The 71,513-nt window shown below is 37.0% G+C and overlaps 5 protein-coding genes across 7 annotated transcripts; 4 read left to right on the forward strand and 1 right to left on the reverse strand.

Moving 5' to 3' along the window:
* Window positions 1-8,098: 8,098 nt before the first annotated feature.
* On the forward strand, window positions 8,099-20,493 carry POK1 (phragmoplast orienting kinesin 1). Of its 2 annotated transcripts, none has more exons than XR_015902468.1 (33): window positions 8,099-8,798; window positions 8,883-9,038; window positions 9,282-9,365; window positions 9,465-9,584; window positions 9,705-9,818; window positions 9,906-9,998; window positions 10,100-10,260; window positions 10,332-10,406; window positions 10,645-10,732; window positions 10,837-10,895; window positions 10,989-11,052; window positions 11,523-11,588; window positions 11,670-11,831; window positions 11,951-12,055; window positions 12,245-12,480; window positions 12,576-12,645; window positions 12,752-12,805; window positions 12,893-12,951; window positions 13,310-13,376; window positions 13,871-15,644; window positions 15,757-15,830; window positions 15,957-17,198; window positions 17,293-17,400; window positions 17,543-17,703; window positions 18,051-18,138; window positions 18,249-18,323; window positions 18,469-18,708; window positions 18,924-19,022; window positions 19,109-19,183; window positions 19,266-19,324; window positions 19,568-19,829; window positions 19,917-20,024; window positions 20,104-20,493. XR_015902468.1 is itself a non-coding variant. In XM_088501805.1 (33 exons), the coding sequence occupies exons 1-33, from the start codon at window positions 8,277-8,279 to the stop codon at window positions 20,236-20,238; spliced, it is 6,705 nt and encodes a 2,234-aa protein (XP_088357931.1). In that variant the 5' UTR covers window positions 8,099-8,276; the 3' UTR covers window positions 20,239-20,493. The 2 variants fall into 2 exon arrangements, 1 of the variants encoding a protein (XP_088357931.1); XM_088501805.1 differs by having other exon boundaries at window positions 19,718-19,829.
* Window positions 20,494-21,250: 757 nt separating this feature from the next.
* On the reverse strand, window positions 21,251-23,114 carry LOC107635235 (signal recognition particle 19 kDa protein). The gene is made up of 3 exons (XM_016338644.3): window positions 22,681-23,114; window positions 22,495-22,594; window positions 21,251-21,571 (listed from the first exon to the last, which is right to left on the reverse strand). The coding sequence occupies exons 1-3, from the start codon at window positions 22,861-22,863 to the stop codon at window positions 21,435-21,437; spliced, it is 420 nt and encodes a 139-aa protein (XP_016194130.1). The 5' UTR covers window positions 22,864-23,114; the 3' UTR covers window positions 21,251-21,434.
* A 12,334-nt stretch (window positions 23,115-35,448) lies between these two features.
* LOC107635244 (proteasome assembly chaperone) lies at window positions 35,449-37,770 on the forward strand. Of its 2 annotated transcripts, none has more exons than XM_016338654.3 (6): window positions 35,449-35,719; window positions 36,546-36,785; window positions 36,891-36,959; window positions 37,061-37,136; window positions 37,246-37,310; window positions 37,424-37,770. In XM_016338654.3, exons 2-6 carry the CDS (start codon window positions 36,618-36,620, stop codon window positions 37,481-37,483), a joined length of 438 nt encoding a protein of 145 aa, XP_016194140.1. In that variant the 5' UTR covers window positions 35,449-35,719; window positions 36,546-36,617; the 3' UTR covers window positions 37,484-37,770. The 2 variants fall into 2 exon arrangements, with proteins under 2 accessions (XP_016194140.1, XP_016194148.1); XM_016338662.3 differs by having other exon boundaries at window positions 35,467-35,719; window positions 36,550-36,785.
* A 7,088-nt stretch (window positions 37,771-44,858) lies between these two features.
* LOC148578501 (uncharacterized) lies at window positions 44,859-45,647 on the forward strand. The gene has a single exon (XM_088503068.1). The coding sequence runs from the start codon at window positions 44,859-44,861 to the stop codon at window positions 45,645-45,647; it is 789 nt and encodes a 262-aa protein (XP_088359194.1).
* Window positions 45,648-46,021: 374 nt separating this feature from the next.
* On the forward strand, window positions 46,022-50,789 carry LOC107612108 (pentatricopeptide repeat-containing protein At5g06540). The gene is made up of 3 exons (XM_088501806.1): window positions 46,022-49,190; window positions 49,293-49,380; window positions 49,970-50,789. Exon 1 carries the CDS (start codon window positions 46,628-46,630, stop codon window positions 48,077-48,079), a length of 1,452 nt encoding a protein of 483 aa, XP_088357932.1. The 5' UTR covers window positions 46,022-46,627; the 3' UTR covers window positions 48,080-49,190; window positions 49,293-49,380; window positions 49,970-50,789.
* The last annotated feature ends 20,724 nt before the right edge of the window (window positions 50,790-71,513 follow it).

Genomic DNA, 71,513 nt, shown 5'->3' on the forward strand with positions numbered 1-71,513 from the left:
TATTCTTCTGTTGAATGTCGCACATGCCACCAGAAAGGTCATATTAGCTACCATTGTTCACAGCTGTTCTGCCGTTACTGCAAGCTCTCGGGACATTTAATTACTGCCTGTCCTACTCGTCCACCACATCCTGATCCACTCAAGTTTCATCCTCGTCCCACCTTTTCCACGGTTGTGCCTGCTTCTGCTGTTGCTGCTACTACTGAATCTACCACCTCTGCACCTTTCAGCCCATCTCCTACCTCTCTATTTGATATTGCGTCTCTTCTTCAGCATTTTCTCTCCGTTTCTGGTAATACCCCTGCTGCTTTTTCGACCCTTCCAGGTAATTCTAAATGGTAATTTGACTCGGATTGCTTTAATCATATGTCTCCGTTGCGTAATATTTTTTCGTCCCTGTCTACCACTACAAATGTACCTTCTGTTAATACTGCAAATGGCTCCCTCTTACACGCAACACACAAGAGTTCTATATCCCAGTCAACTCTTAATCTTCCTGATACTTATTATATTGCCTGTTGAAAATAAGTAGTATGACCACAATCCAATCAATCACGTGTCAAATAATTTGTTATTGTTATTATATTAAAATGTTAATATAATAACGTCCTTGATTAAATTTAGAGATTTATCATTGTGATAGTGATCACAATATTGAGAGATAAATATTTTATAATTTAATCTAAATTGTTCTTGGTCATAGGATTATTAAAAAGGACATTAATAATCCGGAAAGATCAATATATATATAATGGTCTTCATTGGATGAAGATTAATAGATCTCATTTATTAAATTATATATATAGATGGTGCATATAGAGATATAACCATTGAACTGACTCACTTTGAGAATTCCTAATGGTTATAATTACCGTATATTTGTCAATAGGATATTCTCAAGATGAACACAGTAATAGAGTTTCCTTTGACCTGCGACTGTCATAGTAATTAACAATATATTTATTATACTTTGATTCCGGACACCTAATACCCTATGGTGCTAGTTGAATGGATATTGGGTATGATTTAAATACTTGTAGAATTAATGATTAGTCAATAAGGAATCCGTCAACTCTCGGTAAAGAGTTTGAGCTCTATGATTATAATGACTGAGATGAATAAAACCTTGGCCAAGGGGATTGAATGAATGAAGAAATGAGTTTCTTAGGTCATTCACAGTTCATTATAATAATGGTAACAAGTTAGAGTTTGACAATTAAACCATACTCTAAGGGTTAACCAAGAGCTGGAAAGATGGAAAGAATTATACTTTGTTCTTCTAAGGTTCTTAGTAAAAATATATTCCTTCATACTATCGGGTCGTTGAGGAGTGTTGCTAGACGCCAACCTTGATTAGTAAATTTAGTATGACTAATTTACTACCCGCTTAGTATTGAACCTATGGGGTCACACACTAACGAGTGTTCTAATCTTTGCTGTAGAATTATTTAATTATTAATTTGATTTGATCAAATAAATAATTATATTAATTCAAATGGAATATTATTATATTTTTTGCTAGCACCAAGAATATAATAATAGTATGATAATTGAGAATATTATATGAGATTTGAGAATAATTAGTTATTCTATTTCTAAACTTGATTCTAAATTTGGATGAGATCCTAACTGATTCTGTTTCAAATTGAGTTATGATATGATTCATAAATTTGAAAGATTCAAGTTTAAAATAACAAGATATGATTTAAATTTGAATTGAGAATCAAATTTAAAATCAGTAACAAATCTCATACTATATATATGTATGCCAAGAGTAGAGGAATGTGAAAGAGACGAGAATAAAACACAAGGGTTTTATTCCTTTACCTCTACACACATAAATGTATGTGAGCCTGATTCTTGGAGAAGAATTTAATGGCGTGCAAAGAGTTGCAAGAGATTTCTTAATTTAGATCAGATGTCCATTGGTCAAGGAGTTGACAGCAAAGGTTGGTCTCGGTGTGGATACGCATAGCGCCTTCGTACCATCGAAGAAGAAAAAAGATTTTTACTAGCGTACTCAGGTATTTAGATCTGATCTACTATATATTGTATATTATTGGAATAAAGTTTAAGCATAAAATAGATCTTTAGGATTACTTTATTTTCTTCCGCTGCGTGGGTTATGAACACATAGTAATCCTACATTGCCAAATTAAACTTTAATCTTATTTCTGTTGGTCAACTTGTTGATCTGGGTTTTGATGTCACTTTTTCCATTTCTGGTTGTCGTGTACAGGATCCTCGAACAGGACAAATCATCGGGACTGGACGTAAGGTCGGAAGGTTGTTTGAACTCGAGAATCTTCATATTCCTCCTGTACCAAATCTCTGTGCTGCTTCTTCTCCTTCTACCCTTCACTTATGGCATCAATACCTTGCCCACACCTCCTTAAGAAAATTGCGTCCTCTTGTGTCTCAGGGTATTTTGGATCAGGTTCCAAATGAATCTTTTGATTGTATTTCTTGTCAAACTGCCAAACAACTTGCTTTATCTTTTCACAATAATTCCTCTCTTGCTTGCTCTCCTTTTGATCTCATTCACTCTGATGTTTGGGGCTCCGCTCCCATTGCTTCTATGGGCGGAGCTCGATACTTTGTCATTTTTATTGATGATTATTCACGTTTTACTTGGGTTTATTTGATGACTAATCGCCATGAGTTACCTCAGATCTATATCAACTTTGCTACTATGATTAAAACTCAGTTTTCCAAGGTCATTAATGTTCTCCGACGTGATAATGCTATGGAATACCATGATTCTAAACTCTTAACCTTTCTTGCATAACAGGGTACTTTGTCTGAGTTTTCTTGTCTTGGTACGTCTCAACAAAATGGCAGAGTTGAATGCAAACACTGTCACATTCTTGACACCGTCCGTGCAATGCTTCTTTCTTCTTCGTGTCCTAAGCGTACTTAAGGTGAAGCTGTTCTTACTGCTGTTCATGTTATTAATAGACTCCATTCTTCAGTTCTTGGTAATGTTACTCCCTTTGAGCGTCTTTATCATACCTCCCCAGATTATAGCTCTCTTTCGAGTTTTCGGTTGTGTATGTTTTGTTCTTCTTCAGCCTCATGAATATAGTAAACTTGAACCTCGGGCTCGTATGTGTTGTTTCCTTGGTTATGGCACTGAACACAAGGGTTATCGTTGTTGGTATCCTCTCTCTAAACGTATTCTTATATCTCGTCATGTTGTCTTCTGGGAACATCACATGTTTTCTCGGTTCTCATCATTTGAGTCCATTCCTCCTACTCAGTCACCTTTTTTCACTGACTCCAATGTTGATCTTTTTTCTAGTGATGATTCTACAGGTTCTATCTCGAGTGACCCTCCACAGCCTCCTGTTCTTCCGCCTTCTCCATCTCCCGATGATTCCAGACCGGACGATGATCCTGCTCCTACCATCATGCCTCTTCCTCCCACTCGTTCTTCTAGGGTAAGAAATCCACCTCCTCATCTTCTTGATTATCATTATTTTTCTACTATCCTTCATCAACATGAACCTAAGTCATTCAGAGAAGCCTCCACAAATCCACATTGGCAACAAGCAATGCAGGAAGAAATACAAGCACTTGAAAAAGTACACACTTGGGATTTGGTTGATCCTCCTTCTAATCAGGAAGTTGTGGAAAGCATATGGGTATACAAGATCAAGACTCGCTTTGATGGTTCTATTGACCGTTATAAGGCACGATTGGTTGCTCAGGGTTGTACGCAAGAATATGGTATTGACTACGAAGAAACTTTTGCTTCTGTTGCTCGGCTCACATCTGTTCGAGCTCTTCTTGCTATTGCTGCAGTTAAAAAATGGTCTCTTAGTCAAATAGACGTGAAGAATGCATTCCTTAATGGAGATTTGAAAAAGACGGTCTATATGAAACCCCCTCCAGTTATCCTTGTCCTTATAGCAAAGTTTGTCTCCTTCGCAAGGCACTTTATGGACTTAAGCAAGCTCCTCGTGAATGGTTTGACAAGTTCAGCACTACCATATGCAATCTTGGTTTCAGTTGTAGCCCTCATGAGAATGCTCTCTTCATTCGTAAAAGCGAACGTGGAGTTGTTCTTCTACTTCTGTATGTTGATGACATGATCATTACTGGAGATGATATTGATGGTATCTCTGATCTCAAGGGATCCCTTCAGTGTACTTTTGAGATGAAAGATCTTGGTTCTCTCAGCTACTTTCTTGGTCTAGAAGTCATATCCACCGATGATGGCATCTATCTCTCTCAGGCTAAATATGCTTCAGATCTCCTTGCTTGAGCTGGAATTACAGATAGTCGCACTGAACCTACTCCTCTCGAGCCTAATATTCGATTTACTCCTATGGATGGCACTGTTCTGGATAATCATACTCTTTATCGACAGCTAGTTAGCGGACTCGTCTACTTAACTGTCACCCGACCAGACATCACCTATCCGGTTCATATTTTTAGCCAATTCTTGTCAGCTCCTCGTACTACTCACTATGCGGCAGTTTTTCGCATTCTTCGCTACATCAAAGGTACCCTATTCCATGGCCTTTATTTTTCTGCCCATTCTTCTTTATCCCCTCAGGCATACTCAGATGTTGATTGGGCTGGTGATCCTACTAATCGTCGTTCCACTACTGGTTATTGTTTGTTTCTTGGTGACTCTTTCATTTCTTGGCGAGCTAAGAAGCAAACATTCACTGCCAATGTTCTGAAAACCGGACCAGACCGGCCGGTTCAACCGGATTAACCGGGAACCGGTCATCTGGTCGGTCCGGTTGATGCCTGAAACCGTTCTGCAAAAAACTGGTCAAACCGGTGGTTAACCGGTGAACCGGACGAACCGGACGGGTTTTTCAGAAGTCCGGTTTTGCCACCCTTATAGAAAACGGCGTCGTTTTTTACGGTTAAAAAAAAAACAACGTTCAAAAGGCCCATAACCCACACCCACCCAATCCCTTCGAGCCTAACGCCTCTCTCTCCCCTTCCAACCCTAATTTCCTCAATGAGCTGAAGGCTGAAGACAGCAGGAACGCCTCCACTCCACCGTCCTTACTACTATCGGCACCGGCAGCGGCCACCAGTCGTTGCCACCATCACCACTCGAAGCTTCTGTCGCTATCGTCGTCATCGGGTGGTCCGTTTGAAGCTTCTGTCGCCCTCGTCGTCGGAAGGTCGGGGCATAGCTTCTGTCGTCACCCGCCTCTGTCCTGCCGAGCATCTCTATGCCACTTTAGGTTGTCTCTACTTTCTCTGCCTCAGTGAGTTTCTTAGTTTTTTAATTATTTTTTTTGATAAACTCATAATGATATGAATCGCTGGCTTGCTGGAGTTGCTACAGAGTTCTTCAGTTTTTCAATTAATATTTTTTATTCTATTAATTATATGAATCACTGGCTTGCTGGAGTTGCTGCAGAGTTCTTTAGTTTTTCAATTAATTTTTTTATTCTGTTAATTCTGCTACAGAATTGCTGTAATACTAAATACTGAATAGAATTTCAAAACCGTTTTTTCAGAACATTACTTCTGTCTCCATGATGTGCCAAATATTTGGCACATACCCTTCTATTGAAAGTAATTCTAACATTATTTTCTGTTTCACTTGAATTTTTCTTTTGAATTTATTTTCTGTTAATGGCTGAAAACTAGTGATCACATTATGGAATTCTATATTCTGTAATGTATTCTTCTAATAATCCTCCTAATTTTGATATAATTTCAGATCCTGGATTTTGAATTCTGAATTAAATTTTGGTATAATTTTATAATGCTGAACAGAATTGATATAATTTTGGATTTTGAATTGCTGTAATTCTGAATTTTGCTGTAATTGCTGTAATGGCTGAGGTTTTATTTTACTGTAATTGTTGTAATGGCTGAAACATGAAGTTTGGTTTTAAGGGGCAGAGGATAGTTTGTTTTGCACATCTTGAAAAAATGTTGCTGCTGAGATTGGTTCATAGCTATTTCTAATTAATAATTTGACATTAATTGAGTGAGTTTTGTCTAGTTAAGTAATTATTGGTATTATTATTGATTGTTGGTGATTGTTGATTGAATATGGATATAGTATTTAACTATTTATGCCATGATTTCTTTTAGTTATAAATTGTGATTTTTGAATTTGAATGTAGAATTTTAATGATGAGATGAGATATAGTTTAGTTAGTGGAGAGGTTATGAAATTTTAAATTTTATTATCATATGAATGATTGAATTTAAATTTTAAAAGATTTATATTATACTTTTAATAATTTTATTTTATATTTAATGAAACCGGTTCGACTACGGTTCAACCACGGTTGGACCATTGAACCATTGAACCAGTAACTTGACCGGTTCAATGACCGGTTCGGTTCTCGCAACCTTGTTCACTACTCGATCAAGTACCGAAGCTGAATATCGTGCCCTTGCTGACACCACTGCTGAAGTTATCTCGATTCGTTGGCTTCTCGCAGACTTGGGTGCTTCTCAATCATCCCCAACTGATGTTTTTTGTGACAACCGCAGTGCTATTCAGATTGCCCGTAATGATGTGTTTCATGAACGCACCAAACACATTGAGATTGATTGTCACTTTGTTCGGCAACGTATCCTTATTGATGCTATTCGTCTCATCGCTGTTGGAACACTGGATCAGACTGCAGATATCTTCACAAAAGCTCATCATCCGACTCATTTCCGGACTCTGTTATCCAAACTCAATATGGTATCCTTAGCTCCCACTTGTGAGGAGGGATGTTAAGAGAATAATTAGAATCGAATCAGATCAATTAGTATCATTTGTATTTATATAGCATATCTGTATATTAATTGTAGGATTCTATACCTTTATTACTTTGGTTCCTCTAGCAACTATATATACCCTTTGTACACTGTATTTTTTTTCAGACTAAATAATACACAAAACACTTTCTTTAATTTGGTCTCTTGTTTCTAACACATATTTTTTTAATTTGTTAATTTCCACCTTAATTGTCTAAAATAATAATAGTGTCAAGTTATTATTTTCTTGGCCAAATATATATTAAACTAAATGAAAATAGAATTCCTTTAGCGATAAATTAGTTTTGTCCATCATTAACTGTTTTTAATGTTATATTAAAATTTTAATTCTTTCATGTATATTTTTGTGATCCAAAAATTTTTTCATATATATTTTTGTCTATTTACTAAAAAAAAAAAAATCCCTACTAAACCACCAATCCACTCATATAAATAAAGGTGGATACTACAATGAAGATTTTATAATTGTCTTCATGTGAATATATTTCTTTTTTACTCTTGGATGATGGATTGTATGGTTAGATTTTAATATTTATAAAAGTGTTGTTTTTGTTTAAAGTGTGGCTAAATAAATAAACCACACTTTTAACCAAAGCATCTTCATAAAAAGATATTTTTGCCATTTTCTCCACCATAAATAAAAGCAGGTTTGTATATTGCTAGTCTTTTGAATTTTACCCAGTGATTTAAATTAACCCAATTCCACCATTACACAGGACCTCTTCCAAGTCATGTTACTACGGCTTACGGGTTTAAAATGACGCCCATAACTTGATCAGTTATTATTGCTTTCATGTTATTTGCTACTCGGCCACTTTGTTATCCTGAACATAATGATCACATGTAATAAATAGAGTAGCACACTTTCTTATTTGAATCCTGCTACTATAATTTAACCACAATCTACAATTTCTTTCGTTTTATTTTAATAACAGTTAATTTTTAGATTGGTTAAGAATTTAGTGTATTTTAAACACAATTAAATCCAAATATATTAATTTATCACTGTGCATCATTGACAACAAGTTTTTTTTTTTAAATATGAAAATAGGTGAATAATATTTTTTGAATGAGTGACCAATAAAATTTTATTATTGAAGAAGTGTAAGAATTAAATAACCTTAAATTAATAAAAAAGCTCTTGTTTACAGCGAGAGGTCAACTAACCTTGTCCCACATCATTAGTTAACGTTGCCCTCCAGTTCCACCTCCAAAAGAGGTTTGAAATTTAAAACCAGTATAGGGGTCAACTCCAGCAAATAACGAATAATCAAAGGGCATCTCCACAAATTCAACAAAGTTGAATTTGAATTTGAGCGGGCCAATATCCTATTCCATTTCCTTCCCTACTCGGCTACTCCAACGTGATTTGACTGACGCATCGCCTTCTTCTTCTGACACGATCACACTCTCTTTTATGATCTAACCTTCAAAATCTCACATCTTCAAACCAAACCTTCTTCTTCTTCAATCTCCATGAACTAAAAGCCTATCTCACTGAACAAACCACCGGAATGTTTAAAGATACCTCGGCTTCTTCTAGGACCTTCCTTCGAAGGAACCCCCAAGCGGAACCAAACGAGAACGAATTTGAATCATCCTCGCAGTTGCAGAACCCAATCAACTATCCACCTCCTCGTACCCCTTTGAATTCGATACCTGACCCTTCTCAGTACGAGAAGGAAGCTCAGGACCCCGAAGCTGATTCACTCTCCAAAGCCGAAGCTATTCGGCTGGGTCGGCGTTACTCTGAGAGGTTCGGGAACTGGAGCAGCGTCTGCCTCAGCTCCGGGACGACAAGGGCTTCGGCTCGGCTCGGGAAGTCGAATTCGGAGCCGAACTCTGCGCAGAGCACGCCAGCAAGGAATGCTTCAAGCTCGAGGGTTTCGCTTGGTGGAGGAAGCAAAGGAAGAGGAGTGAGTTCGTGTGCGTTGATGAGAGGGATCTCAGCTGCCAATGTTACCGAATTGTGTACTGAAGTTCCGCATTTTGAGCTCAAAGATGATCCTTCATTTTGGATGGATCATAATGTGCAGGTAATTGGATTTTGTTGTTGGAGTTGATGAAATTGGTGTTTCACTGTTTTTTGTGTCTGAATTTGGGGGTTGCGTTTTTTTCAGGTTCTGATAAGAATTCGACCGTTGAGTGCTGCGGAGAAGATTGTGCAAGGACATGGAAGGTGCTTGAAGCAGGAAAGTGCGCAAACTTTGGTGTGGCTTGGTCACCCGGAGACCAGATTCACCTTCGATCATGTAGGGTGTGAGACTTTATCCCAGGTGCGGCTTAAATTTGGATGTTATTTTTGTTCTTTTTGTTTGGATATATACTAATGCAAATTACAATGTTGAAGAGTTTGTTTAGCATATCTTGAAAATTTATGTTACTTTGGTGTTTGGAGTTGGCTTCAGGTTTCAGTGGTTGCGCTTGATGAGTTCTAGTTGAACGTCGATTTATTGATTTTGAAATAAGAGTTTTCTGAAAGGGGGTATGTTGAAATGGTTTCATTTGACTTGGTGCAGGAAAACCTTTTTAGAGTTGCAGGAGTGTCAATGGTGGAGAATTGCTTGTCTGGTTACAACAGTTGTATCTTTGCCTATGGTCAGGTATGATTAATGGGGACTTGTCTTGTATTTCACTATTTCGCAACAAGCTGTTATATATCTATGTGGTTGGTGCTGAAGTGTTAGTCTGAATTTCTGCAGACAGGTAGTGGCAAGACATATACCATGATGGGTGAGATTAAAGAAACAGACGGGAATCTTACCGATGATAGTGGGATAACACCAAGAGTTTTTGATTATTTATTTACAAGGATCAAAGCGGTGTGATATTTTGAATTCCTGTCATTCCTTATGATAAATTATTCAAGTCAGTTTAATGTGGTTTCTCTGTTTTGGTCCTTTATTTGGTTGGAGTTCTTAAGGGAAATATGTTAAGTGTAGGAAGAAGAGAGCATGAGGGAATATAAGATGAAGTACAGTTGCAAGTGTTCCTTCTTGGAGATATACAATGAGCAAATAACAGATCTTTTGGAGCCTTCCTCAACTAATCTGCAGGTTATCCACAATTTCATGCATACAATCTGTTTTAATTTGTATTCTATGCTTTGATTAACAGCGTTTGTAACTCTATTCTCTCTGTAGCTCAGAGAAGATATGAAGAAGGGTGTATATGTAGAAAACCTTACTGAACATAGTGTTGAAACTGTTAATGATGTTCTCCGTCTCTTGATACAGGTGAGGCTTTGCTGTCAAATATGTATGTAATTAGAGTTTGCCTTAATATTGTATACTGATGCTTTTTATCTTGTTTTACATGCTCTTGTTCCCCAACAAAGGGTGCTGCAAGCAGAAAAGTGGCTACAACTCGTATGAATTGTGAGAGCAGTAGGTCTCACAGTGTTTTCACTTGCATTATTGAAAGCAGATGGGAGAAAGATTCTATGATGCACTTTAGGTTTGCAAGGTTAAATTTAGTAGATCTGGCTGGTTCTGAAAGGTAACTACAAGTTCTACAATTGCAACAGATACCGTTGCTCTAAACCTTGATTAATTTGCACATTATTATAGGCAGAAAAGCTCAGGAGCAGATAGTGAACGTTTGAAAGAAGCTGCAAATATAAACAAATCCTTGTCAACTCTTGGGTAACTATATTTACACCTACATCCAGCTTATCACGTTTTTCTTGCAGATATTATTGCAGTTTAAGAGTACCAATAGAATGTGGTGTGATCAAATGATTGGAATTTCTTATAGAATTAAAAATTAAAAATTAAAACTATTACTTTTTATTCTTAAATAGGAAAGAAATACTTTTTATTAATTATTTGGAGAGCTTTATGTTCAGCCTACCTGTATCATTTTATTCTTCCATATGGTTAGGTTGGTCATAATGTCTTTGGTGGACTTAGCACATGGGAAGCCAAGACATGTCCCCTACAGAGATTCAAGGCTTACATTTCTTCTTCAGGTTAGATACATGAAGCTACAAAGTTAGTTTTGGTTATGGTACCTACAATGTAATACATTGTTCTCTTGACTGAGTATGATGACTCTCCAAGACCTTATACGCAGGATTCTTTAGGTGGGAACTCAAAAACAATGATCATTGCAAATGTCAGCCCATCCATTTGGTTTGTGTAAACTTGTACTTGAAATTAAATGATGGTCTTTTCCATATCTTTTGTTTCTGAATATCCTTAATATTGCTTTTGGTTCCCATGCAGCTCTGCTCATGAAACGCTAAGTACTCTGAAGTTTGCCCAGCGAGCCAAGCTCATTCAAAACAATGTACTTATCTATTTAAATGCATTATGTTTTTAAACTATAATATCCTCGCACCATATTTTTACTCATCACTTAGAAACCTGGTTAATCAGGCTGGTTGATTATGCATATCTTATGTTTGATTTGATGATAATTGAGTATTATGATTTTATCACATCAACCACAGTCTAAAAATTAAAATCTGCTTTACTGAGATATCATGATACTTGACTGTTATTACAGTAATCACACTACATGCTTGATCTCTGATTAATTACGTTTTGGTTAATCATGTATAGCTTATGACTATGGTTAATTGGAAGATTGTTTAGTACTGTCGAATGTCGATTCAGCCACAAAATACCGCAACTAACTCCAAACTTATACTAAATTAACCACAATACTATTATGCTTGTCCGCAATTTTATGAAGCATTAACTACATTGAGAGATAAATTATGAATTGATTGATTTTCTCGCTCTTTCATAAATAAGGCAAAAGTGAACGAAGATGCTTCTGGTGACATAAATGCATTGCAGTGGCAAATTCAGCAGTTGAAGGTATCTTGTTAAGAGTTTCAAAATCTGAGGTCATTATACTCTATCATAGAGCTGACTTAACTGAAAACTTAACTGGAACAGAGTCAATTGTCCCTTCTGATGAAAAATAAAAACTTTCAAACTCCACTATCAAATTTGGAGCCAAATTCCAAAAGCTGCAGTCTGAGTGAAAGTTCAGAAGGATATGATTCTTTGGGAAAATGTGCGACAGCTGGCCAGAAGATGCTTCTTTCAAACAAAGAGGTACATTTCATGGCAACTATTTGTGCTAGTTTTGTATTTATGGGTTGTACTGTGTAAGAGTATCAGGTTTTATCGAATAATAATCAGTCGTGTAAAGTTAGAGATGTAATATCTGGCAGATTAAAAGCATGAAAGCTGCTTTGGTTGGAGCCTTGAGGAGAGAAAAAAACGCAGAAGCTGCAGTCCAGAATTTAAAGGCTGAAATTGAATGCTTGAACTCCTTGGTAAGTACAATTTTTACAGGAATTTTAGCCTTCAGGTTTACTCTTTTTTGTTTTGTAAGTCTTGCAATAATTATTTTTATAAATATGTATACTTAAAAAGGTTTTAGGCTGGCTCTATGGATAAGCATAAGAATGACAATATTTTTTATATCATGGGCTTGGAAATAATCATAAGCCTTTTTCGTGCAGGCTCGACAAAGGGAAGAGGACGCCCGGCAGAGTTTAGTAATGCTGAGGCATTGTGAGGAGAAGATTAAAAACCTTGAACTACTGGTAGATGATAAACTGTCAGCTGAGAAATATCTCATAGAGGAAAACAAGGCCTTAAAGGAGAGGATCCAGTTGCTTCAAGAGAGTGTTGATAGAAACACAGAAGCAAGTCGACTTGCTTTGGAAAATGACAGACTTCTCCAACAACTCCAACAGTAAGTCCAATGGATACTTCATATATTTACATGCCAAAATCTTCATTCTTTTCAGTGGCTCATTATGCATCATTGCCTCTGTTCTTTATTGCCAGATTTAAAAGCTTCTATGAGCATGGAGAGAGAGAAAGATTGCTGGCTGAACTCTCTGAATTGCGTGATCAGGTCTGGCTGGACCCCATAGTTTGTTCTAGCTCCTGGAAATATCAAACTCAACTTCATGTTCTCCAGCTTATAAATGAATATTTGCTATTATGCTTTTCATTTGCAGCTCCTTATTGCAAATCAAGAACAAACTATGTTTTTCATCAATAATGAAAATCAGGTCAACACATTTAATGATTAATGCAATATTTGTTCTGCTACTTGAGACTTCCTGTTTTCACGTGTCATGATGTTCTTTGATTTTCAGGACACTGATATTGAACAAGAGGTAGATTATTGCTGGAACATGAATTCCAAGTTGCTTAGGTAGGCAGTTATATATATATATATATTCTTTTCATTCATATGAAACTTGATATGAAACTCAGCAATTTGTACAAGCATGCTTAAGCTGCAGCTATATGATGCATTATTTGATGATATATTTATTAAGTTATTATTATTGCCAAATATCTTGTGGAGTATAACAATGCATTTATTGTGGAAAACTTGTCAAATGATTGTTTGGATTATTAGATCATAAATTTGTTTGGATTATTGCCAAATCTCTTTCTATTTGAGATTACAGTTAGTAGTGATACTACTACACTGGGCTCAAACACTAAGTTACAGTAGAATGCTGAGAAGTTTCCTCATTTTCTCTTCTTTATTATTTATATTGCAGGGATGTAGATAAATTACAAACTGAACTTGGAAAGTATTGGAGCTGTAATCAATTAAAAACTGATTCTGTAAGTATTTCCTATGAAATGATGACAATTTTTGTGATGATATTGCTAAACATTGTTTGGTCATATTAAATCACATTCTATGGCTGCTGGTTCTGAATTTTTTTTTATTTGAGCATCCTGATTAAATATTTAAGGATAGATAAATGTTCATTGTTGAGATCATTTTTAGTTTTTAATCTATGTAGCCTTTTTTGCCTTATAGCAGTATCTTTTTGATATAACTTCATCTCCATAAGTGAATGTCCTACTCATAAGATCTGTTGCAGAATGTATTGGATTTTCAATATGACCAAAAGATGTAACACATTTTACAGTTGAAACTGAAGTTTAGAAGCAAAGCAAACATTTCTTGATCAAAAAGTTAAACATGTGTTTCCAAATATAGACATTCCACATATAGACTTTTCTTGACAGATTATGGTGCTCTTATGCTCTTCTTTTTAGCAAATTACACGTGTATGCTTCCTTGTTTCATAATCAACTTAATCATGCAGGTTGAAACAATGTCCATGAGAAGTGATTCTGGAGATGAGATGCCAGCCTCCGCATGGGGAGTCGATTGTGCGACATCAAATATATCAGAAAGAGATGCTTTGGGTGTCTCATTAATGTTTGCTAAAAGTAATAAAGTAAACAGCAGCAAAGAGATGAAAACTAAATTGCAAAAAATGTGTAAGGATCTTGAGGATGTTAAGTTGCTTAATGAGCAATATAAAGAGAAATGTGCATTACAGTTATCTCAGAAACAGGAGACTGAAATAGTCTGTCAAGAGGTTGAGATGGAGACAACCCAAACAATTCTTCATTTGCAGGAAGAGGTTTCTAATCTTCAGTTGGAGTTGGACAAAAGGTTATGCTCCATGGCTCAAGAAAATACAGAGCTAAGAAATATGGTTGCGGCGAAAGAAGAAAAAATTAGAACACTGTCTTTGGAGTGGGAGAAAGCAATCTTTGAACTGACAACGTTTCTTTTAGATGGCTCCAGGTCTCTTAAAGATGCCTGTGGACAAGTGAAAAGTATTTCTTGTTCATTTCCTCAGGTCAATGCTAGGATTAGTGAACATATTGATCTGGCTGTAAAAAATTATCTTGAGAAGGAAGAAACAATTCTGCAGCTACAAAGTAGTTTGGAAGAGGCACAAAAAGTGGTGTTGGACATGGAGTTGAAATTAAGTTCCTTAAAGGAAGCTACTATAGCCTTAAGTGAATGTCAACAAGACAGCGTAGAAGGCACCGAAGAGGTAATTCAGTTAAGAGAGATGTTGACTGAGAAGGCCAATATGGTATGGATGCTGGAAAATGAAATAAAGTGTAAAAACAATCAACTTTGTAAAGAAACTAAACGAGCTGATGCCGTACTCCTTGTAGCCAAATGGCTTACCGATAGTTGTAATGTAGGTCCTGTCAATGATGTTGGAAGAGATATTTCCATCCCTGAACTACATGTGCTTACAGGAGTAGGCAGTTGTACTATTTCTGAGAATAAGGATGTTGTAATTATACTAAATTACCTAATAGCTCAAGTTGAGTCAGCAAAGTTTGAAGTACTGGAGATGGAGAATGCTCTAAGAGCATTTTTTACCAATTCAGAAACAGATACAGTAGCCTTCCAAACTGGTGTCTTAGATCTTTCTTCTGCTTACAGGGAGGTAATTCAGGAGTTGGTTAAAGATACTCAGGACATCAGGAAAGAAGTAAGGGATCTGAAGATGCATCGAAGAAGTTTCCAGTGTAATACAGTTGACTCGCAAACTGCAAATGCAAACATTTTTCAGGCGTTTACTGATCATCATCACACTCTTCATCAGATACAAGACCAATGTGTAGATATGAATAAAAGATTGCATATTATACAAAAATGTATTAGAACAGAAGATGTGTCTAGGTTTTTACTGGCAGATGAAGATCTTGTAGATGCTGATGAATTGAGTGCTGATAGCTCTTCAGTCTCTGAGTTGTCAGCTGAATGCGACAGCATTGCTTCCACAAGCAAGTCAGATGGGTCAACATATACCTATGATTTTTATTCTCCTGGAAAAGTAGCTGAACAGATGGTGCGTGTGAAATCTGAGGGAGGCATTGTAACTCAATCTGATGATAAATCATCAACTATAAGCAAACTTGTGAAAAGGCCAATCCATTGTGGTGCAGCAGTGTCCTCTCTAAGTAAAGAATTAGATGCAACACATGATAGTTTCCGTAGACTCTATTTCTGTCTGTCTGCACTCCTTAGAGAATTGGATGATGGATCATGTGCTTACCCTAAAGGTATTTCATTATTACCCCCATTTTCCCATCCATATGCATTATAACTTCTACAAATCAAATTTTTCATCTCAAGTGCAACGGAAGAGTCTAATCATGTAATAACAAATGACAGATCTCAAGAAGGAGGCTTCATCTTTCCATTTGATGAGGCTGAATGATGGAGCAACTTGTGAGAACAAGACAGAGGTATGTAACATTCCATTTGGTGGTGAAACTGTATGAAACTACTGCTCTTTTTGAGTTTCAACAACTATTGAAGTTTTGTCTTGATGGAAACAAAAACATTTATCTCTGTTCTTTAATATAACTCAGGTATTTAATTTTGGGAACATTGAGCCCACTGATTGCTTCTTAACCAAATTTATGGAAGTTCATGAAACGGTCAAGGAAGCAGATATTACACTGCATGCTTTGACAAAAGCACTTGAAGATTCAAAACAGTTGACTGCTACATGGAAGCAGGTTGGTGAAAGTTTGATGATTGAGAGATCAAGCTTGGCAGAAGAGATTCAAAAACTCAATTGTTCAATGCTTCATAAAGAAGAAGAGAATCAATTACTGCAGGATCACATCCATATCTCTTTGTTAGAGATGTCAAACTTGGTTTCAATGCTAAAACAGTGTTTCTTGCAAGTTCAAACTGATGTTGAGAAGAAACTCATGATAATGTACTCTGATATTCTTCTGATGGGACAGGAGATGTCAAACTTTATGAATTGCCTGAGGTCATCATTAGAAGATATTTGCCCTCAGGTTGTGGATGAAAGGTTTGAATCTTTTGTTCTGTACAACTGCTTGGTGAAAGAGTTTATAAGTAAAGTTTCCAGATTTAGTGTAAACAACTATTTGCATTCACCCCGTCAAGGTAATGAGTTCACAGGGAAAAGAGATCAAAATCTGTTAATCAAGAATATACCCGACGAGCCAAGTTTTCCCAATGTTGAGATAATAAATGAGAACATGGCTCTTAAAAAAGAGTTACAGAGGAAACAAGAGTTATTAGAGGGTTTACTTTTTGACTTTAGGCTGTTGCAGGAATCTGCGTCAAACAGTAAGGATATAAAGGACCAGACTGAGAAGTTAATATTTTCTCTAAGCCAAGTTCGTTATGAGCTAGGACAAAAAACAAGTCAGCTAGAAGATATATTGGTCCAAAACAGAAAACTGGAAGGTTCTCTTGCTGACACAGAAAAGGCTTTAGCTAAGTCAAATTATGAGCTTAGTCTTGCTAAAGAATCAATTGACAAACTGTCTGATCAAAATGCTGAGCTGAGGGAACTATTGGGAGAACTCTATGCAAAGAAATCTGAAGCTGAAGAGCAAGTGGACGAACATAAAGAGGTGATTAAGGGCTTGGAAAAAGAGATTGCTAATTTGACCACTTCACTAGAGAATCAGTCACTTTCTTTGTTTGCTAGCATTGAGAATGAATTAACAAAGGTGATAATGGAGAGAGACCAACTACATGAAGAAGTTTGTATCTTGAATGATAAGCTTGAGATGGCTTCTTCATTGGCTGATGAAAAGGAAGCTATTGCTATGGAAGCTCGTCAGGTATCTATGTGCTGACCATGCTGGTTCTTTATACTTTCTAATGCTATTACTATTAGTGGAATTGCCTTATGTAATATTGAAATCTCATTTGTAGGAATCAGAGTCATGTAAGCTTTATGCTGAGCAAAAGGAAGAGGAAGTCAAGATTCTGGAACATTCTGTTGAGGAGCTTGAGGGTACAATAAATGTATTGGAGGAAAAGGTTAGTTGCATATCCGGTTCACTCATACATGGAAATTTATAAGGAAGTAATTCAAAGTTACCCAAATCCATGCGTGGCCTAGTGAGATAATTGTACTGGTCTTCTTATTGACTTTTTACTGGCTAAACCCTATTTCTCTCAGGTGCATGATATGGATGAGGAGGTGGGCAGACATCGTTTACTCAATGATTCTCTAGAAATGGAACTTCAAGCGTTGAAAGAGAGATTATTGTTAGTTAAAAATGTACCTTGGCATGCACATTCAGATAACAAAAGTGTTAATCCTGATGAGCTGATATCTAGGTTAGAACTCCTAAGTCCTATCATTTCTTTGATTTTTGTTGTTCTTTAATCTAGATCAATAAAACGTAAACTTGTTTTTGCTTTCAACTAATCATATGTTGTCACATTACTAAGAGTCCCACAATGATTACATGATAAGTCAAACTCTTGGTGAGTAAGGTCACATTAGATCATGCTTACAACAAACATTCACCCTGGAAGTTGATCAATTAATTTCTATGTATTATTGGCTTTTGATTTATTCTTGTATTGTTTCCTACTTGGCTGGAATAGGCATTTTTGCTTCAGTTATTGGTTTTGGATTTCCCTTCTCCGTTTCGTTAATCATACAAAAAATGCAAATGCAGGCAACTACCCACTAAAATGTTGGAACTTCATGAGGCACTAAATCGGATAAAGTTTCTTGAAAATGAAAATGCAGAGCAAGATAAGGAGGTATTCTCCTTAAATTCCAAGAAATTTCATTTCACCAAAAAGCTATGAAACTATATGACACCCTTCCTTTGTCTTTGTTTGGTTGTCTCACTTTTTTCTTTATTTGGAAGATTAAAAAGTATCAAGAGTACATCTCTGAACTTGTATTGCATGCTGAAGCTCAAGCGTTGCAGTACCAACAGAAGGTGCATACAGAAGTTCATGTTCTTTTAACTACTTTTCTCGGTTGAATTTTGATTAATACTATTTTTGTCTGGATAACTCAAAACATAGTATCTCTATAATTCTTACCTCACTTTCACTTTTGCTTCCCAATCCTTCTGGGTTCAGTACAAGTGCCTTGAGTCCATGTTTCGTGAAGTGAAAGCAGAAAATTCAAACTCAACATCAATAGTATCAACATCAGAGAAAATGGAGAAAAGCTCAATAAGGACAAGAGGCTCAAGCTCACCATTCAGATGTATTTCGAATCTTGTTCATCAGATGCATCAGGAGAAAGAACAAGAATTATCAGCAGCAAGGTCTCGTGTGGAAGAACTTGAAGCACTTGCAGCTAGCCGGCTAAAGGAGGTATTTAGCCTTTTTGGTCAGTGTCCTTTGGTTTTTGTTTAATATATCCAAGAGAAGATAAAAAATATGTGAATCATGCCGTTATTCATCCAAACACAAATGAATATCTTCATTTTGTTTGGCTGGATATCTTTTAAAATGGATTCTTAAAGACTAAACTGTGGTGATGACAATTAACAGTTAAAAAAATGGATTAAAATTTTATATTGGATTAGGTCTGCATGCTGCAAACAAGGCTTGCTGCTGTTGAAAGCATGACTCATGATGTCATTCGAGACCTTCTAGGTGTCAAACTGGACATTACCAACTATGCTGTAAGTTTCAGCTTCTTTCTCATATTGTGGGATTTCCTGGATGCAATTCCTGATTGCATTGCAATTTTGCTTCTGATATGTTTTAGGATTTGATAGATCAAAATCAAATTGTAAAATTGTTAGAAGATGCTCATCATCAAAGAGAAGAATATTCTGCAAAGGTACCTAGTGCTGAGATTATGACCCAACTATATTTCACCCTTCAGTCACGTGTTTATCTTAGTTTTCACAATTTGTCATTAGGAAAAAGAGAACCTCAACCTGAGGCTGCAGATTAATGATCTCCTTGAAGAAAGAGAAAGGTTAGTACATTTGCAAAATCATCTGTCAACAAAGTTATTTTCCTGTATATCTGTAGAATCTATTAATTTTCCTGTATATAACTTCTATCCTTAATGTTTACTGATCAACCATGCATAGGAACTTTTTTATTTTGTAAAATTCCATATAAATGGTGGCTTGCTACTCTCCCTTAATGTTTACTGAAATACACCACGTTTAGGGTTTAGAGTGTGGGACTAACATGCTGCATTTTTCAAATCTAGGTGACTAAAATAGTACAATTGGGATCTAAGGGCTATTTCAGTGCAAGTCGTGAATTTCAAGGGCCACTTTGGGACTTAACTCTAATTTATAAACTTAAAGTTGCACCAAATTTGTTTTCCAATTTTCTTACTACTAAATTTGTCACCCAGCTGCATATCGGAACTCAAAACTAAAGAGGCAGATGTAATTGCTGCTCAAATTGCAGTGCAGCAACTTCAAGAGCGAGATCAGTTGCTTTCTGCACAGAATGAAATGTTGAAGGTATGACACGACACAATTGTGAGCAACACACGTCCACACTAGAATTAAAAATAATTTGTTAACCGTATTTACTGCCTCTTCTTGTAGACGGATAAGACCAACCTCATGCGGAAGATTGCAGAATTGGATGACATGCTGAAAAAACTTATTGGGAAACAAAACACCCAACATGTTTCTCAGTCGTCAAGAATTCAGGCATGCTGCCTAACCTTCATTGCTTGGTACTTTTTACCCCCTCTTCTTACTCATGTTCCTTTTATTTTGTGGTTTACAGGTACAGGGTAAGGGTGCTTTGGATTCCAGTAACAATGGACTCAATAGGAGATTTTCACAAGCTGAACGACTTTCTCGAGTTAATGAGGAACTTGCTCGGTATTGTAAATCAGCTGGTAGTAATTCACACCGCTAAAAACCAGATTTTTCTTGTTTGAAGCTGCAGGATTTAACTTCAACTGTACAGATGCCGGTCTGCCTTTTGAATTGATTCAAACCAAAATTGAATCCTTCAATTTTGTACATTTATATCCTTGTGTATTTGGTTGCATAAAAATGTGAGTGCATAGAACAAGTGTAATATTGGCATTTGTAAACACTTCCCCAGCCAAATAGTGAGGGGGGAAAAATCTGTAATTATTTGAAAAGGTGCATATATTCACTTGCTTTGTATTTTGTATGCGTTCAAGAAATTAGAGCAACGTTGTTGTCATTGTCTTGAACACTGGGAAGTTGTGAGAAGGGAAGAGGCTTGTAATTCAGTTTATTCATAGTATATTTGTTGAATTCATGCACGCCAATTTATCATGTTTAAATAATTTTAATTAAACAGAAGAAGACAACACTCTTCATAAACATGCTTGTACTGCTTTATCTGATATGAACTTCTGAAACCAGAATAGAAATCTATTGTTCAAGATAACCCTTGTGACACTAGCAAAGCAACTTCTCAAAACTGCGTTCATAATATTTAATTAAAAGATAAGTTTTGGAATCATAAAAATCAAGAAATCAATTTTGTTCTTCAAAAAACAAAACTTAACAACTAGTAAACTTCACAAACTTTGAGGAAACATAATACAAACTACAAATAAAAGTTAGTTTTGTATTCAACATTGATATATGGTGGGTGCACAGTTACAGTTCCAATTCCAACCTAACCAGTACTACTATGATACTATCTAGATAGAGTTTGGAGTTCATCAAAATGCAAATGACAATTCAATTAGATATTTATGGCTATGCTTATAAAACTTTTAAGACAGCAAATCATCTAGTCAAATACTTTTGCAGATATGCAAATATACGATTAAGTGTCTTTTATAAGGGATATGGAAAAAATAAAATGCATGTTCTGTTAGCTGCTTCTTGGTTGTAAAGCATAAACATAATGTGATTCTTCCCTAGACAGAAGGGGAGAAAAAGAGTTTTACCAATGCTAGATTATATGAAGAAAATGTTGTCCTATAATCAAGTGCACGACTGTTGAAATTGTCTGGTGAATGTTCATAAGCACATTAGCACTCATTCAGGTGGTAAAAACTTGAACTCAATCAGGACAAATTACTCCTACAACAATACATCCAGTAATTAAGAGAATATTTCCGAAAATTATCTCCTCTTTTTTCCACCTTTCCCAGATTTGTTAGAAGCTCCTGCATTTGATGTTGATGCAGCCACCTCCTGCTTCTTTGTCCTTCCATGATGTTTGGGTACCATCTCTGCAACACGAAGCATTAGCTGCTTTCCTGCAAGAAAAATAACAACCAATTTCAATAATTTGTTATATCCATGCAACAAATGAGAAGTAACTATAAGAATGTTTTTCTCAACATTCTAATATGGCATCTTACGAGAATACACTAAGCACCCTTTCTCTATATCGTTAAAAAAAAAATAAAATAAAATAAAGAAGTCACCATCATACCATTGCCTCAAAATTTTAAAAATATCAACACAAACCTAGGGATTTTGCCCTACTCTGGAGTCTGCACTTCAGCCTCGGTGAAGCAGCCTTCCCTCATCCATGGAAAAGGGGAAGGAGGGAAAACTAATAGCAGTAACCTATCACTCGTTGAAACCATGGAGCAGCATAAGAAACATCTACCACGATCTCATGTCGTGATTAATGTTATTTGGAATAAATTGCTATCAATAACTAAGACCATCCAACATCGAGACTTGATTCTCATCAACTCCAAAGCTAGCAACAAGTAAATACATCAAGATTCAAAAGTACTAGGATACTGCCAATGCTACAAAGGGAAATGACATTTTATGAATTAAGTCTTGTCAAACTTTTAGCTCCACAGTCACCAATAAACATGACCCGAAAATATGCCACCCTATAAACAACACCTGCACTAGACTTAATCTAATTGATTTAAGGGAATTTCATATTGATGTTTGCAACCCAATCCATGACTATTTACAGATAACAAAAGTCAAGGAACACATGGATTGGACATTCAACAGTAAACAATTCAATTTTACAAGTGACATTATCATACACATCAAGAACCATCTAAGACACACATGATTCAGCCAACACCCAACAGCTATTGATGTTAGAGAAAAACAATATGAGAGTACTACAATGATTCAACTTTACATAAACATAAAAGTAAAATGGGTATCCACAAAAATTTGATTACTATATTGAACAACTTACTGGATGAGATAGTGGGATTAAAAAGAGTGCCATCCTCCTTCTTCAGTAACACCCTCACTCTCCCTCTTTGCATGAAATCACGCGGGTAAGCCTTGTCAATCTGTGTTCATCAACAAAGTTACCATACACAAATAAAAATCTGATAGCAATAAATATTCATAAAACCCTTTTAATTTTTGAAGATACCTCAATTGCAAAAGGGAGTTTCAGATAGCTGCAGCAATCGCCAATTTCAGCACACGTGGGATTCTCGCACGCTTTGCTGAGTCCAATTCGTCTTCCTTCTGCCATCGTCTTCTTCGAATTTATGTAAACAGGGTACAACACTATCCATCTCTTTATATTCGGCAATTCACCATCCACGTTCATTATTCACAAAATAAACAACGAATTAACACGTTAACGCCACCAGATACGAAGCCAAAATCGAATCTTCGAATTTTCTATGAGCAGTTGAAACCTGAAAAGAATGTCTTAGAGAGAGAAACTTGTGTATGCAGAGAGAGAAAATATTGAATGAGAGACTGTGATAGATGTAGGGATGGCAACGGGTTACATTGAGTGAAACTAATATACATATAACAAGCATATTTTGGTAATTTCAAATAATAGGATTATTCATTATTCGAGTCTCTGCGGGGGCAGGGATTTTATTATACGGGTTCTCGTTCCAATCTGTTACAGAGTCCTACTAGGGAGCTAATGAAATATTTGTACAATATGTATAATTGAATTCTTGATCTTTTAGATCTAGAATTTTGATACTATGTTATGATATCATTCATTCCAAAAATTTCAGCTGATGAAAAAAGATAACATTAATGGTTATATCTCTAATACTTTCTTAAATCTCCATTATACATATTGTACAAATATTTCATTGACTCCCTATACTTTCTCTATTTCTAAATCCCTCGCCAGCAAGTAATTTTTCGCAGATGCCTGCTCCGTCGAAAAAAATTACCATGCCTAGATAAACGATAAATTTTATTGGATTGGGTTTTCATTGAGTCCAAACATAGTAATATTTATAATTTAGGTCTAGAGAAAAAAAAACCTGTTGTTTACGACAATAAAAAAGAATTGGAGGCGATCCTGTAGAGGGAGGCGCTGAGAAAGACAATCAAAAACTTCTGGAATACAAGAACAGGAGCGCAAGAGCACACAAGGGCAGTGCAGTGCGGGGCAGCGCCGTCAGCAGCCTCGTCAAGTCAATAGCATCGTCTCTTGAACGAATTTTTCATCACCAAGCAGCAGGAGTCCCAGTTTGATCTATCTTATGCGATTTCGTCCTTGTGCGATTATCTTGGCCAATTTTGCGTTAGAATTGTTTGACTTCAAAACAAGAAAAGAAATGTTAAGTAAAAATTGGTTAGAAATTGGTTTGGCAAGTTACACGTATGTTAGGGTTGTTGTAAAATAAATATAAAATAAAGAAGTATAAGTAGAAGACTCTAGTACTACAATTATTATTTCAATATAATAAAGATGATTAATATATTTACTAATATTATATGTAAAGAGTGAGAGAGAAGACTATTCAAAAATACTTGTAAAATAAAGAAAGAGAGAGAATTGTATTAGTAATATAAAAGAGAGAGAAGATTTTTATTGCTGTGTGTAAATTCAAACGAGGCTTCACCTATTTATACAGGTAACAAGCCTTTGTTTTCTTCAACATTCATTAACTTTTAATTTGTCTTGAAAGGTGATTTCTTTGCATGGAAAAGATTAGCCGCCCAATTGATAAATGGGCGTTCATTCTATTCTTATCACAACACTCCTCCTTGGATGCCCATTTAGGATTATGCCTTGTTAAAATCTTACTAAAGAAAAATCCAATGGGAAAAAACTTTAGTGAAGGAAAAAGAGTACAATATTCTTTGTGATGGGGACTGCTTCATTAAAAACCTTGTCAAGAAAAATCCAATGGAAAAAAATCTGACCAAGGAAAAAAGAGTACAGTCTCCCCCTCTTGTCAACATCATTTAATATCTCGAAATCGACGCATCCCAATTTCATGCACCAATCTTTCAAAAGAGGATTTTGTGAGTGACTTTGTGAATAAATCTGCCAGATTGTCACTTGAGCAGATCTGTTAGACATCAATTGTCCCTTGATTTTGAAGATCATGAGTGAAGAAGAATTTGGGAGAAATGTGCTTTGTTCTATCACCTTTGATGTATTCGCCTTTAAGTTGAGCAATGCATGCTGTATTATCTTCAAACAGGACAGTTGGAGCTATCTTATGATCAATCAGTCCACATGATGATAGAATATATTGATCAAACTTCTGAGCCAAAAACACTTGCGACTTGCTTCATGAATCGCTAGTATTTTAGCATGATTAGAGGATGTTGCTGCAATTGTCTGTTTCGTGGACCTCCATGATATAGTTGTACCACCATATGTGAATATGTATCCTGTTTGAGATCTCCCTTTATGTGGATCAGACAAGTATCCAGCATATGCATAACCAACTAATAGTGACTTGGATCCATAGGGATAAAACAATCTCATATAAACTGTTTCATGAAGATATCGAAAGATTTGTTTGATTCCACTCCAATGTCTCCTGGTTGGAGAGGAACTATACCTTGCTAGTAACTTCACAGCAAATGATATATCGGGTCGTGTATTATTAGCAAGATACATTAGTGCTCCAATTGCACTAAGATATGGTACTTCAGGACCAATGATATCTTCATTTTCTTCTTTAGGACGGAATTGATCCTTTTCCACATCCAAAGATCTTACGGTCATTGAGGTACTCAAGGGATGTGACTTATCCATATAAAATCTTTTCAAGATCTTCTCTGTTATGTTGTTTGATGAATAAAGATCCCATTTTTTATATGCTTGATCTGCAGGCCAAGACAAAATTTAGTCATTCCAAGATCTTTTATCTCAAACTCTTCTTTTAGAGTTTTTATAATTGTTGGAATATCTTCAGGAGTTCCAATGATATTTAAATCATCAATGTACACAGCAATTATAATAAATCCAGATGCAGTTTTCTTTATGAAAACACATGGGTAGATATCATCATTCTTGAATCCATTTTCTGCCAGATACTCAGTAAGACGATTATACCACATTCATCCAGATTGCTTTAGACCATATAAAGATCTTTGCAATTTAACTGAGTATAATCTATGTGAATATTCATTGGATAGTTTAGACATCTTTAGTCCTTCAGGGACTTTCATATAGATATCCCGATCTAATGAGCCGTATGAGTAGGTTGTTACCACATCCATTAAATGCATATGCAGTTTATGATATGCAGATAAACTGACTAAATAACGCAATGTTATCGCATCCACTACAGGGGAATACGTTTCTTCATAATCTATACCGGGTCTTTGTGAAAAACCTTGTGCTACAAGTCGAGCTTTGTAGTGTACAACTTCATTTTTCTCATTTTGTTTTCTCACAAATACCCATTGGTATCCAACAAGTTTTACATCTTCTGGTGTACGGACAACAAGTCCAGAGACTTCCATTTTGCAAGTGAGTCTATCTCAGCCTTCATGGCTTCTTTCCATTTTGTCCAATCATTCTTTTGTCGACATTCTTCGATTGATCTTGGTTCAAGATCCTTACTTTTATGCAAGATATTTAATGCCACATTATATGCAAATATTTCATTGACAATTGTCTTATTTTGGTCCCATTTCTCTCCTGTAAAGATATAATTTATCGAGATCTCGTCATTTTCACAATTTTCAGGTACCTGAACGTCTTCTGGCGTTAAAACTATATCAGAATTTTGGACAACTGCAGGTGTCTTTAGTATGTCTTTTTCAACAGGAATAGTATTTACCTCTTTTCTTTTTCGAGGATTTTTGTCTTTGGAACCGACAGGTCTGCCACACTTCTGGCATGAATTTGCTTCAGTGGCTATTTGTCCGACTGGGAGATCAATTCGAATTGGGGTATTTTCCGCTGGTATATAAGATTTGGTTATCCTCTTTGTATCGAAAAATGCATCAGGCAATTCATTTGCTATTCTTTGCAAATGTATAATCTTTTGAACTTCTAGTTCACATTACCCTGATCGAGGATCTAAATGCATCAACGATGATGCATTTCAATTAAGTTCCTTTTCAGGAAGCTTATTCTCTCACCCTAATGTTGAAAATTTTGATTCATCAAAATGACAATCCGCATCGGGCTTTAAATACATCCCCAGTTTGTATCTCAAGATACCTCACTATAGAAGGAGAATCATATCTAACATATATCCCCAATTTTCTTTGGGGTCCCATTTTGGTGCGATTAGGTGGTGCAATGGGAACATATATCGCACACCCAAATATTTTTAAATGAGAAACATTTGGCTGTTGGCTAAAAGCTAATTGCATAGGAGATAACTGATGGTAACTCGTTGGCCTCAAACGAATAAGTGCTGCGGCATGTAAAATAGCATGCCCCCAAACTGAGGTTGGGAGATTTGTTCTCATAAGTAAGGGTCTAACAATTAATTGGAGGCGTTTAATAAGTGATTCTGCTAACCAATTTTGTGTGTGAGCATAAGCTACTGGATGTTTAACACTTATTCCATTAGTCATACAATAAGCATCAAAAGCTTGGGAAATAAATTCACCAGCATTATCAAGACAAATTGCTTTGATTGAATTTTTCTGGAAATTGTGCTTTTAATCGAATAATTTGAGCTAGTAATCTCACAAATGCCAGGTTGCGTGAAGACAATAAGCACACATGTGACCATCTCGAAGATGCGTCTATTAGGATCATAAAATATCTAAAAGATCTACATGGTGGATGAATAGGTCCACATATATCGCCTTGAATCATTTCTAGGAATTCAGGGGATTCAAATCCAATATTTACTGGTGATGGCCTTAAAATTAACTTTCCCTGAGAACATGCAGCACAATAAAATTCACTAGATTTAAGAATCTTCTGGTTCGTTAGTGAATGTCCATGGAAATTTTTAATAATTCTCCGATCCGCATCATGGTTGTTCCCGGATGACCCAATCGGTCGTGCCAAGTTATGAATTCATTTGGGCTAGTAAACTTCTGGTTTACAGTGGCATGTGATTCAATTGCACTAATCTTGGTATAATATAACCCAGATGAAAGTGAGGGTAACTTTTCTAATATAACATTTTTATTTGAATCATGAGTTGTGATACATAAGTACTCATGACCTCCCTCATTCATAGTCTCAATATGATGTCCATTTCGGCGAATATCTTTGAAACTCAACAACTTTCTCAGAGACTTGGTAGATAATAGTGCATTATTTATTATGAATTTTGTTCCTCCAGAAAACAAAATTATAGCTTTTCCGAAGCCTTCTATCACATTGCCTGAGCCAATAATAGTATTAACATATTCTTCTTTTGGCACAAGATGGGTAAAATATATATATAACTTTTGAGAATTGTGTGCGAACTTACACTATCCGCAAGGCATACATCTTCATTATATATTCTTGCCATTTTCTTCAAAAATAAATAATAATCAAATGAGTAGTAATACATGCACAGTCAAATTGAATTCTTGATTGGAATTATTTTTCTAAAAAAAAAACACTGCACATAATGTCATATACTAAAATTTTATTTTAAAACTTGACACATTAATGATTTCAAAATTCATAAACCTTAATATTTCATTATTTATATACATCATATTTGAAATTTAAATACATAGAAAATAAAACTTAACAATAAGTTCTTTACATTATTTATTTACATAGATACTTAACAATCTCACATATTAAACTATTCCATTATTGATCAAATAATCAATATTTCCTTCAGGATCCTCAAAGAAATCAGATACATCGTAATGAGTGGTAGAATTTTCAGCATCATTTGAAACAAAATTCGTGCTAATAACGTGTTGTAAAATAAATATAAAATAAAGAAGTATAAGTAGAAGACTCTAGTACCACAATTACTATCTCAATATAATCAAGATGATTAATATATTTACCAATATTATATGTAAAGAGTGAGAGAGAAGACTATTCAAAAATACTTGTAAAATAAAGAAAGAGAGAGAATTGTATTAGTAATATAAAAGAGAGAGAATATTTTTATTGCTGTGTGTAAATTCAAGCGAGTCTTCACCTATTTATACAGGTAACAAGCCTTTGTTTTCAACCTTCATTAACTTTTAATTTGTCTTGAAAGGTGATTTCTTTGCATGGGAAATATTAGCCGCCCAATTGATAAATGGGCACTCATTCCATTCTTATCACAAGGGTTAACTCTTTAAAGTCTAACTATATATGATTAGTTGCTGGACCTTATGTGTGCTTAGGAGTGTCAAAATTTTCCAGGAGGCGGGGTTCCTGAATGGGGCTCCGACAGCGAAAAATTTTTTCTGCCGAAACGAAGATGAAAAAAAATTTTCCCGAAGTAGATGTGGGGATCCGAGTGAGATTCCCGTCCCGTATTCTTCATAATCTCCGAATATGTTAAATTACTTAAACACCCTTAATAATTTGTTTTTTATTTTGGTTTTTTAGTCATTTCACCTTCTATATATATATATAGAAAAGTTAGAAACCCTAACTCTTCTTCCCACACACTAGCGCCGTTCCAATCCCAAGACTCACCTTCAGTCCCTCACCCTCCTCGCGAAACCCCTCCCCTCTTGCGTTTTCTCCCTCGTCTTTGCACTCAGCGTCCCAGCCAGCCACCTCTAACCTCCTCCATCGCGGCCTCGTCACTGTTCGTTTCAGCCAACCTACTCACTGCATCATCACCACATGGCACCGTTTGCTCTATTCCTTCGCCAACGTCGCTATTCCGTTGAGTCTGTTCAACTCCTATGCCGTTGCCGTCAGGCCATCTTGCATTACTATCCCGTGTCTCTGCTCTTCTCTTCACCAGTGTCTCTGACCTCTTCGTCCATTTCTTCTTTATTTCTGGTAAGATTCACTGCTCTATCTCTCCTTTTCTTCTTGTATTTTGGCATTTTACTTCATTAATTTGAATGCATGCTATTTAATAATTAGTTTTTGATAATGTAATTTTTCATACTTTAGGTTTCTATTTTTTTTTATGAATTTGATGTTGATGTTGATTTTGATTTTTTTTTTATGTTGGTGGCTGTTGTTTTTTATTAATAAATGCTTTGTTCCATGAATTTTCTGATAATTCGTAGCTGTTTTTTTATTTTTTTTATACTTTAATTTTTTTTTTTTATTAATTCTGAATTCTAATTTTGTTGGCTATTTATGACTTTATGCTATGTTGGGTTCCGTTAATGATCTTGGCTGTTGTTATGTTATACTATGCTCTGTTTATAAAGATGTTTTTTTTTTTTTTTTTTTTTTTTTTTTAAAACGTAAGACTCTATTCTTGAATCATATAGATATAGCGGTAGATTACATTGTATTCCTTCTCCAATTTGGCTGATGTGATCCATTATGAAATTAAATTGGAACCAATTGATGACTAAACATTAAAGAAAGCCTAGTGAGGTGTAAAGTTTGTGCCTGCTACATAATATTGGCAATATAATGTAAGTAATGATTCCCTTATTGATCATAAGGCAAGCTTAGCTTAGTTTATATATAAGGGGTTGGATGAAAGCAAGTTTGAATAGATAAAGAGGTACTACGTCCCCGGTTGAAATAACCTCGAAGCTAATTCAAACTAGTGGGAGGCTGTGTGCATAGAAAGTGCACAAGAATCGATTTGAATTGGAATGCTATATATGAGTTGTTGAATAATGTTTACTAAAAGCATATACAAGTTATACCGTTCTTCCTATAAAAGTTACTTTAATTTTATTAAGAACTTTAATTTTCATTCTCATTGCATGATAGTTAACTTATATTAGACTTTTTGGCTGTAAAGTGTGTTATGTTAAGTAAAGATCGAATGATTTATATTTCTGAATCTTTTTTTTTGTATATGAAACTATCTAGAATCTAATTTAGTATTTCTGTATTAAATTTTGTTGTTTATGTACATGATGGATAGTTTTAGCTCGATTCCTATTGAAGTTAATAATAAGATAGAACCAACTCAAGGTGATGAGCGTCAAGCAATTGAAGTACATTTTCAAGAAACACAAGAGGAAGGATGAGAAGAAATACAAGAGGGAGGACAAGAAGTTAGCCAGAGCGTGCAAAGCAGTCCTAACAAAAAAGGATTAACTTCTGAGGCTTGGGTGTGTTGTTGGTATTTGGATGTATGTGGTTGGTATTTGAGTGTATGTGACTGTTAGTTGCCTAGTATTTTTATCTATTAATAATATTTTTTATTCCTTACAGGAAAAATGACAAGCAAGAGTCAAGGTGGGAAAAAAATACAATGTAAGTACATACACATATATATATATATATATCTTAGACCAACTCAATTTTTTCTAGTATAAATATAGCTTATTTAAATAACTCTCGTTTTGCTTTATTTACAGCAACCAAGGATTTGAGATGCTCCACGCAACTATTGAATAAAAAGTTTGAAAAAATGAGTGAAGCAAAGAAGGCCATCATTTGGGAATTAGAATTTGATGGTCTGATACACATCCCCCCGATGAATGTGCCACACAAACGGTTGAAGGAGTTGGCATATTCCTTTAATTTGGAGAAAAACAAATTGGACACAAGGCACAGTTCGTTAAAAGTTAAACCCAAAAAAATAGGAGTTGTCCTTGATCTCAATGCATCAAGTAACTGATTACAGAAAACCTTTATACTTGTATTCTTTGTAATCTATTCTTTGTAATATATTCTTCTGATCTCATGTAATTAAGAAATAAATTTAGGTGTATATGGATGATATTTGAGTGTATTTCAAGTGATTTGGAGTGTAATTGGTATTCTTTTTTGTAGGAGACCTATTTCCCGAAAATGTGAGTTTTAAAGACCTTTTTAAGGAGAACAAAGAAATTCTTAGAAGGTTTTAGGGAAAAACATTGAAGAATCTGACCGATTAGATGATGGATATCGGTGTTGACAACGATCAAGATCGCCTAATGTTCAAGAGGATTTTCATCCTCTATATTCAAATGGCGTTCTTGTTGCCAACTACCATACATAAAGTATCTCCTATCCACATGCCTCCAATTTTTCGACTGGACAACATAACGGAGTGGAACTAGGGCAGCCATGTCCTCAATTTCATCATCAAAAGCATAACCAATTACTGTTTGAAAAAGAAAAAATCGATTGATGGTTGCCTCTACGCCTTGATGATAGTATATTTTCATCAAACAAAACATAGGAGAAGCAATCCTTGGACTGCCCTGGATTAGCCATTGGAATAGGGAGCTACTGGTTAAGAGGATCAGAGCAGAAATTGATGGCCATATGGTAACTGAACATAATATTTTCTCTAATTTGGGTGTATTTGATTTATATAGATCATGTAAACTAACGTTTCAACTGTTTCAGGGCATCGTCAAAAGGGCGGAAGTGAAAAAGAAATTGAAGAAAATGAAAGAGAAAGAAAAGAAAGAAAAAAAAAAGACAAAAAAGAAGAAGGTAAGTTCATCGGAGAGTGATTCATCGGGGAGTGAGTTTGGTTTTTTCTCTGAGTCTGAGTCTGAACAAGACTCAGAAAAACCAACAGAAACAAGAAAACAACCCACCAGGACAGCTAAAAAGTAAATAATATTTTTTGGTGCATTTTGTCATTTTTAGGGTATTTTTTGCTAATGATTGTTTGCTCTCCAGAATAGTATCCAAAAAAAGGAAACAGAGTGTGGAGGGATTCTTCTTCAAAAAGTGAAAGTGAATCCGATGATGAGTAAGATTTTGAAATTATTATTGCATTGCTTTCTTTTCTGTTTATTATGAAAATTTGATGTATTAAATGAGAAACACTCTGTTAATACATCAAATTTTGATAATAAACAGAAAAAAAGCAATGCAATGACAATTTCATTATTTTATTCATCATCGGATTCATTTTCATTTTCTGAAGAGGAATCCTTCATAATCTGTTTTCCTTTTTTGGATACTATTCTAAAGAGCAAACAATCCTTAGCAAAAAACATCCTAAAATGACAAAATACATCCAAAAATATTACTTACTTTTTAGTTGTCTTGGTGGGTCATTTTCTTGTTTCTATTGGTTCTTCTGAGTCTTGTTCAGACTCAGACTCAGAGAAAGAAGCAAATTCACTCTCCAATGAATCATTCTCGGATGAACTTATCTTCTTTTTTTTGTCTTTTTCTTTTTTTTTCTTTCTTTCTTTTCTTTCTCTTTCATTTTCTTCAATTTCTTTTTCACTTCCGCCCTCTTGACGATCCCCTGAAACAGTTGAAACGTTAGTTTACACGATCTACATAAATCAAATACACATAAATTAGAGAAAGTATTCTGTTCAGTTATTATATGACTGTCAATTTCTACTCTGATCCTCTTAACCAGTAGCTCCTTATTCCAATGGCTAACCCAGGGCAGTCCAGGGATTGCTTCTCCTTTCTTGTCTGTGTATTTTGTTTGATGAAAATATACTATTATCAAGGCATAGATGCAGCCATCAATCGATTTTTTCTTTTTCAAACAGTAATTGGTTATGCCTTTGATGATGAAATTGAGGACATGGCTGCCCCAGTTCCACTCCGTTATGTTGTTCAGTCGAAAAATTGGAAGCATGTGGATAGGAGATACTTTATTTATCGTAGTTGGCAACAAGAACGCCATTTGAATATAGAGGATGAAAATCCTCTTGAACATTAGGCGATCTTGATCGTTGTCAACACCGATATTCATCATCTGATTGGTCAGATTCTTCAATGTTTTCTCCTAAAACCTTCTAAAAATTTCTTTGTTCTTCTCAGAAAGGTATTTAAAACTCACATTTTCGGAAAATAGGTCTCCTACAAAAAAGAACACCAATTACACTCAAAATCACTTGAAATACACCCAAATATCAGTCATACACACCTAAATTTATTTCTTGATTACATGAGATCGGAAGAATATATTACAAAGAATGCAAGTATACAGATTTTCTATAATCAATTACTTGATGCATTGAGACCAAGAGCAGCTCCTATTTTTTTGGGTTTAATTTTCAACGAACCTTGCCTTGTGTCCAATTTGTTTTTCTCCAAATTAAAGGAATATGCCAACTTCTTCAATAGTTTGTGTGGCACATTCATCGGGGATGTGCATCAGACCATCAAATCCTGATTCCCAAACGATGGCCTTCTTTGCTTCGCTCATTTTTTCAAATTTTTCATTCAATAGTCGCGTGGAACATCTCAAATCCTTGGTTTGCTGTAAACAAAGTAAAACGAGAGTCATTTAAATAAGCTATATTTATATTAGAAAAAATTGAGTTGGTCTAAGATATATATGTGCTTACATTGTATTTTTTTTCCACCTTGGCTCTTGCTTGTCATTTTTACTGTAAAGAATAAAAAATATTATTAATTGATAAAAAATACCAGCCAAATAACATTCACATACACCCAAATATTAGCTATATACATCCAAATACCAGCAATATACACCCAAATAATAGCCAGATACACCCAAATATCAGCCACATACATCCAAATTTAGTCACATACACATTTATTATTTTTTCGATTACATGACATTATATGAGTTCAAAATGATATTCAAGTCAACCAAACATGCATACAATGACACAACAAGCGCAAGCACAAGCACAACAGCACCAGTTATACTTGAATACTCTTGATATATACCAGTCACATATATCTGTATTTTTTTTTGAATTACATGACATTATTAGTTCAAAATGAAATTTAAGTTCAAAATGTCACTAGAAGTACCAGTCACATTCGAATTCGATTGATATACACCAAAAAATTGGTCATATACACTCAAATATGAGTTCACTTGAAATACAGTACAAAGTTTATATGTATACAAACTCACTTCCAAATATGCAAATATGCACAAAAACAGATGAAAAAATACGTTAAACCATCCACTAAAGAGTACGTAAAACAGTATCACCGACTTGAACAGTTTTACCAGAACATTAATATCTATTTTAAACCAAGAACATATAATAAATCTACTTAATAAAAGAGAAATATGACGATATAATGATTCACCTTTGAAATCAGAAAGAGAAATATGAAAAACTTCGAAGATTAGTGAAACAGTACCATGAATATTGTTTCTTCTTTCTTTTCGGTGTTTTTTTATGGAGATTTTAATGTTTGCTTGTTGATTTTATCGAGTGTTAGCGAGGGGTTTGAAAGCTTCTTCAAAGTTTTCGAATGTGCTTTGAATCTCGACGGTTGTAGTTTTGATCGAAGAAGAAGAAGAGTCGTTCATAATGGTGAGTTAGCGCGCTTTGGAAACGGTTGAGTACGCGCGTGTTTAACACGCTTGAGTTGGGTGAGAGTAGTTTCTGTTGGGTTTGGCCCAACTTATAAAATTTGTAAACCAAAAAAGCTTCTATGTATAGCATAACGGTTGCTTTTAATATAAATATATTTTTTAAAATAGGACATTTTTTAATTATATTAAATACAAAAATATCAAATAATTTCAACCTTAAATATTTTGTAGAGTAATCTCTAATAATTTTATTATTATTATTATTATTATTATTATTATTATTATTGAGTGTATATATATATATATATATATATATATATATATATATATATAAAAATTTAATAAATAAATTTATCATTATTTTTGTTCCAAAAATACAAAAAAAATTATGGTACAGTATTATTGTGTAATTAATAGTAATAATAATAATTATTATTTTTGGACGTATGACTGTTATGTCTGACAAAAAAAAACGTTAGAAATTGATCTGTATATTAATTTTTATGGAGACTAAAATGTCCACTTAATAATTTTTGAAGACTGATATGAATAATTATTCTGCTAAAAAATAAACTAAAAATTGATTTATTTGTTAGAATAAAACTTTGAGAATTGAGCTGTATATTAATTTTTTTTAAGGCTAAAATATTTTTAAAATTCTTGGACTAATTTGTGTAATTATTCTAAAAAACCAGTAAAACTGTAACCCTAAACCCGTTCATCCTCACGGCCTCACCCATACACGCATGGGAATTTGGAGATGACTAGCCAGCCACCGTAAACTGCAGCCCCCAATATCTCCACCCCCGAACTACTCTCCGTCGCCCAGAGGGTATCGCGCCGCTGGCATCTCCCTCTCCGAGCTCACTCTCTTTCACCGTCACAAACGTCACTCTTCTCGCCCGCCTCCCTCTCCTTGGCTCCTTGCTTGCTTCTTCCGCGTCGTCGACGGTAAATTCCTCGTCCTTGCCTCTGGTCTCTGTTTGTTCCTAACCCCTGTTCGTCCTTGTCCTCGTCCCTAAGCCCTCTCGCCTTTGTTCGTCCCCAACCCCAACCTCCCTGAGTCTCTGTTGTTTTAATTTGGTTCAATGATTTCACTCGCATAAATAAGTTATTTTTTGAAAAAAAGGTTAATTAGTATCTGTAAGAGTATTGTCATTGTTTTGATCATTGTTCTAAATGTTTGGAAAAACTGGAAAAGCATTGTTTTGATCAACAAATAACAATATACTTAAGAACTTAAGATCATTGTTAAGCATTATTTGGGAAAACTGGAAAAGCCAAACAGTTTTGTTTTGATTTGTATGCATAGGATTGCTTACTGTTTGCATGTTAATTACAACTTAGCAGCTGATGAGAAAAAGCAAAATCTGTTTAAGTTTGTCATTCTGGAAAATTACTACACTCTTGATTCTACTGTACCAGGTTATGCTTGTAAATAATAACTTTTCATTCTTCATTCTTGAATAAAACTATGCACAACAATTATGATGGATATTGATAGTTCTGGATTGATTCTATCACCAATTTGATATGATCTTTTGTGTATAGCATTTACCGAGCTCCCGCTAAAAATTGGTATAGACATGATAAATTGCTTTGATCATTGTTATAAATTGGTTTTGAAGATGAATGTAACTAATGATCACCAGTCACATGTCAGTGTTGGCCAACAATCACAATTTTTATGTTGAATTGAGAAATTTTGAATTTTATGGAAAATTTATATCGTATTTTTAATAATTTTTTATATTTAATTGAATCGGTTCACCCACAGTTAGACCTTTGAACCATTGAACCTATTACTCGACCGGTTCACCAACCGTTCGGTTCTCGCAACTTCTACGTGATGATGGATTCTCGTGAAGGAGCAAGGAAGGGGATTGAAGAGGTAAAATTGAAGGACGAGGAAAATGTTTCTGCACAATATGAATTGTGTCAGTTGCCTATCACGTGCTTCACCGAAATCGTGAACGATGTCAGCCTCCATTTTCAGATTATACAGTTTCCAAAACAGGTTTTTTTTTCCCCAATTATGGTTCTCATGCAAATTCACTTCTTTTTTGTGTTGATAAAATGATAATGATTAATGGTCAATGATGTGTTTGTGGGATTATGGCAGATATATGTGTGGGTTGGTTACACCTCTGCCAAATTGGGGAACTTGTATGCAGCTGCTCACACTCGCCCTGTAACTTCTCACTCTTTTCAAAATCACATTTACTAATTCTTTTGTTTTCTAAAGATTGTGTTTTTATGTGGATTTGTGATATGTGATTGTGGTTAACTCAGAACAATAATGTATCAATAACTTCGTTAATGGGAGGGACTTCTGATAACACTGGCTCTGGTCTTGCTTGCCGCTTAGGTAACTATTATTATTGTCTTTCATAATAATGGGAGCAAAAAAAAAAATTGTTTATTTGTTTTGTTTTAGTTGTTGAATTGATGGTATTTGTGTTGTTTGTTTGTTGCAGTTCTGAAGACTGGTCTCAATGTCATTTTGGCTTGCAATATTCCCAAAAATAGCCCTATGATTGAGGTTTAGCACAGTTTTGTTATGTTCCTTGTATCATTGTGATTAATATGACGGTTCAAAAAAGAAATCATGTTCATATTTTATATCTTAGTTTTGCAAGTTGAATGGATATGCAGGCTGAAGCTGAGAAAATATTGGTTCAGAAACTCAATAGTATGGGTTACGGCATGTCTTGATTGGAGGAACTTGTAGCATTAGCGTTGCTTGCAAAACATTGGTACATTGACTCTCAATGCTCTGTGGCGCTATATCCTTTCTAGATTGGAAGAAATTTCTGTGTACATTGTACTTTTATATATGTAAGTTCTTGACAATTAGATCAGTTACTCTTTTAAGATTGTTGCTGCATTTGATATCAACTGGCTACAGATATTGCAATTTGACTACTTATAGCTACTTGGAATGTTTCATATGTAATTTCTTGATTCAAGAAAGAAGTGACAGAAGATATTCAGGGCCAAAACATTGTTACATCATTTGTATTGTATCTGAAAATCAGCAAAATTTCCTTGAGTGAAAGAGAGTAGATAAGTAAATTGGATATATGGTTTGCAAAACAATTTCCTTGGGACCAATGACAATGGTACCAATAAAAATAGTTTAATATGAATTAGTAGTTACTTTCATTCTTATAGTTCATAACTTCACATCTTGTTTTTGCAGAGTTTTTAATTTTTGAATGTTGAAGGTAAATAAATTTGGTATACTCTAAATTGATATCATGTTCCAAGTCTTTTTAATTTATATTTTTCAAGAACAATCAAATCGATAGTAAAGCTACAAATAAAACAATCTCATGATAATTTTGGACCTCGGTTATTTTACTACTTTGAATTTTGGAGCCAGAGGCTATAACCGACGTTACTACCCATATCGTTAGTTACTATGATGTTCTTTGCTCACATAATCATGGCGTGAGATTTTTCAAGATAACAACAAAAAAATGGAAATGGAACACATTTCAATTGTGCAAGGAACACAGTTGGAAGGTTTCTTCCTAAACGAATTGAAGCAGAGAATATTCATAAACTTGAAACTAATCCAATATATTTTAGAATCCCGTTAGGGAGCCAATGGAATATTTGTACAATGAGTTATGAGTTAAAAAATGAACATCACTTATACTCTTGACCTTTTGGATCTAAAGTTCTGATACCATGTTACGAAATCACTCATTCCAAAAGCTTAAATTGATAGGAAAAGGTAACACTAATGGTTATACCTCTAATACTGAATCGGACATCCCTAAACCTTCATTGTACACATTGGACAGATACTCCATTGGCTCCCTATACTTCCTCATTACAAAATAACCCAAATATGGTTAAGATAATAACCAATTAAAATGTGACCCATCATGAGTATCTGTACAATGTATATAATGGGCTGTTTATTTGGCTTAATATGAGTTAAAAATGAACATCCAGGTAAAATACTACTAATGGTATCAGGGATATATCCTACTGAATCGAACACAATACAGGCCATTGTACACATTGTACAGATACTCCATTGGCTCCCTATACTTCCTCTTTTGTAATTTATTATTTGAGATGGGTAATGGTATAATTTCTTAAAGGGAAAGTATGCGGAGCCAATGGAATATTTATACAATGTGTACAATGGAGGTTTATGGAGTATTAGAGATTATAATCATTAGTATTACCTTTTTTCATCAGCTGAAGTTTTTGGGATGAGTGGTATCATGACATGGTATTAGAGCACTAGATCCAAAAGGTCAAGAGTTCGATCCTTGGTGAATTCCAAAATCAGTTTAAGCTTTTGGGAAGATGTTTATTATCCCTAGTACTCAGATGGGAAGATGGTATGCAAGATGGAATGCTCAAGTGATTAGTTAAATTGGAAATTATTGGCTAACCCTCTATTTACTAACGCTAGACCTTCCCAAGGGAGAGGATTAGGATTTGCGAATAAGAGTTAGCTCAATCACTTGACTTTCCTTTATTTAGTAAGGGTTAACTAAGTGAAAACAACAACCTCTTTATACTACACTTGAGAGAACTCCAACAAGGATAGGACTTCCAATTAATCATTCTTTCAGTCAAAGCTTTTTATTTTAATTACATAAAACCTCTTGTTAATTTTCATTGCTTTAATTTACAATTATTTATTTTCCCATTCCTCATTCCAAAAATTCTCAGAAAATTCATAACCAATAATAAATCATACCTCCCGAGGTCTAAATACTTCGGTTATTAATTTTATTAGGGGTTTGTTACTTGTGACAACCAAATTTTTGTGCGAAAGGACTCTCTGTTGGTTTAGAAACTATACTTGCAACGAGGATTTATTTGTGAAATTCTTTACTAGCAGAAATCCGTTCCTCACGTATTTTTGACTTTCTTTAGGTGTATTTCAGGTTGAGTCTAGTAGAAGAGTCAACCAATAAACCAGCTGAAGAGAACATGATGGTTGTGCAGGTAGAGACCCAGTCACAAACTGAAGCGCTTTCAATGTGAGTTTTTCAAAAAAATTTCAACCTTATAGCCATTTTATTTTCATGGGCTTTGTTAACCTTTTATTTTTGTCTTGTTTAGAGTTCCAATTCAAGTTTATCTATCATTGTCCCAGACAACCCCTGTGCCAGAAATTGAACCAACCCTTATGCCAGAAATTAAACCAACCCCTGCAAAGTCTTCAAGTGAAAAAATTAATGAAGAAACTATAAAAAGGTAAGGAATAATCTTGGGGTGTATTTGTTCATTGTTTGGGTGTATATTATCCTTGTTGGGGTGTATATCCTCACAATTGTTCTGTAACACTGCAGCACTCCAGAACCACCGGCAAAAACTGAAGAAAGCATACCTACGCTTCCACCAACTCCATCTAAAGTGTAAGTTCAGCAGAGTAAAATTTGGTTTTCAATATCATTCATCTATTCTTATTCTTATAGTACGTTATATCTTATCATGCAGTAATTCAGCCCCAGAAGATGCTGCTGCACTGATGATGATGGCACGGACAGCATCGTACATTCCTAAAGAAGGTCCAATGCCATCATTCAGCCTCGGCTTGACTGATTCAAGCCAAGAAGAAGCAGCAACGCAAGAGGGTGTAGCAACGCAAGAGGGGGAGAGGGCGAAAACTCCTGAAACGCCAAAACTAATAGAACAGTTAGGGGAGCTGGTGGAAAAAATTGCAGGCAGCGGGGTGAAAACAGAAGGTAAAACTCCACAGATTCAAAAGCAAAGTGGCGAAGAAAGTTTTGAAAAGTTTGAAACTCCTGCGAGGACAAATGAAATGACGGCTGAAATAAAAGAGAAATGCTACATCTGGGCCACACGTGTGAAAACATACGCAGATGGAGCCACTAATGAGTATGACGCCATGTGCACACTCAATGCCCAAGATCGATACATTTTGTCAAAAATTCACTTCGCATCTCTCAAAGCTGGTACACATATAGAATCTGAGATAATATTAGAATTACATTAATCATTTTATCATGAAAAGTAACTGCAATATTGATTGATGTAAAATTGATTTGGGCTTTTATTTCTAGATTGTCTCTGCCATGTGCCTCATTCTTAACCAGTAAAACATTAAAAGGGTTCAAGAAGAAACATACTGTCTCCCCCCTGATATTGTGGTAAGTTGTACTTCAATTCATTTGGGTGTATTTTCTGTATTTATTTGGGTGTATTTTCTGTATTCATTTGGATGTATTTTCTGTATTCATTTGGTGTTTTACAATTGTTGCAAAACATGGCCATTGAAAATCATCCAAAAGGGGTATTCTTACAGCCTAAAACCAATAAGCCATTCAGAGTGGAAGACTACCCAATGTTTATGCCATTCTTGGACCTTAAAAAATTAGCATCACATCCATATGTAAGTTTTTGTTTCTAAAACTTCTTATTACCATTCTTTACTTATGTGCCAAATAAACTAAAACACTGTTTAATGTGGACATGCTTCAGATTTTTGCACCTGTTTGCTATTCAAACCATTGGTGGTTATGGGTGGCTGATGCAAGAAAGAAAAAATTTGTTATACTCGACCCATATCACAAGACTTGTCCATCCGATGAAAGAATGAACATAAATAAATTTATTGTAAGTTGGTTCTGTGTTCTGTATTTTAATATTTAGGTGTATTTATGTTCAATATAAGGTGTAAGTTTGTGCTCCTTTGGGTGTATTCCTTTATTAAATTTATTCATATATTACTGATTTGTTTTGTGTTTTAAGGGATATGTAATTTCAAGAATGAGAGTATATGCTGGAGGCACCTCTGAAGAGAAAGGATCAGGAAATTCATACACCATACATTAACATCTCAAGCCAAAAGACAAGGTATAAATCTTTCACTCTGAAAATTAAACTTTCCTATATGTAATTTGCTAATTTATTTCTTGTTTTTCAGCTATGACTGTGCTATTTATGTAATGAAGTGGCTTGAGATAATTCAGCCCGAAAACGTTAAAAGGGGGAAGTATGAGTGGGACAATTGGACACAGGTAATTGTGTTTAAAAACTATATAACTTTGTATTACTTTACTAAATTAATATGGTTGATTAAATAGAAAATTCTTTTAAACTGCAGAATGAGGTAGACCACTATAGAGTAGAATATGCTTCCCGGATTCTATTCAATGAAATGAATCAAGACAAAGCTGAAGCCATTAGGGGAAGTGATGCAATAAGACTGTCCAAGCCATCCTCATTGTTATTGAGTCCATATTGTCAGATAGATTCTAATGATATTGACACTGATTAATCTAGCTGTTATATAGTCTGGTAAGAAATTGAACACATGCTGTAAAAATTTGCTAATTATAATCCAGTGTATTGTAAAAAAAAATTCCATAATTAAACTCTCTCTCTGCTGTATTCAAAAGGTCTGAATTACACGTACTAAAGATATGAAGAAAAACATCAAACCATATATACACCCATAACTTGAAATTTTACACCCAAAGAAAGTTGAATATACACCCAAACATCTATCTCCTGATGCTTTATCCCTAAAACCCTAATCCCTTAAACCCTTAAACCCTAAACCCTAAAACCCTAAACCCTAAACCACCCAACCTACTACACCCAAAGCATCAAATTTTACACCCATAACATCACATTTTACACCCAAGGAAAGTTAAATATACACCCAAACTTCTATCCCATGATGCTTTATCCCTAAACCCCTAAACCCTAAAACCCTAAACCCTAAATACTAAACCCTAAAATCCTAAACCCCTAAACCTTAAATCCTAAACACTAACCCTAAAATGCTAAACCCTAAACCCTAAACCCTAAAAATATAAAACCCTAAACCCTAAACCCTAAACCATAAAAAAATAATAATTTATAACATAAATAGCATAATCTGAAATATATATATGTAAAATGTCAAACACAAGAAAATTCAGAAATACATCCAAAAAACTAAGCTTTACACCCATATTCTGTAACTATACACCCAAAAAACTATCTCCTGCTGCTGGTTCCCTAAACTGATAATTCATAACACGTCCTTGATATTGGCTGGAATTTGGATGCACCACTGATGCATCATCAAAGAGGTTTAACTGGAAATAATAAACTCACATATTAGCAAAAATATTAACAAGAAAATTAAAATCAATCACCACAAGTTTAAAGAAAATCACTTTTACCTCGTTTAGAGCTTTTTTTTCTTCTTCTTTGAGGCATTTGCAATCTGTTTGTCCAACTTTGAACCTAACCTATTTTTTGGACGTCCTCTTGTTCGAACCCTTGGAGGGCTTTGAAGCTCGTTAACGGATTCCAAGTTGGCATTTTCGTGAGATAACGAACATGTCCCATTCCTTTTGGCTTTCAATTCTTCCATCTTAACCATGATGTTATCGTACGCACGGTGCAGAATGGCAGTCAGATCTTCCGATTCTGATGCAAATTCGCAAATATTTTGTGAACGAAACACCAATTCATCAAACCTCTTGCTTCTTGGCTCCAGCAGTGGCTCGTCGTGGTTGCTCTTGATGTGTGTGTCGCCTCTTTACCTTCTTGCTCCATCGTTCCAGTATATATCTCAGTGACACTTGGGTTACTCATTCAAAACTTAACACGCTTAGTGCGTGACGGCACAATATGCCTCTTGACTCGAATAATAGGCATTGGCATTTCACTTAGGCTGCTACTGAGTCGTAAGTAACCACAAACTTGTTGAATATTGAGGTAGAAACTTGTTCTCCGACTTCGTATACTGAATAGCCTAGAGCGGAGTTCGTTAATCTTGTGATGCAATTTGCCCTTCTCCTGAATTATGTTTGGACTTTCCTAAACTTTTGGTGAGTGTACACATGTTGAAACTGAGCTTCAATGTTTCGTTCACTCAATACTATACAATTGTTTCACCATAAGTACTGTGTTCGGTTCATTTTAAAGAAAACTGTTTGAATTTGATTTTATATAATGGATTATGTTTTGTTCACTCAGTACTATACAATTGTTTCACCATGAGTACGTGTTCGGATCATTATGCAGAAAGATGTTCGAATTTGAATTTATATATTGGATAATTTTCCATTCATTACAATTGTTTTACCATAATAACACGTTTCGTTTATATTCTACACAATTCAAAACTCTTCTTCCTCACATGCTACTGCTTCTTTACGAGGGAGAGAAGGAGGAAAAGACAAAAAAATACAACAGCAACAACAACAAAAAAATGACGATAAGGAGAAAATACGTGAAGAAAAAGGAACGCGAGAATGAGGAGGAGGAGGAAGGCGAAGAAGAAGACGCTTCATGTGTAAACGAGTGTGAGAAGAAGAAGAAGAAGCGTGAAGAAAGAAGAAAAACGAAAAAAGCGCGTGATCTAAAATTGCTTGAATGAACTTGGATACCAAAATTCCTTGGATGTGGAGAATATCTTATTATTAAATTAGGATTCAACTACTTGATAGTAAGTTTGCACAAAATCTTTGTAAATCAATTTATTTTTTTTTATAACTACTCCAAAAAAGAAAATATTATTTCAAATAATTGGCAATTATTTTAATTTATATATAAAATAAATATTAAATGATTTTTTTTATAAATAATCATTGTTATATTTTTTCTCACTTATCTCAAATAATTAGTTTCAGTTAGTTAGTAAAAAAAATAAAAATAATCATTTTTAATTTTTAAATTATGAATAATAATCCAAGAAAATAAAAATGGTTAAAGATAATAAAAAATTATCTTAAAAAATTACTATCCTAATTAAACTAAAAAAGTTATTCGATTAATTAATATCTAAAAACTAAAGAAAAAGTCTGAAAAACCAATATTTTTATTAAAATTTAACTAATATTTTAATTATTAAAAAAAAGGGTATAATTTCATATCAATAAATGATAACTAATTAATTATTACAAATCACAACAAAAAATATACTGCCTCTAGGATTACCGTTAACCAAATCTTACTAGAAGCCTTGTATATATAAGTAAGCAGAAAGCAACAAGGATTAATTCTCAGTTTCATTCTTATTTCTATTAAAGAAAGTTTCCAATATTTCTAGTAAACTCGAAGCATCAAACCAGTTCTTAATTTCATCATCATGACTTCGCCATTTACTTTCTTTTGGGAAGCGTCATCTCCCCCATTGTTACAAGAAGAGGAGGCAGATTTGCAACACTATCTAACCCTCATGAGAGATCAAATAACAGATTACTTCATTCTCAAGGTACAAGTTACGCATCAAACTTGCTGGACTCATCATCAACAACCACAATCACATCCACCAGTGTTAGGAGCCATTTATTCGTTTGCATCCTCAATTCTAATCCAAGCGCAAGAATTCCTTCAAAACGGTTCATCACACATGCAAATGCACTTCCCTGATGCTATTATACCAATTGCCTTGATTCATAACATGATGCCAGATATTATATCCTACGCGAAAGCCATAACTCAAACTCGTCGTTCCGGATTCCTCTATGAAAGACCTGATTTTCATTTGTTCAGTTTGTATCTGGACATTATTATCCAGAATCCTATATTGTACGTTGATGACTTGAATATCCAGAATTTGTCATTGGAAGTTGATGACTACGGCAACATGATCACCGACTTAATCATTGAAGAGTCCATGGCAGATCCTAATAATATTAAGATGATTCCTGCTTCGAAGAATGCCATTGAGTCTCTTGAGAAAGTGAAGCTTGAAAATAATAACCACCTAGCAGAGAGGTGCAGTATTTGTCTGACTGAATTTGATTATGGTGATGATGCAGAACAAGTTTCATCAATGCCTTGTAAGCATGTATATCATCAAGAGTGCCTCATCCAGTGGCTCAAGACTAGTCATTTGTGTCCTTTATGTCGCTATCCGATGCCAACTAATTAGATTGTCAAAAATGTAAATAAAAGAAATTGAAATTAGTTACTTGATTCTGTGTAATTTGGTTGTAGTTCATCATGTGAATAGCATTATGCATTTAATCATGAAAAAAATTAGTTAGTTGATCCTGTGTAGTTTGGATGTAATTCATCATGTGTGAATAATATTATGCATTTTGTGTGGAGTTCTCTTTCCCAATTTTTTCTTTTTTATATTATTTTCTGTTTTAATTTTCTAAGTAGCTTTATCTAAAAAGAAAAAACCTTCGTTTTGTTTGTTAAAGAAAGGATTAATAAGAATTTTCGCCGTTGACTATAATGTGGAAAAATTCAGTTAAAATAATTTAAAAAGTATAAAAGCGACAAAGGAGATAGGGGATGGAGAGGTGTGGCACAAGGTGCTTTGCCAAAGGATGAGGGGCAGATGCTTCGTGTTTTGGCCTTCTGGTTCTGGGTGAGGATCTTTTGGGATGTGTGTGTGTGTGTTTTTTTTTTTAATTTTTATGTGAATGTGGGAGAGGATTCTTCGTGCGTCATTAGAGGAGAAAAAGTATTCTATTTCTTGATTTTATTTTTGGTGTCTATTCCGTTTCTTGATTTGAAATGGGTAAGAGAGCACTCACAACCTTCGTTAAATTTGGATGCGTGTCTTCACGATCATTTGTTAAGTTGCCACTTGCCACTAAATATTGGCCGAATGTAAAGGTTTGACTCATAAAAAAGCTTACGAGTTGAAGTCAAACTCAAATAACATGCATATATGTACGATAAGAAATTAAGAATCAGAGAAAGTGCACTTAGCTTGTTGAATGGTCGCTTCATCCTTCTGTGTGGGGAATTGAATGCCGCCTTGTGCACGAAGCAACTGATCGGTCAGCAATAGACTCGAGCTCCGATCCGCAACAACCTTGCCTTTGTGCCGCCGGTGGCGGATACCTTGGGAAACTCCGAGTCTCTGGTCAGTGATCACCAACAACCTTTCTTCGAATGGTGCCGACAAAACTGCACTTCTCGCTCAAACACCGCTTCCCCCGTTCACCACCGCCGCCACGAACCTTCTCAACCATTCCACTTCCGCCGCCCACTCCTCCTAGTCTCTCTCTCCTCGCCGACCAATGCACCACAATACACCACCTCAAACAAGTCCACGCCCAGTTGATCCTCACCGGCCGCATCCGCCAAGACCCCTTCGCCGCCAGCCGCCTCCTCTCCTCCTCCGCCCTCTCCCCCTTTGCCGACCTCACCCTCGCTTCTAGAATCTTTTCCTCCCTCCCATACCCACCCAACACCTTCATGTGGAACACCCTCATCCGCGCCCACGCCTCTAGCCCCAATCCCCATTACTCTCTCTGCCTTTACGTCTCCATGAGGAAGCTAGGCGCTATTCCCGGGAAACACACCTTCCCCTTTCTCCTTAAGGCCTGCTCTAACATTCCCTCCCTGCCAGCCTGTACCCAGGTTCACACACACGTGCTGAAATTCGGGCTGAGCTTTGATTCCCACGCGGCCAATGGTTTGGTCAGGGGTTACTCTGTTTCCGGAGATTTTGCCCGTGCGCGCCTGATGTTCGATGAAATGCCGGACAGGAGTTTGAGTCTTTGGACGACGATGGTTTGTGGGTATGTTCAGAATCAATGTTATGATGAGGCTTTGGGGCTTTTTGATGAGATGATTGGGGATGGATTGGAGCCCAATGCTGCGACGCTGGCTTCAGTGTTATCGGCTTGCGCTCGGGCGGGGTATCTTGAGCTTGGGCAGAGGATTCATGAGTTCATGAAGGTGAAGGGGTTTGAAGTGAAAGTGATTCTTGGGACGGCGTTGGTTTACATGTATGCAAAGAATGGGGAGATTGTTATGGCTCGGAAGTTGTTTGATGAAATGACTGAGAGAAATGTTATTACTTGGAATGTGATGATCTCTGGCTTGGCTGCTCATGGACATGTTGAAGATGCTCTTGGTCTCTTTGAGAAGCTGAAGGAGGAGCAAGCTGTCGTCCCTAACGATGTCACTTTCTTAGGGGTTTTGTCGGCTTGTTGTCATGCTGGCTTGGTTGATGTTGGTCGTGAGATCTTTTATTCGATGAAAAATGTGTATGGGGTTGACGCAAAGATTGAACATTATGGGTGCATGGTGGATCTTCTTGGAAAAGAGGGTAAGTTGATAGAGGCAGAGGAACTGGTAAAAGGAATGCCTTGGAAGCCTGATATTGTTATTTTAGGAGCTTTGTTGGCAGCTTGCAAAAATAATGGAAATACCAAGGTTGCTAAAAGAGTCGTAAAAGAAATTCTTGCTCTGGAACCTCATAATCATGGTGTTCATGTTGCTATGTCGAATATATATGCAGAGGCTGGACAATGGAATGAAGTTTTGAGACTGAGGAAGGTTATGAAAGAAGAAAGACTAAAGAAAACTCCAGGGTGGAGCCTTGTTGCTACTTAATTGAGCATTGTCCAAAAGATTTCGTTTTTTCAATTGTCGTAATTTAACCAAAGGAGTAGACTTAAGTTGCTCAAATGTGCCTGATTAAATCCTAAATCACTTCTGTTTGAACTGTTTCTGCTACTTGGAAGACCAAAATTAGTTGAGGTAGTTGCCGAAAAGGTGGGGTTGCAGTACTACTTATTAATGTCTGATTGTCGCATCCTAGTCGCAAGAACATAAGCACTGCTTGAGGTTCACTTCAAAGGAGTTTCTTGTTGAAAAGTGTCATTCAAAATGGAATTGCTAATATTAAAATTTTGGACGGAGTTATGCTTTGGTATGGCTAATGTCAACATTACTGAATGATTGTAGGATTCAGATAACTTAGAAGCTTTTCAGACAAAGAAGGAACTCCTATGCTCCTATTAGGAGAAAGATGCATGACATGAACACTTAAACAGGCCTTGATCATGTCCAAGGTGTGTTAATGAATGCAGAGGGTGAACAGTGTGGTAACAGCTATATCATAAAACTTGGTATTTTCAAGAGCTATTAAGATGAAAGATCACTCGAGTGTTGGTCTAGTGTGTTTCTCGATAAAAGTTCATCTCCCTAGAGGAAAACAGGGATGAACTTGGTCCTGGTGTATCTACCCCTCTTGGTTTGTGTCCAGTCTAGTAAAGATCTATGAGACATTAGAATAGAAGCAACCGTGTTAAACACTGAAGTAGCTGGCTCATATAATCACCCAGAGCTACTCTTCTAATGTGAACTGATGCAAGCTGCGGCTCTCTATTTATTGGCTTACAAGCAAAACATTAGCTATAGGAGGTTGCAGTTGTGGCCTAACATATTCAATGGTTGACACACCACTGACAGACGACAATGGAAAAAATGGACCGTAAAGCTACGCAGATGAGCATGTAAGGAACCGGACAGAGACAGGGGATGCAAACCATGTAATTTGTGGTAGTTATGGCTATAGCCTATAGGTGCTAACTTTTCATAACAATTTAAGGGGAAAAAAAGGAAAGAAATCGCGCTGATTCTTGTACTAAGGAGGAAATTATAATATTCAAGATTACGCATCTGGTAACCTGCAAAGTTGCAGGAAGTGATTCCTAACCGTGTAAGTTGTAACCATCTGCAGTGATTTTTTAAGTGCCTGAGTATGTTAGTGTTTTCCTTTTATACTAGTTATATTAACTTCCTTTATGTGATAATTCTTCAGACCATTCAGCAGCTCAAAAGTAAAAATAGTCTTCCGACATTGACAAGACAGATAGAAAAAGCAAAGATTCAGTTTGGAAGGGTGAGAGGTAATTATAACTCTTTGTTATTTCTATGAAATTCTCAAGGGAGGTATATGACAATGCAAACACAATATGCTGGAAATTAAAACATTTTCAGCTCCTTATGTCCAGTTCACCTAAATTAGATTATTTTTTTTTAATCCCACACATTTCATACTGTTTGTAATGGTAAAATTGTTAATTAAATTACTAGTTATTTGTTTTCAAAAATTAATGGTGCTGAAATGATAAAATTACTAATTCCAGCCAATCTGCTATTAGTTGCAGGTTCTCAACAATCTTCATTGATCAGATAGATACCCAGAAAAATAAAAAACAAAAAGATAAAAATAGCAAAGAAGCAAAGTAGAAAGATGATAAAAGCCATAACCGCTACATAATAACTTCTATAAGAAGTTCTGTTCTAACACTGATGTTGCATATTAATTTGACGCAAGAAAGATGCTGGAACATGAACCGTCTCTATAGTATTCAGAAAGATATAATGTCATTGAGTACTAAGATATTGTATATAATGAACCGTTTTTTATATTGTATATTTCCCTCTCAAAATTATTACTGATGGATACTAAGATACATGATCGCTCGCTTTCAGACATGGCTGGTGTGTTTAAATGTTAATCTTTCTGGAACTGTAGAAGCTGCGAATGTGAGACACTGAATCAACTTGGGGGTCTGACTCATCATCAGCAGAAGGTTCATTTGCAAGGAAAGGATGAGAAGCTATTGGTTCATTTGCGAAAAAATGCAGGAGATGGGATTGGGGCTATTACTCTGTTTGCATGCAAATCATGAGATGGGACTATAGGCTCACTTGCCAGCACAATCTTTTGCGAGGGAAGGAGATTGAGTTGGGGTTATTGCCTAAATTTCAGGCAAATCATGAGATGGTGTTATAGGTTCAGAACTTGCAGGAAAAGCTTGAGATGGAGTTGGGGCTATTGGTTTGTTTTCTTGGAATGCATGAGATGGAGATATTGGCTCACTTGCTAATTCAATGGCTGAAACACCACTCAGGAAAATGCCTAGGGGCAAAAGAAAAGCAAAGCCATGGTAGAAAAAGAAGGGGGAATACAAAGCCTTGTGAATTTGTGATTTCTTTGTGGCCGTGGCCTGTAGGATGCTCATCACACCCTTCAGAGGAATCTATTTATAAGTTAACGCTCACTGCCCATGAATGCAGTGATGTTACATGTGACCAAAGGATTTTCTTTTCTTGGGGTGGTCATTTTCCGAATCCTGGCAATGGTGCGAGTTGTTTGTACATCAAACTGCTCTCAATCCCTTTTTTTTTTTTTTTCTTTTTTTAAGGCGATTTCTCATTTGTTTTGTTCTATACTATAAGTTTAATTTTGATAATTTGATCGTGTAAAATATTTTATCTATATTTTAATTAATCACATCTATTTTTTTTGCATGATTATTTCACACAATTAATATAAAAAGTTATTATTTTTACTAATATGACATTACGTGATTAGATATATGTTATATGAACAATGCATTAAAATTAAATTTTTATATATTGTGGAACAAAAATACTATTTATAGACTAAAAATTAATCACTAAATTAATTAATATATATATTTGTATATAAATACATATGTAGTTTCACTCACTTTTAACATAAATTTTGTTTGCTAATATGAATAATTTTATTGATAAATAATTTTTTGTGTATACGATTGATTTTAAAATTTTAATAAACTTATAATTATTTGGATATAAATATAAATTATAGAATAAACTTTTAAAATAATTCCTATCAAATATTCAAATCATACACTTTGTTCTCTAATAAATTTTTATTATTCTAAAGTTTCAGACAGATTGATCCTTAAGTTATTTTTAATAAAATTTTTAATATATATATATGAGATAAATAAATCTCTAACAAATTTTATTTTAAAAAAATTAAATCTTAAAAAACATTATTATGAGAGAAATTAGTTTTCTTTCAAATAATAGTAAGATTAATATGTCCGACGGAAATAATTCAAAAAATTTTATAATAATAAAAATTTAGTAATAAAAGTTAAAAGATTCAATTTAAAATCTTTTAAAAATAATTTAGGTATTCACTCTAAATTTGTTCGGAAGGTCGGTTACCGGACGATTCGAGTTTGGACTTCCGGGGAGTGATAGGGGTTCGTCAGGTCGTGGACTGCCGGGCTGGTGTGTGCGAGGTCCCGAGTACTTCGTGTAGGAAGGGGGGTGTCACCTGCAAAGACACTCCGACGCTTTTGTCAGTAAAAGTGCAGGCGAAAAGGGGTGATGTGATATGTGACGTACCTTGGGGGAAGGGCAAATCCTTCCCCTTATATACTGTGTCAGGGGTGGGCCCTACAAGGACAGGCCCACTTTCTCTGGGACGTTCTCCCACAGCCGTGAATGAGCTGTCCGGGTCGGTTGCGGGGCGCATCACCCGTGACCGTCCGGGTCGGGTGGCGCTCGGGTCGGGCCGACCCGTGGAGGGTTTGGGCCAGGCCGTAACAGTGCCCCCACGCGCCAGTGGTAGCCGTGGGAGCTATCAGTGGCGTGTTACTTCGCGTTCATTCATCATCGTTAGGTCGGCCGCTCGTGGAAGGGACATGCCCCCTGCGCGCGTGTCTCTTGGTTGCTGGGGCAACTGTTTGTCGCTTCGTTCCTCGCGCTGAGCATTAAATGCTCATAATGGGTTGCAAAACCCTGTGTGTAAATACTATCTTGCCCCCAAATCTTTCGCACTTCCTGAATGGTAGTTTTTAATTAGTTCACCTCCCACTTTTTCTTTCTTTTTACGCTTCTGTTTCTTCCATTTCCTTGCTATCTCCCTTTTCCTCGCTCAAAAATTCCAGAGTGTTGTTGCAGTTTTCTCGAACATCTTCCTCTCATCCTTCCAGCTTTCGCAACAAATTCAGGTAATCCTCGGACTTCTCTTTTTTCTACTTTGTTATTGTTTGCTTGTTGTGAGTATTTGCCTGTTCTTGCTGTCTTGCTTGGAATTTGTAGCTATATGACCTTTTGATGCTAGGTAGACGTGTTAGGGGAGGGGTACTATTCCAGGGTAGATTTTTAGGTGGCTTTCGGGATAGGTGTAGCTTTGGCCATGCTTGATCTTAATTGTCGAATAGGATAAACGTAATTTTTTGGGTTTTTCCGGGCTCCCGACCTCATAGACTAATGGAGTGGTACCCCCACTGTAGGTATGCCTCGCGTCGTCTCTCGGACTTCCACCTCCGCGGCGAACTATGACCCCTACGCCTGGGTGACCTCAGACATAAAGGACTCGCCGAACCAGATGGATCTGGAGGAGTTGACGGAGTTCCGGCAAGCCGGATATCTGTGCGGGGGGACAGATGAAGAGACCAATTACGAGACCTTCGTCCCTGCGCCCAACGAGCGTTTGTACGAGATTAATTTCCGTTCTCCCCGGGTCGCCGACTGGATTTGGTTTTACAAAGCCATGTTCACCCAGGTCGGCGTCCGGCTGCCGTTCTCCGATTTCCAGATGTCTCTCCTTAATCGGATATCCGTGTCGCCGTCGCAACTCCATCCGAATAGCTGGGCTTCTATCCGCTGTTTTGAGATGGTTTGTGAATATCTCGAGCTGCCGGCGTCAGTGGATGTCTTCCTCTTTTTTTTTTAACCTTACCAACCCCTCCAAACAAGGGAAGGCGAGGAAAGGGTTTTTGTCTTTCCGGTCTGCCCAAGGCCGGAGGATATTTGGCCTGTTCGAGGACTCCTATCATGGGTTCAAGGACAAATTCTTCAAAGTTCGCCCTGCTAAAGGTCGCCATCCCTTTTGGTTATCGTTAGAGGGGGAACGCCTCATCCCGACTTATTGGAGTTTCGGGGCGGGGTCTAACTCTTTCATAAAGGTGACCTACAAGGGAATGTCCTCTGTAAATAAAAGGATTGCCGATGTGTTGTATGCTACTTTCGGGAAGAACCCCGTGAACCCCCACCTCCTCATGGGTGAACGGGAGTCCGCCAGGAATTATAGTTGTGAGCTATTCTGCCTTGTGTTTTTGCATTGCTTGTTGTTTATATTTGTTTTTCCTGACTTCACGACTAACGTGTTTGGTTTCCTGTTGTAGTGGAGATGTCTGCTTCGGTAACTGGGCTTGAAAATTTGGTCAAGACCTTCTTGGAGGATAGCGATGATGAGAAGGCTGACAAGAAGGATGCCGGGGAACCAGGGGGCCCTTCCAGGGAGAAGGAGGATCAGGTCGTGCCCTCTCCCCGAGACACCGGGATGTCTGAAAAGGATCCAGCCGAGGTGCAGGCTTCCCCCATTCCCGAAGAGGCGGCCGTTGGCGGGCACTCGTCTCCTATCCGTCAAGAATATGACGATGTGGAACTTATTCGTACCCCCAAGAAGCGGAAGGCATCTGCCAGCCCGGAAGGGACTCTCACCATCATGGAAAGAAATTTTGATGCTACGAATTTCATTGACTCCCAGCTGATCCCTGGGACGGAGGAGCATTTTCATGGGACCGACCTGGCTGGGCAGGCGAGATGGATGTACCGGACTCTGCTCCGGGGGGCCGTGATAGCTCAAAAGGATGAGTTCGAGTTGTCGGGAATGCAGGCTCTCCGAAAGAAACTCGAATCTTCAGGCAAGGCGAACAACGACTTTAAGGTGCAAGTCGAGCTGCTCCAGAGTCAGTTGTCCGAGATGGGGGAGAAGCTCAAGGCTTCTGAGGAGAAAGCGACATCTTCCGGGGAGAAATTGAAGGCTTCCGACGAGACGGTGGCCCGTTTAGCTGAACGGGAGATGACCCTAGAGAGCCAGCTGAACGCTACTCAGGGTCGGGTGGCGGTCTTGGAGAAGGAGCGTGACCAGGCCGTCTCGTCGGCTAAAGCCGCTAAAGCCGAGGTCGAAGAGCTCAAGAAAAAGCACAAAGTGACCAAGGAGCAAGGGAAGAACGCGATCTTCATGACCGAGGATGCTCTGAAGGCCTAGGTGAAGATCGTGGCTCCTGACTTCGGCACGTCGGCGATTGGGGTTTTCAAGACGATCCAAGACGGCAAGATTTTTGACATGCCTCGGAAGTGATTTCTTGTAACTTTGATTTGGTGTGGATTTGTTGAACATTTCGTCGTGACTTTATAACTTTTATGCTTAACTGGTCGCTTGGTCAACTTATCATTATTATCGTTTATCTTGCTTGGTGTTTTATTTTCGTTACCGTCTTTCCGAGGCGGACTTATTGCTTGTGTCCATTTTGCCGTTTGCGTTGGTAACCCGATTGGGGTCGTCGTGGTTTTATTTTTGAAACCGTTGTGGTCTTATTATTGCGGCCGTTCGATATGGCTATGGTTTCGTTGGCTTCCCGGGGTGATCAATCCCGGGTTGCCGTTTACGAGTACGATCTCACGGGGTATGCGTTGGAATGTAATGGAAGAATTTGGACAAGTAAGAATTAGTCGTTAGCTAGACAAGTTCGTGAACACAGTAGGCATTTGATAAAAGTAAATAATTGGGAATTAACATTTGATTAAAGTAAACCTCTATCCAGCTTATCAGGCCGCTTGGTCGGGGCAACCAAGCTACGAATAGAACCTCCTCAGGTTACCTACGTTTCATGTTCTCGGGATCTCTCTGCCGTCGAGTCTTTCCAGCTTGTAGGCGCCCTTGCCGAGCACTTCTTTGATTCTGTAGGGACCTTCCCAATTTGCCGCCAGTTTTCCTTCTCCTGGGGTCGGTAAACCGACGTCGTTGTGTCGCAGGACGAGGTCTCTTTCCTCAAAGTCCCTCTTGAGGGCTTTAGTGTTGTAGTGCAGGGTTATTCTTTGCTTTAGTGCTGTTTCTGACAAGTGGGCCATCTCTCTGGTCTCTTCCACCAGGTCATTTTCCACCGCTTCGTGTACTCCTGCGAGGAGTAACCGTGGACTCGGTTCGCCAATTTTCACGGGTATCACTGCGTCGACCCCGTACGTTAGGCGAAAGGGGGTTTCCCCGGTGGAGCTTTGTTCGGTTGTCCGGTAGGATCAGAGGACCGAAGCGAGCTCGTCGGCCCATGCGCCTTTCTTGTTGTCTAAGCGCTTCTTGAGGCCTAGTAGGATGACTTTGTTTGCGGACTCCACTTGTCCGTTCGTCTGGGGATGTTCTACTGAGAAAAACCTTTGTTTTATCCCCAGGCCGGTGAGGAATTCCGTGAACTTCTTGTCAGTGAACTGCGTCCCATTATCCGAAATGACGATCTCCGGGATACCGAAACGGGTTATCACCTGTCTCCACATGAACTTCCTACAATTGGATGAGGATATGTTGACTAGTGGTTCAGCCTCTATTCATTTGGTGTAGTAGTCGATGGCGACTATGAGATATTTGACTTTTCCTGGGCCAACCGGGAAAGGCCCTAAGAGGTCGACTCCCCATTGAGCAAAGGGTCGTGTAGACGTCAGTAGGCTCAGCTCGGAGGCCGGCACTTTGTGGAAGTTGGCGTTTTCTTGGTACTTTACACATTTTCTGACAAATTCTTTGGAGTCTCTCATCATTGATGGCCAGTAATATCCAGCTCGGATGAGCTTCCTTGCTAGGGCTTTGCCCCCGATGTGGTGGCCGCAGCATCCCTCGTGGACTTCTCTTAGTACATAGTCTGTCTGGTCGGGGTGTAAGCACTTCAATAGGGGTTCGCTGAGGCCCTTTCTGAACAGTTGTCCTTGTATGATTGCATATTTGGCCGCTTCCCTTCTCAATGTTTTGGTCGCTTTCTCGGCATCAGGCAGCTTGCCATGTTCCAGGAAGTTTGTGATGGGATCCAGCCAGGAGGGGCTTGACTCCGTCAAATGGAGGGCAACCGTTGGTTCCTTCACCATGCCCTGGATGAGAGACCGGTTGCCTGCTCCCGGCTTCGTGCTTGCTAATTTAGACAGGAGGTCTGCCTGTGTGTTCCTTTCTCTTGGAACGTGTTGGACCGTGACCTCTTGGAACTGCCTGGTCAATTCTCTAACCTTTTCTAAATACTTTTGCAGGAGGGGGTCCCTGGCTTGATAGCTTCCGTTTACTTGCGAGGTGACGACTTGTGAATCGCTGCACACTTCCAGCCTTGTTACCCTGACTTCTCGGGCTAAGGTTAGTCCACCTAAGAGGGCTTCATATTCCGCTTGATTGTTCGACACCGAAAATTTGAACTTGGTCGACTGCTCGTAAATGACTCCCGCCGGGCTCTCTAAGATGACCCCGGCTCCCCCGGACGTCTGGTTGGAGGCCCCGTCTACGTGGAGCCTCCACCGTGTGCCCGTCTCCTCGTGGGGATCACCCGTTACCTCTACCAAGAAATCTGCCATCGCCTGTGCCTTGATTGCATGTCGGGGCTCATACTGCAGGTCATATTGAGAGAGCTCGATGGCCCAGGTCATCATCCTTCCTGCCAAATCGGGTTTTTGGAGTACTTGGCGAATTGCTTGGTCCGTTCTCACGATTATGCGATGGCCTTGGAAGTACTGCCTCAACCTTCGGGAGGAGGTTAGGAGTGCCAGCGCTAGCTTTTCCAGTTTGCTGTACCTCAACTCTGCTCCTTGTAGAGCTCTGCTTACAAAGTAAATCGGTTGCTGAGCCTTCCCTTCTTCTCGTATGAGCACTGCTGCAAGGGCTTCCTCTGTTACTGCCAGGTAGAGGTAGAGTGGCTCTCCGGCCTTGGGCTTCCCGAGCACGGGAGGTGCTGCTAGGATCTCCTTGAAGTGGTTGAATGCTTCCTCACACGCCGGGGTCCATTCGAATGCTATCCCCTTTTTCATCAGATTGAAGAAAGGCAGAGCTTTTGCTGCCGATGCGCCGAGGAAACGGGATAATGCAGTCAGCCTTCTTGCCAATCGTTGGACGTCTTTAATACAACCCGGGCTCTTCATCTGGAGAATGGCTTGGCACTTCTCAGGGTTGGCTTCTACTCCTCTTTGGGTGATCATGAACCCTAAGAACTTCCCAGCCTCCATGGCAAAGGCGCATTTGAGCGGGTTGAGCCTCATGCCGTGTTGCCGGAGAGACGCGAACACGCCCCCCAGGTCGTTTAGGAGATCGTCGGGCCGGGTGGTTTTCGCGAGGATGTCGTCCACGTAGACTTCTACTGTCTTGCCTATGAGCTCGATGAATATCTTGTTCATCAGTCTCTGGTACGTGGCGCCAGCGTTTTTTAGACCAAATGGCATTACCTTGTAGCAGTAGATCCCTCCCGGCGTTATGAACGCTGTCTTGTCCTCGTCGGGTCGGTGCATCGGTATCTGATTGTACCCAGAGTAGGCGTCCATGAAGCTCAGATATCGGTACCCCGCCGCCGCGTCGACGAGCGCGTCAATGTTGGGGAGGGGATAGCAGTCTTTGGGACATGCCTTGTTGAGGTCGGAATAGTCTATACACATTCTCCACCTCTCATTGTGTTTTTTCACCAAGACCACGTTCGATAGCCAAGTCGAGTAGTCCAGTTCTCGGATGAACCCTGCTTCAAGGAGGCTGGCCGTCTGCCTGGCCACCTTCTCTGCCCTTTCCTGTGACATCTTCCTCCTCTTCTGGGCCACTGGCTTAGCCTCCGGCTTGACGGCCAGATAGTGTGACATGAGCTGGGGATCTATCCCTGGCATGTCGGCTGGCGTCCAACCAAATAGGTCGGCATTCGCTCTGATCATCTCCATCAAAGGTTCCTTTAGTTCATGGGAGAGATTTCTATTTATGAATGTGAACTTCTCCTCCCCGTCACCGACCCTGAATTTTTCCAAGTCCCCCTCTGGCTCGGGCCTAGGCTTGTCGTCTATTCTGGCATCCAGGTCGGCAAGGAAGACCCCTGATGCTTCTTTGGACTTTTTCCTGAGAGAGAGGCTGGCGTGGACGCAAGCGACTACCGTTTCCAAGTCCCCTCTGATGGATCCTACGGATCCGTCATCCGTAATGAACTTCATTACGAGCAGCTTCGTACTAATCGCTGCCCCAAGGTCGTTGATGGTTTTTCTCCCCAGGATGACGTTGTAGGCTGTGGAGTCTCGCAAGACTACAAAATCGACCATTACTGTCCTTCGCTTCTGTCCTTGTCCCATGGAGGTCGGGAGGGAGATGATCCCATCCGACTTGATGAAGTGGTCACCCAACCCTACCACACCGTGCTGGTGGGTCGCTAGGTCGGCGTCACGCAGTCCCAAGGCATCAAAAACGTTGCAAAACATAATGTTCGAGTCCGCCCCTGTATCCACTAGGATCCTTTTGACGAGGCCGGTTCCGACTCTGGCCGTGATGACCATGGGGGGACTTTCTGGTACCTCGTCGAACCATTGGTCTTCGGGGCCGAAGGAGATGGATGGGAGTCCCCGAGAACTTTTAGCGGGTGAGGAGGAGACAGCCAGGACTTTGGCGTCTTTCTTCTGTGCCGATCTCGACCTCGGGGCGGAATTCCTCGCTGTTACCACGTTCACCACCGTGAGACCGTGGTCGTCCCCCTCTGGTTCTTGGCGTCGTCTTGTCGCCCGGGGCCTGTCCTCACCCTCATGATCGCGATTCCGTCTCCTCGGCTCCCTTATGAGGTGGGAGAATTCGGCAAGCTTTCCGTCCCTAATTGCTTGCTCCAGGGAATCCTTTAGGTCGAAATAGTCTTGGGTCTTGTGCTCGTATCCCTTGTGATATTCGCAGTAAAGGCTTTTGTTTCCCCCTGTTCTGTCCTTCAGAGGTCGGGGTCTCGACAGTATCCCCTTCTCGGCTATCTGTTGATAAACTTCCGTGATTGGTGCCGTGAGGAGGGTGTAGTTGGTGAATTTCCCTACTCGGGGAAATGGCTTTGGCGCCTTACTCGGACCGCCGTCCCTGGCGTGTTCCTTTTGTCTTTCTCCACCCTCGTAGTGGCAGGTTTGGTTGTAGGGGGGTTGCCGTTTGTTGGCAACTACGACCCGGCTGACTTCTTCGTCGTTAATATACTCCTTAGCGACGCATTGGATCTCCTGCATTGTCCATACTGGCTTTGTGGTGAGGTGCTTCCTGAAGTCCTCGTTCAAGAGCCCGTTAGTCAAGCATAAGCTCGCCACCGAGTCCGTCAGCCCGTCGATTTCCAAGCATTCGTCGTTGAAGCGATCTAGGTATTTCCTGGTCGGCTCCCTGGCTCTCTGGGTCACCCTCAGCAAATTGATCGGATGCTTGGCTTTGGCAATTCTGGTCGTGAACTGAGCCAGGAAGGGATGGCTGATGTCGGAGAAGCGGGTTACCGAGCCCTGCGGGAGGTTATTGAACCATCGTATTGCAGGTCCCGCGAGGGTGACCGGGAAAGCGCGGCACCTTACCTCGTCTCCTACTCCCTCTAGGTTCATCCTGGCCTCGAAGGCCGTGAGGTGTTCCAGTGGGTCTTGCGTTCCATCGTACCTCATGTCCGTTGGCTTGTCAAAGTGTTTTGGCAGCCGGACCTCGAGTATGGAACGGTGGAATGGGGTCGCTCCCATTATCACGGGTCCCCGTGTTCCCGTCGTTCTTCCCTCATCGTTCTCCCGACGAGTGTCCTCGTCCCCGCGATTCGCGGTACACCGCCTCTCACGTCTGGCGTAAATGACGGGGTCATGACATCTTCTCGCGCGCCCTCGCTCCCCGGTGCTTTCGGACTCAGCTTGGGGGGTAGGCGTGCGTCTGGAGCGACTCCTGGAGCGAGAACGGGAGTGACTCTGCTCTGGGGTGTGTTGGTCGCATTCCCTATCTGCTAACTGGCGTTCCAGGTCTTGCATCCTATGGCGTAGCTCTTGCATTATTCTGGCGTGGTTGTCGCCAGTCCCCCCAAAGGGGCGTCCCTCGTGTGACTGTGTTGCGTTCCTCGGAGGCGACCTGGGATGTTGTCGGGTTTTCGTCGCGGCGGCGTCGCCACCGGGCACGGCCTTGTAGTCTGTCCCAATTTGGACTAGCACGAAGTCCATGGACAGATCCCCACAGACGGCGCCAATGTTCGGTAGGTCGGTTACCGGACGATTCGGGTTTGGACTTCCAGGGAGTGATAGGGGTTCGTCTGGTCATGGACTGCCGGGCTGGTGTGTGCGAGGTCCCGAGTATTTCGTGTAGGAAGGGGGGGTGTCACCTGCAAAGACACTCCGACGCTTTTGTCAGTAAAAGTGCAGGCGAAAATGGGTGATGTGATATGTGACGTTCCTTGGGTGAAGGGCAAATCCTTCCCCTTATATACTGTGTCAGGGGTGGGCCCTACAAGGACAGGCCCACTTTCTCTGGGACGTTCTCCCACAGCCGTGAATGAGCTGTCCGGAACGCGTGTCCGGGTCGGTTGCGGGGCGCATCACGCGTGACCATCCGGGTCGGGTGGCGCTCGGGTCAGGCCGACCCGTGGAGGGTTTGGGCCAGGCCGTAACAAAATTATATCAAGATATTTCTTTTATTCTTAAGTAAGTGTTCTTTTTAAATGTTCAATTAGATATTTAGATTAAAGATATTATTAAATGTATTATAAAAGTTAAAGATAGGGTCTTATCAGATACAAATACAAAATTAATTATAATTTAGTGATTAAAAATTGTGTGAAAGATTCATAATCTAAAAACAGATGTTAGATCTCCAACAAAGAGGAGGCAAAAAATTTTATGCGTACAAAATTAGTGTTTAGGGTAAAATTTTTAAATTGGTTTGTGACTCAGTTCTAAAATTTTTTATTTATACTTTTTTAAAAGGTTTAAAAAACTTTTATTTTTTTAAAATTTGATTGTGAAAATTGGTGTTTAGAGTATGCTATAATGACATAAACCGATATGTTCATTTTGAGTAATGCTACATGTATACTAAAATTATGGTTCTGAAAATTAAACCGGATCAGCCGGTTCAGTCAGATTAACCGAGAACCGGTCACCTAACCGATCCGGGTAAGCTCAGAAATTGCTTGGCAAAAAACGGTGAAAAAACCGATCGAACCCACAATTAACCGGTAAACCAACAGAATCGTCTGGTTTTTTAGCAGGTTTATGGTTTTAAAAAAAACTCTGAACGGCGTCGTTTTGTCCCTTTAAAAAAAAAAGAAAAAAGAAAAAGGCTAAACAAACTAAGCTGAACCCTAATCCCTAAATCACCCATCGTACTCAGCAGCAACAACAACTCATCTCTTGTTCTCTTGTCTGCCCAAATCCCTTCTCCCTTCTCCTTCACTCTCATCAGTCTCACTCACCAAAATGGCACAAAATCCCTAATCCACTATGGCGCTACTTCCCTCTCTCTCTCAGCCAGCAGCCCCTCTCTCTCTCAGCCAACAGCAGTCACCGCCTCTGCCATCGCCGAACTCTTCTCGTCAGCCAGAGGGTGCCTCGCCGCCGGCAGTGACAGATAGAGGGTGCTTCGAGCTCTTGGCCGTCCATCCTCGTCTCCTCCACGTCGTCACCTTTGGCCGTCCATCCTCGTCTTCTCTACATCGTTTTCATCTTCGTCGTGTGGACTTGCAGATCGAAGCGCGGTCGGCTGGATTCCTCCATTGTTGGTGAGTTTGCTCGATCCCGTCTGTCTCACCATTCCTCCCTTGCCGGTAGTCTTGCCGCCTGTTTTGTTCATCCGTCACGTCAGTTTGGTTCCTCTGTCATCGATAGCTCTGCTTTAGTTTTTCCCTTTTTTTAATTTCTATGATTTTGAGGTTCTATTTTTAAAGATTCAACTCTGTTTGCTTCAATTTATGGTTGTGTATTTTGTTAATTTTACTGAGTTACTAAAATCTGAGATTTGATTCTTGAGTTGCTGTTTCTTTTTCTATTTATTGTGTTCTGAATCTGAATTGGGGTGAGTTGATATTTTTTCTGTTTGTGGTGTTCTGACTTCTGACTTCTGAATTAGAGTTGGTGGTGGTATGATTAATTTTGTCATGGTGTTTTACATTGATCTGCATATGATCTGCATATGAGGACATACATGTGTTACAGCTTCTTTATACAAATTTGTTAGACCCAGCAGAAAGGTTGCAAAAGACATGCCTAGAAACAGAATAAAATCTTCACCCTCATGCCCTCATCTTTATTCCCTTCCATTTCAACATTGTTAATTCTACAATAATTTCTTTCTTTAATTTCTCCTTTTACTCTAAATTTAGGAAATTAAACATTGGTTTAGATTTTTCTTATTTTAATTTTGAAAAGAATAAGAAGAGATCGATTTTAGTTTACTTACCAGATATTGTTATAGTAACACAAAAGGTCATGCTACATGTTTCATTGTATGTTTAGTTTTTAATAATTTTATTTAATATTTAATTAAACCGGTTGAACCCCGGTTGAATCCTAGTCGAACCTTTGAACTAGTGAACCAGTCACTCTACCGGTTTATTGATCGATTCGGTTCTCGTAACCTTGCTAAAATCAGTTACCAAAATCAGCCACTAGCATAAAATACATGTTGGAATATAAATACACATTTAAAATAAATTAAATTACACATATATTTATACACAAATATATTGGTGGCTGACTTTAGTGGCTAATTTTAGTGTACAAATATCATTTTTGGAGAATTTTATATTGAATTCTCGTTAACTTGTTCGGAAATAGATCTTTTAAATTTTTCTTTTTCACTTGAAAGAGTAAAATATGATCTCTCATTATTAATTTTATAAATTTTATAAGTGAGACTAAAAAAATATAAGAAAAAAATATTAAAGAGTTAGAAATTATATTTTACTCTTTTAATTAAAAAAATTGAGAAAATTCATCTCTCATATTCATTAAATATGATTAGAAAACAAAATTAATGTTAAATTGATTTGTCAAATGGATAATCTATTTTATTATATAAAAATCGGATTTCTGCAATTAATGATGGAGCTGACGTGGCATGCTTCTGAGAGTGTTTCCCGATTTATTTCTTTTAACTCATTAAATACAAGTTATACGATAAACTAAATATATCAACTAATTAATTTGATTAGATATATAATTTATTACAATTTATATTAATTTAATTTGGTAATATTTTCTAAATTATTTATTTTAATATTCTGTTAGTATTTTTTAATTTATTTCTTTTAATTTATAAAACTAAATTTATTGTGTGTATTAATTAATTAATTTGATTAATTTATTAGTCATTAAAATAATAAATCTATGAATAAAATAGGCAATTGAAATATTTTTAACTAATAATTAAATCAAATCAAATCATATATATTGAGCTAAATTCAAATTATGTGAATTAATGACTAAATTAAAATAAGATAATTTTTTACTTATTCAAGTTGAGTGCAATAAATACAAATTAATTTTGTTAGATAATGATAGTTGTCTGGTCTACTATATATAAATGGCCACACAAAATTATAAGAATTGTGATTTTTATCGCTCTTGCTATTTCAAGTTTTTAACTCTTTTTTCTTCTTTTTATTTCTTTATATATAATTTATTTTATAAATAAATGTACCCAAAATGAGAAAGTACGGATGAGTGTTTTATTGATTGTTTGTTTGACGAATATATCTCAATTTAGACATTCTACTACTGTGGATAAAAGTTGACCTGTAGCAATTCAAAGTGGCTAATGTATTTTGTTATAGTATTAGATAGAAGAATATTTGTTAAAATGAATATACCTATTGTAATGATTTTTTTTTCAATTGTTATATTTTTATGTCAGTCATGTAAATTCTTTGAAGGCACAAGATAATAAAATAGGTTGACTTTAATATCATTAGAAGCTAAATTTAATGGTTAAAATAAACACCACTAATTATATTAAAAAAACAATCTATCTATTCTATTATATAACAATTGGATTCCTGCACTTAATGATGGAGACTTAATGATAGAGCTGACGTGGCATGCTTCTGAGAGTGTTTCTTGATTTATTTCTTTTAACTCATTAAATACAAGTTATTACGATAAACTAACTATATCAACTAATTGATTTGATTAGATATAGAATTTATTATAATTTATATCAATTTGATTTGTTAATATTTCCTAAATTATTTATTTTAACATTCTGTTAGTATTTTTTAATTTATTTCTTTTAATTTATTAAACTAAATTTATTGTGTGTACTAATTAATTAATTTAATTAATTTATTAGTCATTAAAATAATAAATCTATGAATAAAATAGGCAATTGAGATATTTTTAACTAATAATTAAATCAAATCAAATCATATATATTAAGATAAATTCAAATTATGTGAATTAATGACTAAATTAAACTAAGATAATTTTTTACTTATTCAAGTTGAGTGCAATAAATATAAATCAATTTTGTTAGATAATGATATTTGTCTGGTCTACTATATATGGCCACACAAAATTATAAGAATCGTGATTTTTATCGCTCTTGCTATTTCAAGTTTTTAACTCTTCTTTTCTTTTTTTTCTTTATGTATAATTTCTTTTATATATAAATGTACCCAAAATGAGAAAGTACGGATTGGTGTTTTATTGATTGTTTGTTTGATGAATATATCTCAATTTAGGCATTCTACTACTGTGAATAGAAGTTGACCTGTAACAATTCAAAGTGGCCAATGTATTTTTTTATAGTATTAGATAGAAGAATATTTGTTAAAATGAATATACCCATTGTAATGATTTTTTTTTCAATTGTTATATTTTTATGTCAGTCGTGTAAATTCTTTGAAAGCACAAGATAATAAAATAGGTTGACTTTAATATCATTAGAAGCTAAATTTAATGGTTCAAATAAGCACCACTAATTATATTAAAAAAATAATTTTGTAATAATAATGTGATTTACATATTAATTTTTTCGTGTAAATTCATTTCAAAATGTAGAAATTAGACTCAATTATGTTAAAATTTTAAAAGTAATATAGAATTTGACGACAAAATTAACATTTATTAAGGAAATAAATTTATTTATAGCTATTTTTTAACTATAAATAATAACAAGACTTATGTAAAAATATTAATGTCATCATTTTTATTAATTAAATCATAATATTAGGTAGTTGATAGTTTCATAAGCGATAGTTGTTAAGTAATTACGTAAAAATTAGCAACGAACAAGCAATAAGAATTCAGAAAAAATCTATCATATAATACCAATTTTATAATTAAAATAGGTCACATATCATATTCTCATATATTCTATTTATTATCTATTCTATTATATAAAAATCAGGTTTCTGCGCTTAGTGATGGAGTTGACGTGATATGTTTATGAGAGTGTTTAGCAATTTGTTTCTTTTAACTCATTAAATATAATTTATTATGATAAATTAACTATATCAACTAATTAATTTGATTAGATATTTAAATATCACATAATTTATTATAATTTATATCAATTTAATTTGGTAGTATTTTTTAATTTATTTCTTTTAATATTCTATTAGTATTTTTTAATTTATTTTTTAATTTATTAAATAAGATTAATTATACTAATTATCTGTATTAATTAATTAGTTAGATTAATTAATTAATTATTAAAATAATAAATCTTTGAATAAAATAGGTTCTCGAGATATTTTTCACTAATAATTAAATTAAATCATATTTATTAAGCTAAATTTAAATCATGTGAATTAAAAACTAAATTAAAATAAGATAATTTTTTTAATTATTCAAATTGAATGCAAAAAATAAAATTAATTTTGTTAGATAATCATGGTCTTTTGGTCTTCTATATATAGATAACTATGCAAAATTATAAAAATTATTTTTTTATCACTTTTGCTATTTCAATTTTTTTTAGGTATAAATGTACTCAAAATGAGAAGGTGTGGATGAGTGTTTCATTAATTATTTGTTTGAAAAATATTATAGTCTAAAAATGTCTCAACTTAGGCATTCTACTGCTGTCGATGGAAGTTGAACCTCTAATAATTCAGGATGATCATGATATTTTTTATAGTATTACATTGAAAAATATTTTTAAAATGAATATACCCATTGTAATTAATTTTCTCTGTCAATCAACAAATCTTTTACCTAGCAAACAATATTCAAGTTGTATTATTTTCATCAGAAGCTATACATAATTGATTGATAATTCTATATATAAAAATACTTATGTAGTAACTAAATACCATATTGTTATCTCGCTAAAGTTAATTCACCTATGATTATGCGAATGTATAGCACTATCAGATGAAAATTGATTGGATTACATTTATTTCCAATGAGGTAGGTGATCTTTTAGGCCCAATCACGGTAAAAGTTGAGGAAGGTTTGAAAAATGCTAACAATACAAATACTTTTTATTTTGAATACCCAATAATAAATATATAAATTAAAACTAATATTGTTTCATACAAAATTATAAAATGTATAGCATACTCAAAATATATCCAATCCGTATTAACTGTCATTGTTTATCAATTACGTTATGACAAATGTAAGACTCAAAACTTTTGAAAAGTCTTATTATGATCAAGTCTCAAATCCTATAGTTATTTATAGCCTTAATTTCAGAAATTATTTTATTAAAGATAATTAAGACAAGTTTTGTTTTATTGAATTTGAGATGAGTTATGATTATTATCCAATTTTATAATTATTGGATTATTTTCTATATTTAAAGTATAAAGTTGATAGTTATGAAATAATAAGAATTTTATATTATTTGGACTAAGTAATTAATATTTTAAATATTAATACTGCTATTTTAGAAAATAAAAAAATTAAGTATATTACTTCTAATTATTAATTTGGACATTTTATTGAAAATAAATTATAAAATTGATGAGCAAATAATATTTTTCTATATATAATTAGTGTTGGATTTAAATTGGTTTTAATTACTATATTTTCCCCAATTTCATTAAAATTACTAAAATGTCCCTAACCCTAAGTTTTGGAAATGAAACCCTAATCCCCCTAGCCCTTAGCAGCCACACCTCAACCTTGCCTCAGCAGCAACGCACCTCTTCCCCTTTCTCCATTCACGCGTAGCAGCAGTAGGGAAAAAGGAACCAAGCAGCAGCCTCCATTCCTCCTCTTCAACGCTGCGCAGTCCCAACCCCCTTCTTCACTGTCCTGCTGCGCAGCCATCACACACATACGGTTTCCCCTCCTCCCATGAAAGAAACCGAAACAGAAGCAGAGAAGGGAGAGGGAGTCTGTGTCGCGCCAGGAGAAGAAGACAAGGGGAGGGAGGAGAACCGCGGCGACGCGTCGGGCTTCACCACCGCCGTCGCGTCGCGTCGCCGGATCGCCGCGCATGAGGAGCCATGTCATCGCGCCACCCAGTCGCCGGTCTGCTGCCTCTATTTCTGCCGCTGTGCCATGGAGAAGAGAGAGCCGCGCCGCACCTCAGTCACTGCTAACCCACCGAAGCTGGCGCGCGAAAAGAGGGAAAGGGACGCTGCCTTGCGTCGTCGAAGCTGGGTGGTTGCTATCTTTGTCAGTAGCAGGAGAGGATGAGACGCGATGATGGTGGGTGGTTCCGCCGCCCTTGCTGACGTGCCGTCAGAATCTGCCGCCATGGCCGCCGGAGCTTCGGGCTGAGCTTCTGCCAGTTGAGACTTTGCTGTCGTCGCCGGAAAAGTATGCCGGTAAGGGTTTCAAACTTGGTTTTCATTTCTTGTGAGATTATGGGAATCTTATTGTCGCGGCATGTTGGTTTTAGTCACCGTCACCGGAGTCGGGTCGCCGCAGCCGCTGGAGGTGGCTGCCGGGGCTACCGCCAAACCGGTTCAGAGGCCGTTACTATTTTGTTTTCGTATCACAGTAAGTATTTTTACGTTTCGAAAACCTCCGCGTTAATGTCTTGTTATGTATATTAAGGTCTTTGCGGTATTAATGTGTTAGGAGTTAGAATCCGGTTTGCTTATGCCGCTTGTAGCTGCTTCTGCTTTTGAGAGAGCAAGCAAAGCCGAGGTTTTGATTGTCGGTGATGTTGGGTTGAGACGAAAAGAACCTTATGAGGCGTTTGGACTATGGTTTTGCGTTTTGAGGTAGGGGCGCTTTCCGAAAACTATATTTTATATGTTTGAATTATTACATATGGATACTGATGATGTGAGACAATGTATTTGGTGATTGTATCAGCCTTATGTATTGTTTGATTGTCTCTAATAATTATGAATGTTGTTTGGCTGGATTGTTGTGTGGTTTTGTGAAACGAAATGCTTTTGAAGTTGATTCTTTTAAAGCTTTGAGATCGAGTTTAATCCATTGGAAATTGATTTGAGTTGAATGGATTTTCTTAAGAATGTGAAAAATAGAATACACTCTTGAATTTAGCCTGGCTTGCTTTAAATGATCTGGTTTTTGATTAATGATTGTTACTGAACCGTTTCTTTGAAACTTTAGAAATGAGTTTATTCGGCTGATAATGATTTGATTTTTGAAACGGTTTTCTTGGAATATGGAATTGAGATGATTGTTGGATTTGGCCTGCCTTGAACTAATTTTGGATTTTGGGCTGTTGAAAAGGATTGTGGAATGGTTTAGTTGGGACCCGAACCGGGTGGCAAAGTCCAAGTTTTAGGGGAGGTGTTGCCGAAATTTCTATAAAATCTGAGTCTTTATTGAAATGTTGTCTGGAAAATGATGAGTTAAAGACTTCTACTATTTTATTTGAATTATCAAGAAAAGGATGATTCATGCTTTCGAAATGAGTTAGTAAAGAAGAAATTGTGATTTAGTCTTGCTTCTTAAGAAAGGTATTGTATCTCTTTCAAGAGAAAGTTATTTAGTTGAAACTTGTGTTTTAAAGCTGTTTGAATGTGAGAAGGGTTTATGCCTTTGAATTTGACTTGGGAGTTTCAATTAAAGAAGTTTCAATGACTTTGAAAGAACCTGAATGTCTATTGACAAGTTTCATTTTGAAATGTTTTGAGAAATGTTTTAAGTACTCTTTGAATTCTGAATTTTTGCAAGACTAAAACAATTTTGAACAGTTGAAACGCTTTAGAATTTATCCTAGGGGTTGAAGTTGGTTTTGCCTAAGTAAAGGAAACAGCTTTGAAAGAAGTAAATGATTACGTGACTTGGTTTGGCTTAGATCCTATTTTATTACTCAAATCGAAAAGCCAAGGTTTTAATGATTTTAAATGAATTTGGCAAAATGAGTTATGCTATTCTCCCCTAAGGACTTGGGACTCTGCCGAGGAACTTTTGTTACAAAAATCCCATTGTTGGATGGGTGATTTTGAATGTTTCAAAAGGAATCTTTAACTTTCCATGGTTTTGGAAGTTTTGGAAAGAGGAAGCCGAGAGTGGCTTGTTTTAAAAAGGGAATTTTTCTTGAGTAAAAGTGGCTTATGAGCGTGAGATAGTTTGAGAAATGAGATCTTTAAAGCCAAGGCTGAAAAGAGTTGAAACTTGATTTCAAAGTGAAGTGAAATGAAATGAGAAAAATGATTTATGGCTTAAATGCCGATTTTATGAATTTAATGATGTTGAATGGTGGAAGTGCTGTTTTATTATGGGCCGGAATGGCTGTGTATGATTATGAATATTGGCTGGTTCTGGATTGAACCGTGAGCCGGAATGGCTGTGTATGATTATGAATATTGGCTGGTTCTGGATTGAACCGTGAGCCGGAATGGCTGTGTATGATTATCAATATTGGCTGGTTCTGGATTGAACCGTGAGCCGGATGACTAAGATGGATGTTGATCCATGGCTGAGAATGAATGCATATATGCTGAGATATTGATAATTGTGATTTTGCACTTCCACTATCTGAGATACGAGTTTTCCTGGGTAGTAGCAGTGGCTAGCCACCACGTGCTCCAGGTTGAGACTTGATACTTTGTTGACCCTATGTCGTAAGGGTGGCCGGGCACTGTGAAAGCCCCGGATGAGCTCGCCCCCGTGAATATACACCAATAAGAGTGTTGGATATGGATCATGATTATGATCACGATTATGTTGAGTATAACTTGAGTTGGGGATGCACGACAGAGGGACAGTCCAATGATTAGCTACCTGGACTTGTCAGGTTAGCTCTATAATCGACAGATGATATCATCAGCCACTAGGACAGGCATGCATCATATGCATCTATGTGACATTGTTTGGATGTGCATATTGTACTTGGTTTGCCTTTGTGACTACTTGTGATTAACTGCTATTTGTTCTACTTGCTGTAACTGTTTGTTTGTGCTTGAACTTCCTATCTGTGTTTGCAACTGGAACTCTGTTGGATTGTGGTGATTGGTTGATGGTTGGATTGTTTGGGCCTAGGGTCGTGGTTGAAATGAGATGGACCGATGGTTGGTTTCGATTTTGTGTGTTTCTGGTTTGGAAAAATATGAAAGGCTATTTTGGTTTAGTATAGATAAACCTTTTTGACAGGCTTTTGAGTTTTTGAGAATTGAACGGTTCCTCTTTTAGAAAAGATTTTCCGACTTTACTTTTATTGTAAACCGTTGTTTTTGAAAAGAGGTATAAGACGGTTATTAATCATTGGTACGGTTTATCTTCACATATTCTATTACAGTAATTCCCAAAAAACCCTCTACTGAGAACCCTTTCGAGGATGATGTTCTCACCCCCTTTACATTTTTCCCCTTTCAGGATATGGGCGCAGAAGTCACGAAGAGTTTATTTAGTTGTTGAAATGCTCTGTATTGCTTTAGATTATTACTTGTTGTACCATCGCCATTATCTTGATATATTCTGTAAGAGGGATAGGAATTGTATTGGTTAATGCTTGTAATGTTATTTATATATATATGTATATATATGGATGTTGAAGAACTGAAGATTGATGGTTTAGAAGTTATAGTAAACTCTCGTTGCAAGTATACTTACTAAACCAAGCAATCAACCTTTCTTACAAACGTTTTGGTTGTCACAAGTAACAAACTCCTTTAAAATTGATAACCGAGTATTTAAACCTCGGGTCGTCTTCTCAAGAAATTGCAGGGAAGTATGTTCTTATTATTGGTTATGAATTTTGTAAATTGGGGTTTTGAAAGTGAGGAAGCAGTATGTTGAATGATAAGAAAAATAAAATAAATAACTATAAAATAGACTCTTGGCAAGGTATGAAAACTGGAAGTCCTATCCTGGTTATCCTTATCAATTGTAATGAGAATTGGATTTTTCTCCCACTTTGTTAACATCTAACTATGAAGGTAAGTTAAGTGGATGAATTAATTCTGATTCCTCAAGTCCTAGTCTTTCCTTGGGAAAAGTTAGAGTTATTAGAACTTGAATTAATTCTGGAAGAATTCCAATTTTCAGTCAACAATGAGTTTGATAACTCAAGTGTCTCCAATGACTCAACCAAAGCCAAAAGGGAAAAATTCAAATTATTTATATC

Source organism: Arachis ipaensis, chromosome B1 (genome assembly GCF_059453495.1).
Source record: "Arachis ipaensis isolate K30076 ecotype BB chromosome B1, ASM5945349v1, whole genome shotgun sequence".
NCBI classification, from domain to species: Eukaryota; Viridiplantae; Streptophyta; class Magnoliopsida; order Fabales; family Fabaceae; genus Arachis; species Arachis ipaensis.

Excerpts from the sequence above, each read along its gene's own strand:
- POK1 (XM_088501805.1), top strand. The coding sequence starts at position 8,277 with ATGTTTAAAGATACCTCGGCTTCTTCTAGGACCTTCCTTCGAAGGAAC. Across the intron at positions 9,819-9,905 it reads CTTCCTCAACTAATCTGCAG|CTCAGAGAAGATATGAAGAA; the intron begins GTTATCCACAAT and ends TTCTCTCTGTAG. Across the intron at positions 11,832-11,950 it reads TGCTTCTTTCAAACAAAGAG|ATTAAAAGCATGAAAGCTGC; the intron begins GTACATTTCATG and ends AATATCTGGCAG.
- LOC107635235 (XM_016338644.3), bottom strand. The coding sequence starts at position 22,863 with ATGAACGTGGATGGTGAATTGCCGAATATAAAGAGATGGATAGTGTTG. Across the intron at positions 22,595-22,680 it reads AACTCCCTTTTGCAATTGAG|ATTGACAAGGCTTACCCGCG; the intron begins GTATCTTCAAAA and ends TGATGAACACAG. Across the intron at positions 21,572-22,494 it reads TAATCCCACTATCTCATCCA|GAAAGCAGCTAATGCTTCGT; the intron begins GTAAGTTGTTCA and ends TTTTTCTTGCAG.
- LOC107635244 (XM_016338654.3), top strand. The coding sequence starts at position 36,618 with ATGATGGATTCTCGTGAAGGAGCAAGGAAGGGGATTGAAGAGGTAAAA. Across the intron at positions 37,137-37,245 it reads TGGTCTTGCTTGCCGCTTAG|TTCTGAAGACTGGTCTCAAT; the intron begins GTAACTATTATT and ends TGTTTGTTGCAG. Across the intron at positions 37,311-37,423 it reads AAAATAGCCCTATGATTGAG|GCTGAAGCTGAGAAAATATT; the intron begins GTTTAGCACAGT and ends ATGGATATGCAG.
- LOC148578501 (XM_088503068.1), top strand. The coding sequence starts at position 44,859 with ATGACTTCGCCATTTACTTTCTTTTGGGAAGCGTCATCTCCCCCATTG.
- LOC107612108 (XM_088501806.1), top strand. The coding sequence starts at position 46,628 with ATGGTGCCGACAAAACTGCACTTCTCGCTCAAACACCGCTTCCCCCGT.